Below are 60,948 nucleotides of genomic sequence, written 5' to 3' on the forward strand. Positions count from 1 at the left end.
GAACAATATCATGAAACTCCAAACAATGTCAACAATAATTAGACCACGCAGTCATGGAAGCCCCCTCGTTAAACAACTAAATCATAACCAGACAAGTAAACTCCATGTAATAAGGGAATATTCCTGAATAAATTATACGTATTTTTAGTGAGTGATTTGGTAGAAAATCATCTTCATTACTGCTGGCATCATTTTCTAATAAAAAGACCCATTGCTGACCTGTCTGACTTTTTCTAGTGTGCACATATCGTATGGGTTCAATTTCTTATAAAAAATACTCTTCTGTTATGTTTGAATTTTGACAGATCAATACAATCTATGTATTTAATTTGTGACACCCGTTTTTCAAATAACTCGGATGACGTGTGATCTTCTGTAACGACCATGCCCATTTTCTACTGTTTTCAAATTAATTCCAGGAAACAAGCATTTTCCAAAAGTATACAATACGGTTAAATACAAACTGAAGATTAATCTATAAAAGCAAGACAATAACACTGCTAGAAATTATCTCAATGCTGTATTGCTTCAGATAATCAATCCATTGTTCTGAGTTTACATATCATTGATATCACCATAGAGTTCACTGTCGTATTGGTTCAGGTTGACAACCTATTAAAGCAATAATATTTAATTAAATTATATACACTATACGTGCATGTCATTTGTATCGTGATTATATAACTACTATACATCCAAATGCAAGTTATTTTTATTACTGAATAATAGTCGCTCTTGTTTTTATCTGCAGTCATCCATAAACAAAAATATTTTTGGGGGGAGATTAATTATATTGAAAATCACGAATGAGTGCACAACAAATCAAAGGTATCACTTTGTGACGTTGCTATCATCTACATCATTTTGACTTGTACGACAAATGTATTGAATAATACATGTACCTCTTCCTGTCTATTAATGTATCTGATTTCTTGAACCAGTTCGCCAAATCCAGGACGCCGTTCTATGTTCTTGTTCCAAGAACGAAGCATCACAGTGAACCTACGTGATCAAATTGATAATAGTCAGTGTTAAATATTATATTTATGGCTTGTTTTATAGTTTATCGATGAGTTTAAAACTGAGAACATGTCACCAAAATGAACAAAAAATGCAATAATATTTCTTCAATTACAAATATTTCTTAGCAGTCTGTACTGTTAATACTTTGAGAACCACGATTCGCGTTCAGGCCCGCTTAGGGGAACATTGGTGATACAAAGCCGAGTTACATATACTTACAGTTCCTGGGTACAATGAGGTGGTTTTTCCATACGGTAACCCTTAGCAACTTTTTCGGTGATTTCTTTGTTCTTCATTCCGGGGTAAGGTAAAGCACCTGCAATAGACGTGGTACATTATTGCCAGAGAGATTATAGCGTATAATACATGGACATACGTCTGACTGAAACACTGACGATAAACATACCTAAGGTAACAATCTCCCATAACAAAATTCCGAAGGACCAGACATCTGTCTTGAACGAGAAAATGTGGTTGCTAAGAGACTCTGGAGCCATCCAACGAATCGGCAGACGGGTCTAAAGCAAAGCAAAACGAATTGAAAATAAGATTATTTATTTATTTATTTATTGTTTGTTTGTTTGTTTATTTGTTTATTTTTTTGTTTATTTATATTTGCAATACTCAACTGTGCATAAGGTAATATTTTACAGTTGAGATAAAGCAATTTTGTTTTCTAACAAACCTACCTCTTGCTTGTCTTTCACTTCCCGTTTGTCAGTTTGAATAGCTTTAGAGAACGAACCAATTTTGCAGATTTCATTATTACCCACAAATACGTTTCTTGCGCCAAGTTTACGGTGAATGATGCCTAGGCTACTGACATGCTCCATGCCGCTGGCTACTTGTTCGGAGAATAGCAGCAGTTTCTGTGACGTCAAGGTGTCACTGCCCTCAAACAGGTTACCGTATACGTCGTCCGGACGGTCAGGATTCGATTGGCGGCTGCGGCGTAAAACTTGTGACAAGTTGTCATATTGTGCGAATTCCATGATGATGCTCGGCTTGGCTTTGAATGGAAATGTATTATAATTAGGATGTGTGTTTCAGTGTTTGGATACATAAATACGGAACCTCAATGATTTCCTGTATGCAGTTCCATGTTTTTCTTATTAAGTTGACCGTGAGTTGTTTTGTGTGTATGTCTTTAAACTTGAATAAACATCATTAGCTACAACAGAGGACATAATGACCTGCTAGTTCAATGTATTACGCAAGGCTGGAGCACATTGAAACGCATGCGTGACAAGCGTTCATACAGGCAGCACGTGCAAGAAACTGTCATGATATTCTGTTCTCGGTTGCACTACCTTTATCTACCCCAGCCGACAATTGAAGCCACGAGCGTTCTTAGTGATGCTGCAATAAATAAGGGAAATCATGTACAACTTACGAGTCCCCCGGGTGGTGATGCAGCCCAGCAAACGTATGACGTTATCGTGAGGGATGATAGTCAACATGATGTCTAATTCGTGTAGAAGCATTTCCCGCTGAGACCTGTTGTTGGGATCTAAAAGTAAAAACAATCCACGTAGTTAGTACAATAGTTGTTTACATCTAAAGTATTCGTGATTGGTATTGCACGCCACCTACCTTTCAAGGTCTTTACAAGTACACTGGAAGTCCCTGGGATGCCACTAATACTGGACGCATTAGCTTTATACACTCCTGAATGAAGAAGCTCTCGCAGTTGGATCCTAGATGAAGGAAATTCCATTTCCTCAACGGTTAATGCCGCGCCTGCGTCGAATTTCGGTTTAATCGTTGGCATGACGGAGTAGTCGTTTGTTGTGTGTGGTGGGAGCTGACCTTTTGCTGCCTTAACTTCACCCTCTTCCCCATGATCATACTGGTAGTTTACATTCCCGAGATTCTGCATGTAAAAAACAACCCATTGTTTTGTGATTTACTTGTTCTTTAAAGCGGAAGGATCGTCGCCCGCGCACGCGAGGGAATTCCCAAGCGACGATAACAACACTCGCTAAAACGCAAAGGCTCATGGGTAGACGCTTGTCTGTAAACAATGACACGCTATGGCCATCTGACGCATGCGCAGGTGATGACTCCCCCGCTTTAAAGCCCACGTTCCACAGGTATAACTCTTCTCAGTAATTATTGACACAACGCTTTGTAGCTAAGTCAAAGAACCAATAATAATTGACTGGAGAAGGAGATCTTTTGACCATTTCCTGATATTATTGTCCCTCAACTACCATGCTTTCTTTCAATTTGTGATATTAGCGACCCGTCAAACTATTTTTTAATAATGATAAATTTTCTCGGTAAGTTACGGTTCCAGAGAATATACGCATAATCATAAAATTACAGAAGATACATCGTTAGTATATAGACCTACATAGATTACAAGGTTTCTATTAAGTACAGTTATGTAAATATGCAAAATCCAGTACAGTTATGTAAATATTCTAAATCCAGCGCCCATGTAAGGTTTTCTCAGTGTAAGTGTACATGTTAATGTGACAAGTATGTACAACGCTATTCACCTGTGCTGATGCACCCCAATCTGATGCTCTAGTAATAGGTGGACCTCTATTGAAAAACTGTAAAAAAAAATCGACAAGACAGATTAAAATATGAACAACATTGACTTAGTATGTGAAATACCATAAATTAATTAATAATGAAGAAATATTATGTAAATGTAATCAATATAATGATTTGAAGATTTATAAACATTCCGTCTCGTACCTTAGGTAGCATGTTTTTTCGCCACAGAATTATAACGGCAACAATGATAAGTATGATAATAATAACGACAATAACGCCCCCAGCGGCGGCACCTGCACTCCCGCCTCCACTGCCACCGACACGTGCGCCTGGAGCGCGAGCCATTAACTTTGAACGGAATGTAGATAAAAAAAGTAACTGTCACATTGTGTTAAAAAGCGATTTGGACAACAACAAAAAACTGAATATTCATTCTGTTTGTGCAACACATTGTGTCAAACATATGCTTAAATTATTAATATCTCCCTTCTAGTTCCAAAAGTCTTGTTTATATTACCAAAATTGAGGTACAATATTGTAAAATTCTTGTTGTGTGTTGGCTTACCGTCATTTCCATTGGTGTTTCAATCATAGCATTATTGTATACAATTATTTTCATCACACATTCAACGTCACCGTCGGGCATTTCCATCATGGTAGCACTTTCCGTATTGATGATGTAAACACTATAGTAACATATATCAGCCATGTCCAAACACTCGCATTCAGAGGTAGGACAATTTCCGTCCTGGAAAAACACGGTTACAACACTTTTCAGGATTACCGGATTGATTGATTTTTAAACCCAACGCAATATCATGCTTCTATGTGTTTCAAAATAAAATTTCAAGGACGGTCTAAAATACCTTGTTTATTCACGTGAAAGTAGAACTCTGATCTTAAAATTGATTCCTGAATATGAGTATACTTGATTGGGAATACCTATTTGCTTCACACAGTAAGCTATTTACCTCTGTCGCACAGAAGTACACACACAAGAAAAACGGAAATGACGTAGTCCGTTTGGTACTTACGGAAGGTTTCTCAGTTACCTCTCCTTCGGCATAAATAATAGTCCCGGTTTCTGCATCACGTATTTCCCATGTAATTTTGTGAATACCACTTTCCTCGTCACTGACCTGCACCATGATTCTATATTTGGGAGAAAAACAACGCAGTGTATAATAAACCATTTTTAAAAGTTGCGCCCTCTGCCGACAAAACGCTTATATTACATTGGAGGTGTATGCATGTGTCATTCACAGCAATAATGTGTTTCCTGTTGTGTTGATATTCGAAATTTTTGTATGATACAGACTATGCAGCACACTAAATGTATGTCATATTCTACAAAATCTTACTGGTTATTGTCAAAGTCCATGATGGTACCATCCATTGACATATCATTGCCGTCGCTGTCAACCATTTTGAATTCTGCGTCTGGGGGAGTTTCGTCCACATAAATGTAAGCTTTATCCTCTTGTTCGTTCCCCATTACGTCATAAGCTTTCATCCAGACCGCTATCTTTTGCCCACTAGAGACGGATATTGATATATCTTTCTCTGCCTGTAGATACAACGGGGTATATAGCATTCAATGCATTTTTTATTTACATTCAACTCATTAATATGCATAGATAGACACTGTACTGCGAATTAAAGTTAGTTGGTATGTGTGGAGAGAAAAAAACTACGTCACTCAAATATCCAAGCTAAATATTCGAGTTAAAAAACGGTGGTCGTCATGCCGCGCATGTGCAACATTTGTGTTGATAAACAATGATTTCCCGCGGTTCATTTCGTTCTTCTAAAGGAAATCACGAGTTTTGATCTAGGACAAAGTGCACTAATTACTAATGAAATTACATAGTTAAAGCTTAGTAATGTATCAGTTTGTACTTATTGGTCTGCTCAAAAGTGGAATTGCTATCTTTGTGTATATGAGTCCCATATCTCGCGCATGCGCGTCGCGAAGACCACCGCTCTTAAAGACTGTTTAGTAGTTCAGTAAAAATGGACAATTCCAAGGAAAAAAGACCCAAAGGCAAACCACAATTATAAAACACAAAACTGAGAAACTTGGCATTGATTGAATGACTAGCTGTTGTAAACTTAGGCTAGTAGAGTAGCTTAATCCATAAAAATACTCTCATAAAAACAGTGTCCTCACCAGTGGTGCGTCGACCTCAATCCACTGGGTTGGCGCCGTCTTCCCGGAGTCAGGACCAGCGTAGTCAAACTTGAATCTCACGATGCCATCTACATTGGGTATAGCTTCGCGTGATCGTGACGCGTTCGGTTGACCTGTGACGTCGTCAAATGCAGGAATCATGGGTGGATCTGTGTCTTTGATAGCGTTCAGCATTTTGTTGTCTCGATGAAACGCATTAAAGAAGTGACCAGCCCATTTGAGTGTAACCTGTAATATTTCATAGTTAACTGATTAGTTATTTATCAAAAAGATTGGGTGAGTAATGTATTGCCAGAGCACTCCGAGGCCCGGCCAAAACATAGTGTGGCCTTCTGTACACGTTGCTAATTTATCAAACCTATCAAATGTATGTACCGCCAAATGTTTTAGCAACAACAATTTGTTTTTGTTTTTGAAAACCTTCTTAGATATTTAGATATTTAGACCGAATAAAACCACATATAAGCTTACCTTATTGGTTACAACCGGAAGCCAAACTACGCCATCATTGAAAGAAGCGCCCTCTGCAGTTATTGGCTTGCTGGAATCGATTTTGACACTGCTGCTCGCATCATATGTCAAGTATTTTCGCACTCTTTCCGAGTTACCAGCTCCATCAAATACAGATAGAAGAATCGAGTATATCCCTATGGAATAAATGATTATATTAGCTTCGCTGGTTGTTGTATGTATGTGTACTGAACCATAGTTATACTATAATGCTATTCAAATCACAGCCCTGTCACAATTAATTAGAAATGTAGACCCGTAATGTTACTTAAAGAGAACATTTGATCAGAAAATGTGCACGAGATGAATCAAAACAAAACGCCTCACACAATTCGATTACCTCATATTAAAAAAAGGATCAACTCATTTTGGGGTACTTACCTTCTTCTGGCAAAGCAAGTATAGCCTGAGATGCGGAGGATGGGAGGACATACTTTGACGCATGGGCAGTGGAAGAGGTCACATCGAGTTCATCATTATCTGAGTTTGAATTTACTATCAACCGGAATGCTTCGCAGTTGTAGTGATCGATTCCAGAGGTAATGTCGCTCCAGTCATTGTGTATCCAAGTTACGGTCACACGATTCTGTGGATAAAAAACGAATCGTATTATGTCATGCAAAAGGGGCAAATGAAGGGCATCTACAAATATATTTCATACGCAATAAAGATAATGTATATTAGCAATGTAGGCAGTATAGTATATAACATACATTATACGTACATTTCTTATGTAATGACTTCCAATATCCATGACTTCGTTGAAACATGGCATTTCAGTCGATATACAATGCACTGGTTTGGTAAAATCAAATATAATCTTTGTTTCATTGACTGTATCATGTGTAGAGTAAGGAATGGGTGGTCCAACGGTAACTGAATTCTCATCATCATAGTTGTTAATTTTTATGTATCCCGAATTCTTCGAACGTGATGAAATGGTTAACCTGTAATAAAGATGGTTAAAATCATCATCATCATCATCATCATCATCATCATCATCATCATCATCATCATCATCATCATCATCATCATCATCATCATTATCATCATCATGATTGCGTGTTCGGGCGGGGGGGGGGGGCAAAAAAAAGACGAGTACATAAGTAAAGTCGATATGTATAAACAGCAATGGCGCGGTCGCGTGGGGGGAGGTTATTGTCGAAAAAAAGTGATTTGTATTCGTATTTATATATTTACATATTATATTACAAAAATAGAATTAGAAATTGATTTCAAGTTCATTGTTCGTTACTGTGCATATTTAATTGTTGATGTCCCATATATGAAAGAAAGTTTGTATATCTTGTTCAAGTTTGTAGTGTTCATATTCCAGCTGTATTCTTGATCGTAGTCTGCTTTTAAATATTTCAAGTGAGTCTACAATTGTCTGGTGCTGCATTTTGTTTCTTCTGCTTAGCTGTATTGCCATCTTAACTGTACTGGTGATGTAAACAAATTGGTGGAGAGCATGTTTGTTAACAAATGTCCTGCACTTAGGTGGTGGTTTGATAAAGTACCAGGATACTGGTATGATTTTGTCCGGCTTAATGAGGTGTGCCGTCAGCTCTGCCAGAAAAGTGAGTAAGGGTTGAATTGCCTGACATACAAAACAAATATGTAATAGGGAGTCGTCGTCGCCGTCGCCACAAAGGGGGCAAGTGTCCGTAGGGTGGAAGCCAGCGTTGTAGAGAAAGGTAGCTGTTGTATACGCACCGTGGATAATCCGCCACTGGGAATCGCCCTCTCGCTTGATAATTGGAGGGTAGTAACATGCTCTAAAATTTGGTGTTGTACAGTCCGGCATACGGTCTCTCCATACGGTGTCTATTCGAATGTATACCGTGCACCGGGTGTGTCGATTGGTTGTTCGCATCTAAAGTGATTATTAATAATTGCTTTTAATTCTATGGGTATTGAATTGTGGGTGATTTTGAGCGTAAGTTCGAGTATACGTAGGGATTTAATTTTTATTTTTCCGACGAAGTCCGCAGTACCAAGCCATATTTTTTTCTCCATGTTGACAAAGTCTCTGATTTTGGTAATACCGGCGTCGGCCAGATGTGTTAGAGTAAAAGACAGTCACGTATTGGGTGTAAAAACATGGGGTTTTCGAAAAGAGCTTCATTAAGGGCAGCTACGAGGTGGGTGGGTTTGTCTTCACGATGTTTTTCTAACGCATTCCAGCATTGCAGTTATTCAGAACAATAATTTTATTTTTGCAGTAGTCTATTCCTGTTGCAAGCAAAAGTTCTTTCTTGTAGTGTAAGTCTCGGAATAGGCTGAAGTAGTAGTCCGTGAAGTAAAAGAATTGGATGGTCTAAGTCCAGGTACAGGTATCGTTGAATAAAGCCTAAGCGGAGGATGTAATGCGTAATTGCAGGTGAACTAGTCATTTGCCTCCTTTATCTAGCGGTAGGTAGAGTTTTTCTGCAGGCGTCCAGTGTCGGCCCTGCCAGACAACATTTTTAAACAGTGACTGTAGGTGCAGGATGATTGGCTTCGATGGAGAGAAACATGCAAAACGGTAATGGAGTTTTGGGGCAATCAGTTGATGTATCACAAGAACATGCCCTCTATAGGACATGGATGGAGCAAACGCAGACCAACTTTTTACTTTTCCTCAATATTTTGTGATAGTTGTGACCAGTTATGTTGAACAAAGGTGTCGTTGTGACCTAGGAAAACCCCTAGAACTTTGAGTTCTTCTGTATTCTTCGATATTTCAAGCAGGTTGTCTGTGCGTCTGCGCCAGCTACCAGACTACAAACCTTCCGATTTTCCGAGGTTGACTTTCGCGTTTGATGCATTTTCGTATACTTTGAGGCAGTCATTTAACTTGTCGAAGTGGTCATATTTTGTAAGTAAAACTTCAATGTCGACTGCGTACGTGGCTAAATTTGTGTTGGCTTTAGGCGAAGAGGGTATTGTTGGTGCGGAGATTTGTTTTCTTATATTGTTTAGTTCCAATGCAATGACGTATAGTTGGCCCGAGAGAGAGCATCCCTGGCGTATTCCTCGATGAATGCTAAGAGGCGATTAAAGTGAGCAATTAATGCGGATGCGCGATTCTATATCTGTATGCAGTGTCTTGATTGCATTAATCAAATTAGTTCTGAAGCCAAACGCTGCGAGGTTATTGAACAGGTAATGATGGCACACGCGATCGAAAGCCTTTCTCTGATTCAAAGCGAGAATTGCGAAAGGTGTATTGTTGCTATTGGCGAAATATATGTTGTCACGTATGTAATAAATATTGTCCGTGATCTGTCGTCCTGGTATGCTGCATGTTTGACTTACGTGGATGATTGTTGCCAATACTGAACAGAGGCGTAGTGAAAAAGCTTTGCAAGTATCTTGTAGTCGCTGCATAATAAAGTAATTGGTCGCCAGTTCTTGACTAAAGTGTTGTCTCCTATCTTTGGGTGTAAGCAAATGACTGCTCGTCTGCTAGACATTGGGAGTTTTCCGCTATTAATTGACTGGATGGGAACCTTATGTAAGTCTGTGCCTATGATAGGCCAGAAGGTTCGGGAAATTCACACGGTAAGCCGTCGATGCCGGGGTCCGGTCTGTTAAGAGTTGACTAAGTGCTTTGGTAAGTTTGTCGTACATAATTTTGCTTTCGAGATTTTCGCGGTCGGCTTGATCGAGTTGTGGTAATTGGTTCAAGAGTTGTGTCTAGCATGTGTCTTCAACAGTGTCAGGGGTGTACAAGGATTGATAAAAGTTGTATATTATATTGCGTATTTCATGTGGGTTTTCTGTTAGAGTGCCGTCGGATTTTTTAGGTCAAGTGAATGATAGGTTTTGATTTTGCTCTTATACGTTGAAGAAAAAATTGTTGGAGATATCACTGTTCTCGAGTAGTTGATGGTGGGCCCGTACGGCCGAGCGGATTTGCTTTCTGTTTGGATTATTTGTGTAAGAGTTATTTCTTTTTCATTGTTCTCGTTAAATATCGCATTGTTCAGGTGAATGTTTTTTTAAGCTCTTGGATGTCTTCTTCTAGTTCTGTTTTTTTTTCTTTAAGTCATTGTGCTTAGATGTGCAGTATTGCTGGGTAAGGAGTTTAATTTTCCGCTTTCCGATTTCCCACCACGTAATTAAACTATCATGGTTGCATTCTACCTTGCGCCATTGTGCCCAGAAATGATTAATAATATCTCTGTATTCTTTATGTATATCCATTTAACAGATTGGGCTGCGGGTTTTTATTTGCTTTTGTGACAGTACTAGTTTAACAAGTCTTAATGCGAGTTTTCATTCAGGTGTTTATGTAGATTCTGTCGAAGCGTACTTTTCTATTGTCCCTATGCCAGGTATAGTTTCTGTTGTTTCCATGGTGATAGCGCCAGCTGTTCGTGAGTTTATGTTTACTTATGAGATAGGATAAATATCGTGCTCCATATCAACGGCCATGTTGCCTCATCGCTAAGAAGTGTGTGTGCTTCTTGTAATAGGTGGACGTCTGCAGTGTTGTTATGTTTCAAGAACGTTAAGGTTTAAGCACGACAGAGCCATGGACTAAAAGAATGATGTAAACTGTGTGTATTAACATGTTGGTTGTAAAGATGGCTCGTTGTCCTCAACTGCGGTGGCTCTTCCGGTTGATGTCAGGTGGAATCTTATTTTAGTAGATTCATTTTGTAGATTCGTGCTTGTTGTGATTTTATTAGTAGCTGTGATGATCGGTATTTCATTAGTTCTTTTGTCAGTTCTCTGAGGTTTGGGTTGTATTCAATACACTTTTCTATTAACTTTTTGGATATTTGATGTCTTCCAGAAATTCCTTGATCGATGTGATAGATGCTTCGTATAATTGTGATATTTCTGACAAATCGGACATTACTGATTCATTGTCATCTGTTTCCTGGGTGGTGTCGTCTGATAGAGTGGCGATGTTCTGTATCGTAAGCGGCGAGTATGGAGTACTTTCGATACTGTCTGGTACAATCCCAGGCTCTGCCAGTGGTGGCATAGCAGTGGTGAGGTAGGCAATTGACGAATCGAAAAAGAGAGGTTTAGAGTAAGGTGTTGGAGTAGGGGTTAGTACCCTCATCACGGTGGTTATTTTGGGGATCAGTATCTTCGCTCGTGGTTTGTTGTTTGTAATCAGTACTGTCGTTGTTGTTGGTTGCTCTTTTGGTGTCAGTACTAGTATCCGATTGTTGTTGATCAGTTTCAGGTTGGTCGTTTTCGGTGTGTACGTCCGGGGTGTTCATTTGGCTCAAGTGTTATAATAGCCTGATCGGTTACGTCATTTTGTGTGCTTTCGTTGTTGTTGATTGGCTCGGTGTTTATTTTGTTGCTTATCTCATTGTTGCTCATGGGTTCAGTAGTTGGTACACGGTCATTGGTTGACTGTTGGTTTACGTGGGCAGATGTTTTGTTGTTGGGATGCCCAGTGGGTTAATGCTAGTATTGTTGTCAGGTGTTTCAATTGACTGTGGCACGTTTGGACAGTTTCTTTGTATGTGACCTGTTTGCTGGCATTAAAAATATCTCATTTGGCTTGCTGACAAATAAACTTTGTAGCCTTTTTCTTGAAATTGTATATCCGTTTGTCCATATAGTTCACCCCGTAAGTCAGAATCCAGTAGTACAAATGCGTATCTCCAGAAAGATTATACATGTTTTAGGGCCTCGTTCTTACATCCCAGTGGTATAGAACGAGCAGTGCTTATAACATTACCAAACCGTGATAATTCATTATGAATGAGTACGTACACCGGAGACCACGATATTTGTTGCAGGTGTAATTAGTGGCTCTATGCGTATTGAATATCCACTCACCTCCAGCCCTCTAGTGCAGATGTCATTCACGAAACCCTTTACTCTTAATGCCGCTATAATATTCTTTGGTCCTGTAATCCCGGCAATAGCCTCTAAGTAAATTTCAATCCTAGTCCCATCAATTGATTCGCACAAAATGATGTGTTTTCTTGTTAGGCCAGCAAGCGACTGGGTTGGTTCATCTTTGGCATCGGGTTGGGACGCCATCTTGCTTTTTGCAAGCACCGGGTTGGCACTCGGTAGCAAGAAAGGTTGATTTTTCTCTTTAGGGTTCTAATAAAATGTCAATGTAGCTCATCTATATAGTGTAGTTGTATTCACAAGTATACTATCGCTCTGTTTTAGCATGTACGAGTTCTGCAAACTTCGGAAAGGCTTGTGAAGCGGGAGCACTGTGATGCCACGTCCTACTTGGGTGACATCCTCATCATCATCGTCTTCGTCGTCGTCGTCGTGTTGTTGCCGTCATCATCATCATAATCATCAATAAAGACGACAACAATAGTAGAAACAATATAACCTTGGACCCATCATCTGAATCGCACGGTTTCGCTAACGCCGGTCATTCATAACCGGCCCACGAACCCGTGCGTGACCGTGTTAGGAAAAGTTGTATTTCACTGCAGTTAAATTGAGCCAAGGACCTGGCGCCACCAATCAGTGTTGCTGTGTCATAAATGTGAACATCTAGGGTCATTACAGATTAAAACAATAACGGCGTGTCTATCAAGAACAGAAGATCTATATTCGTTGACACGTTTCCAAATTTTGTTAATCCAAATTTGAAAATTGCTTGTGGGCAAGTGAATGGAATGAAATATTTGTGCAAACCGTGTTTTAGTAAAATGACAAAACTGTCGAAACTGATAACATGTCGACTTGTCCGATCCGGTCTTTACTGCAAAAAACACACCATTTCTTTTGTCGGTCAGTAAGCTCGTTCACAGAGCAAAAAGCTAGCACCACGTTGATTTCTATATTCCACCATTTTAATTTTACCAAGTATATGTCGTTTCTATCGTGATTGGGTAATGCAAATGAGTTAAAGGACTGTGTTTGCAACAAACACGTCATTTGCAACAAATACGTCATTTTCCTCATATACAGCACTAAGCGCCTTCTTTTGATGACCAGTAAGCTAGCAACACGTTTATTTGATTCCGCCATTTTAATTTTACCAAGAAATGTGTAGTTTCTTTCGTGAGTTCTGATGAGCCGAAGTGAGTCTTATAATCGTTTGAGGACGTGCGACATACAGTAAATCGTGGTGAAATCTGCCAAGGGTTACTGCTGAGGTTTCAGCCGAATAAATGGTCCTCGGTAAACACAAAATGCGGCCATTAATGATAATGTTGGGGGATATTTTGATTGTGTTGTGCAATGTGATCAAATTGATATACTCTTTGATGCATAAATACCAATATGAGGTATTGACATGTAAAACATGTTTCAGAATAATACAGTAATTATGTGTAATGACAATACACTCAGCCATGTCGCATTTTCAACAGGTAGATTGTGTTAATGGGTGGATAATAAAATAACTCACTCGTCTCCATCTCGGACGTCGTATGAAGAAATATCAAACTCATTTATGCATAGTTGAGAAGGTACTTGGGCATCAATAGCACTTTCCGCAACAAAACAATTATACTCGTCAGTGTGAGTTGAACCCGTACCTATAATGGAGACATGAATTTATGTAATGACTTGTAGTAGCGAGAAGATGGGTATATGTACTAAGATATGGAAACTTTTATGTGGAAGTTTATATGTTGATTTGGTAAGGTTTTCGAAGTGTATATGGTGATCTTCAGACGTTTGTGATGTGAAGGAGTTCATCGGGAGAAATATATGATGATACGTACGACAATATGGTGATTTGGAAATTAAGAGCATATGAATACGTTTGTAAGAATGGTTTTCATAGTAATTCGGTTGAGTCTATATGAATGTTTTATAATGATTCCGATACGTTTGTGTGGGCGGTTATATGATGATTTAGATAAGTTTATATTGGTTGTTATATGATGATTTGGGTAGGTTTATATGGGCGTTTATATGGTGATTAGAATACGTTTATATGGACGTTATATGGTGATTTAGACGTGCTTATATGGTCGGTCATATGGTGATTTTGATGGCTTTATTTAGACGGTTGGTTGTATGGTAATTTGGATGAGATTATATGGACGATTTTATGGCGATTTTGACAGGTTTATATGGTGTTTTGAATAGGTGTATACAGACGGTTATATGGTGATTTTGGATGGGCTTATATGGACGGTTTTAGGTGACTTGGATAGGTTTGTATGGACGGCTATATATGGTGATTCGGAAAAGTTATAAGGATGGTTATATGGTAATTTGGGTAAGTTCATATATACGTTTTTTATGGATTTCTAATACGTTTGTATGGACGGTTATATGGTCAACAAATTAAGTTGTATAATTTGTGCATCTAGTGCCAAATATTGTTAAAATCATCGTGCATGGTTTTGATACTGTTGAACTATCTCATTAATAATAACTAGAACTAACGTTTGCGTCACAATACTATTGCCAGATTGGTCAATTTGAATTCTAACGTCAATTTTGATTTATAAAAATCAAAGGTTTATGTCCCTTACTGTGTCATTAGTTCGTTTTTAACAGTTAAAGGAAGGTTTAAACGTAAATATGCGAGGTCTAATTACTAATATCCTAATCTAATCTAATCCATACTGTCACACCGACCAATACAGTATCCCCATCTGCGATTACTGGCGGTAGGCGATAGCGTTTCAGTGACTGTGCCAATCTGATGATCGATGAATTCTGAATATACGGGGTGCACGGAAGTTATATTTATGATGTGAACATGTATTAATTTGTGTAGACAAATCGTGACGTACCGCTCGTTATTAGAGTCCATTCTATAGTAGCTTCTATAATTCCAAAGACAGTTACGTTTACGTAATACGGCTGGGGTGGTAGATCAGGTGTGAAACTGACTGTCACATTTACTGTGAAATGTTCTGCCTTTAATTTGCAGTAAACAACGTCTCGTTCATAACAGGTCACTTCTCGTGGTACATAGCCTGGTCGTTGTAATGTCACTGTACAACTGTCAACAGTTGCTGGTTCATAAACTGAAAACAATGGTGTTTAGGAAAGTATGAGCTCAATTCAAACCTTTGTATGGTGTGAACATTTTTTAAAGTGAAAACTCGTTTAAATTATTTGATAATAGCCACTGAAACTATTGCAGAAAACAAAGTTACGGCGAAAGTATTTCCATTTGTATATAGATTTTGTTTAATGTTTTTTATCAAATTTATCTATATTATTGACCGACATTATGCGGGAAATATTTAATTAATATTCATATCCATGGTTACAATTAATCAAACAACCCGATTCAGTTTTCCCATATCCCAGATAGAAAATATGTAGTCAATATTCTGATAATGTGCGCCCTCTAGCGACCAAGATTATGAACGCAGTACATGCATGCATGGGAGGTACTAACGGAAGGAGCCACGACGCTATTGTTTTAGCTTTACCCTGTGATCGTTTATCAAAGTTTGTTCACAAACATTGGTTCTAGTTAGCTCTTGGCACCTTTTTTTTACAATTGGTTACGCTATTCGGCATGTTCGGTAGCAATAGACGAACTGCGCATGCACAAGATTGACAATAACCTTCTAGTTTGAATGTTGTTGTTTCCGGAGATTTTGGCGAATTTTAATGAAACATTGGCAGATATAACATCGATTGAAGAAGAACTGATGAACTATCATGAATCTTTTTTAATGGTGATCATTAATTGCCTGTGACAATAGCGATTGCATTATTCAATGGTACCATCTTCAGTGCGTGGGTTTTGCGCCCGAAACTGTTTGAAATTTTCGACCACCGGGCATCGGCGAAAACCACCAGATAATATTTTTTTAGAAATTTGTGTTGTAGACGATCGAAATCTTGTTCTTATTACAATTGCTAATGATGAAAACACCTAAACAAACCGAGTGCGCATGTGTGATGACCGCAGTTTCATAATGAGCATATATTTTATGGTCACGTTAAAAATCGGCGAGGTTATATCATATTCCGCTAACTCGTTCCTTGTGTAAGCAATCGCAAACTATCATCGACATCAAAGATGAGTTAGACAGTGTCCTTATCAGGATTAACTTGGGTTGAAACAAAAGGAAATAAGCCAAAATAGTTCAAAAATTGTTTCCACGGGGCTAGTATTTGTTGTTATCTCCGGTATTTGAGAGAATAGTTGTATGTAAACGAAGAACAACTACACATGCAGACAATGTCATTTAATGTCAATGCTAGGTGACAGTAGAATTAATTCCCGAATGATAACTGGCTGAAACAGAATTGGTAACCATAAAATGAAATAACTTACTATGTGGACTGTTATCTCCCGTAAGTCAACTAATCACAAACAATCAGAATATCCGTTTCGTTATTTTCAAAAAAGCGTGAGGTTAGTGTTAGACGTGGTTTTAATCTGATGTTTAGCGCCATTTGTGCAGCATGTAATTTATGTCCAATTAAAATAGAAACATGAATTGGAAAGTGATTTAAATGTATAACAAGTTCAGCAGATAGGCTGGTTAGTCATCAAGTCATAGCAATATTTATTATACAACCTGTTAATGCATTTTGTAATCCTACACACAATCTAAAATAGAAATGTAAGTTTTGTTTGTTAAAATAAAAAAAAGTTAACAATAATGAAACAATAACGTTTCCTTTTTTGGTCTCTTTGAATGGTTATTATAATATCGGAGTTCGTTGTATATGTGTATTGTATACTTACTCTGTAGACAGTTGTCTCCAGTGAAACCATTCGCGCACACACACGTCAACGAGGGTTCTCCTGTACAGATTCCAGGGTAACAGAATTGACTGTCTGGTCGCCATGAACATCTCTCTGGATTTGAAAAGATGTTTAAATTATGGTTAGTTTACTATGATTATCAGACAAAACAGCGCCATCACTAAGATCGAAAATAAATAAAACGTACGAGCGCCCCAATGTTATTTGTTCACTGATTCTATTGTAACGTGTTTTATTGCGCCCAGTTTTTTGACCTACACATATATCACGTGAAGTGTTTAAATGCCACTTACTTTCACAAATCCTGTTATTGATCCCATTAACCTCCACTAGTTCGAAGGCTCTCCTTCCCTCGCCACGATCATATTCACATTTCAAGCAGTACTGGTCCTGACTTGTCGTACACTGTATGTCTACACAGTTATTGATGGCTATACACGCTGGAAAAACATATTTATTTATTTATTTATTTATTTATTTATTTATTTATTTATTTATTTATTTATTTATTTATTTATTTATTTATTTATTTATTTATTTATTTATTTATTTATTTATTTATTTATTTATTTATTTATTTATTTATTCAATAAATTCAATCTTCAACTAATGATCTTTGTTAAACTGCACTGCTGAAAGCTGGTCACGTGCACCCTTGATAACATAACAATATATCCGTCATAACTCATTGTTCGAGTAAAAAAAAAGAACTTACAATGGAGATATTTGCGCATGCGCACAGGAAGGTTGAACGAGGAAGTAAAAATAGAATTGTTTTTTTTTTCTCAAGAAAGGATTTCTAAACAAAATCGAAAGCTTGAAAAATCAACTTAGATTTTACACAGCACATGGAAAATGAAAACTTTATCAATCAGTAGACTAATCACAACTAATTTACACTCATAATACATGAGTGAATGTGAGAACCAAATATGTAGGTAAGATTTATATTTCTCTGAGTTTTGAAAGTCTCAAACAAACAAAATTCAAATATTGTTAACTGACTTGCCTGAACTGCAGCACTCGCCATACAGATGTCCTGGACATTGGCATGTGTTGGCTATTATTTGAACGCCATTGTAGCAAAATCGGTTGCAGACGGCCACGTCTTGCTGGGTTGACGATGAGCATACATTCTGGCGAAATCTTGACATTGTTCCATGCGGACCGCATGCCTTATTGCAGCCACCCCAGCTCAACCAACTGCCCCAGGATGGTGGTGAACGACGCCTCCTGCAAAAACCGTCAGACAATATAATACCGTTAACGCAGATCAAGAAAACAACTAATCTAATTTTCTCCATAGTAGTGACAATGAAACGTTATGATATGCTCTACAGAGACTGAGCTGCAAACTGTTATTAAACGGATGTCATCGATGGACAATGGTTAACCCATTCCTGGGAAGGGTGTGACGGGGGTACGCTGGAGTTACAATGATATTCAGCTGTACAATCTTTCTTCAGAAGTTGCGCCCCTCCGTATATACCCTTCATACCCATCAATCGCATTAAACCATTCTCAAAAAAACATTGGCTAATATGTCGATGACACCATCTAACGCGGGAAAGAAATTTTGAAATCGTCGGGAGCATGACATTTACGCGCGATTCTCACACTATCAAGCGTCTGATTATACAGTGATCTTTTCAGTCCCTCATGAATATGATTGTTTTAGAATATTCGTATTATGTGTACTATATATAATGTTCTAAATATTTCAATAATGTATTTTCTATCAATTTTCCGCTGTTCTATTGTTCTTTACTATCCACCAAATATGAAGCGATGAACATGGAGCTTGTTCACAACAAAAAAATTGTGTGGTTTATAAGTGGAATGCGTTGTGGGAATAAATCAATTAAACGGTCTATAAATGTTAATATAACTTTTAAATTGAGTGTAATTTATTATATTGGTATTAACTGAAGTTGCAAACCTAAGGGGAATGCGGGCTATGGTGATTTTGTAACTTTGATTGATTGATTCACAACGTGTAATCATAGAGGTCAGAAGTACTAAGTTTACTATGAAAACTACTTTTTCTATTCTGTTCGACACAAAAGTTGTGAATCAGGTTGTTTAGATTATATAATTGAACATTGTCATTATAAAAACAAAAGAATAACTTTGGCATATGTTTTCGTATATTTAAATGTGAGCTTGTCGCAGGGAGCGTGAATCTAGAAAACGGTGATTTTCAACATGAATACTTGTCAACATCTAGCACAGAAATGATTATAAATTTACACGACACGTTTCTAATGACAATGATATTTGAGCCCACAACGCCCACATGTATTAACTCTGTTTATACGTTAAAGTGTGATATCATTAATGTAAATGTCCTTTGAAAATACATGGTATGATATTGAAACGGGTCGAGTGTACGCCATTTTTTAAATCGTAGACACCGATGATATATCACACAGCTACCTTATGAACGTGTTTGAGTTGACTCTCATGGTACAGGTCACTTTTCTTCGGTATTCGTTTCACGTCGCTGTACAACTAACAGCTTGAATAACCAACGTCTGTTTATTGAATATAATAGGAATTGTGCACACAAAGAAATGTCCATGCATGAACTGTTACACACATTGGTACCTCCCAGGGGTGAACTGCCTTGTCGTTAAAATAGATCTAGTTTAATAAACATGATTATTACTTTACACACGTATATACTTGCATACTTTACTCTGATATATGTTCGATGAGTATAAATTACAATATCTTTAGGCAATGCGAAAAGGTGAATGATTGTTAACCCCCGGTTCTCAATTCAACGCTAGAGTAGAAAGAAGGGGAGAAATGTTACACTGTCTGTTTGTTCTAAAAATGGAGTATGATAGTTGTTATTGCAGATACAGGTGTATATGTTTCGCATATACGTTTTTCGCTCACATAGATCATTCTTAGAAGACTTGAGAGCAAAACTGACTTTGACAAGAACAGGGTGGAAGAGACTTCGAAAAAAATAAATAGAACACGTAAATTTCGAGTAAACTAATAATCTGAATGAAAATCACCCAGCCCTTGTACATAAAATGACCCGACCAATGCAGAGAGTTACATAACACGGTCAGTACATGACAGGCAACTATTTTTAGCGCGAAATGCAACACATGATCATGTTGCTACTATAACTTCTCTTGGTCTTTTTGTAGTATTATTTAATGCATTTAAAGTTTCTTGACGACTTGTGCAGTTTTGTTGGCTTGCGTCCTGATTATTCCCCAGAGCAAACACTGTCGTCCTGATTATTACCCAAGGCAACCACTTCCGTTCTTATTATTACCTGGGGTAACCACGTCCGCCCTGATTATTACCCGGAGTAAGTACATTCGTTCTAATCATTACCCGGGTGTATTTATTGATGTATGAATTACATTTTTTGAATATAAACTATGTGTGTATACTATCGGCGGTGCCTGATCTAGGAGCGTGTACTTTAAACAAGGGATATGTGATGTGGTTGAAGAATGGCGGGGTAAACACAAACTCTTGTTTCATTTATTATTAAACAATATAATGGTAAACATAATTGTAATGGTAAACAAAATAATGATAATGGTAATGGTGAACACGCTAATGGTAGGAATAATGGAAATGGTAATCAGATCCCAGAACGAGAAATAGAAAGAAGATATCCTGTGAGAGAAAGGAAACCGCCGGACATACTGCAATATTAAATTGAACGGGACTATGAATTTTTATGTGTTTTAGAGTTTATATTGAACATTCATTTCGATTTTTTTCGAGTTGATATAGTTGATGTTGTTATAGTTGAATAATTGATATTTATGGTGATATTTCTTGTGATTTTTTCATTGAATTTGAAAATAAGTAATGTAGTTAGTAATACATAATAGATAAGAGCAGACTGTGAAAAGGAAAAAAAAGAGAAATAATTGGAATTACTGATATACTGATATACTAATATACTAACAGACTAACGTAACTTGTATAGGTTTGTAGTAATTAAGATAAGACGTATTTAAATTATATTTTTCAGTTTAGGAAATTACAAATTAAGGAAGGAGGAATGTAATATATTAAGAATGGCAATTATGCTAGGGAGTCAGTAGTTCATTGTAGTATGTTATGAATGACAATTGTGCTGGGGAGTCCGTATATTTTGGGAGTACGGGCAGTCTGGAATAAAGCTTGGACGTGGCCACACGTGTTGCAACAGTGTTTGTCTTTATTGACTCACAAACATTATAGAACACTCTCTTAATTAACGATTCTAGTGCCATCCAACGAATTGGCAGTCGAGTCTAGTAGCAAAAAAGTAAGGTTTTTATTTTGATGTACATGTAAGGCTTGACAAATCAAAATATCACAATAAAGAGCTGGTGTTGAGTTATGCGGCTTTGTTACACAGTGGTACTTTATGGCAAATTATACAATTTTACACCCTGGATATTCTAATATCATAAGTTGAGAACAAGATTGCAACTTAATTGTGATGTTTATTAAGAAAGAAATGGTGAAGTATCATATACGTTGAACACATACTAGTACAACAACGTTACCAAATAGACTGTATGTAACATGTGCTCACCTCGCGCTTGTCTTTGACTTCAGAATCATCAGTGCGGATTGCTTTGGAAAAGGAAGCAATTTTGCATACTTCATTTTTCCCAACAAACACATTCCTAGCACCAAGTTTACGATGAATAATCCCCAGACTGGAGATGTGCTGCATTCCATTTGCTATTTCTTCACAGAAGAGCAGAAGTTTCTCAGAGGTCACTGAGTCATCGTTCTCAAACATGTTGGAATATATTGAATCATCTTGCTCTTTAGCACTCTCAGCTCTTTCTTTGCGACAGTTGAGCAACACAGGTTTCAGGTTGTCATAGTTGGCGAACTCCATAATAATACTCGGCTTAGCTATAGAGAAAAGACATTCAGTGAATTTGTGAAGTGAATTTTACTCACTGTCGCTAGAATCTTCAACACTCTGATCTGCAACGTGCGTAAATTATTGACAATTTCTTGATATTGGTAAGGAATTGTTTTACTATTAGTGTTCGTAGAACTAGCAAGATACATCTAAGGTTGTTAAGATCACTTACGTGTCCCACTGGTTATCATACAGCCCATTAGACGAATTACATTATCATGAGGAATGATGTTTAACATTATATCCAGCTCATGCAGAAGACTTTCGCGTTGATATACATTGTTGGTATCTACGAATTACAAAACCAGTTACGTTATTCCGGTAGTTAATTGGTATTTGATATACATTTATACATCATTACACAATTTTATGTATACATTCATGGGTTTCTACACTTATGCATCGTGTTTTACATTACAGGTTGATATACAGTTTAAATATATATGTATGTGTGCTAACGATCATATAAAAAACATGATCCTACCTTTGGTTGTCTTGACGACTACAGTGGACACTCCACGAACACCACAAATGTCCGTAGCATTTGCTTTAAAAATTCCAGGCTGTATGAGTTCTTTCAGTTCTAATTTGTTTGACGGGAATTCCATATCACCAATTGTGAGTGCAGCGCCTATCCCGTAGTCGTTTTCTCTTTTTTGTCCTCCTACAGCAGCTACTTCCTCTGATGTAGCCTCGTATTGGTAGTTTACGTGACCCTGGATATTCAATAATTTAATCAATAATTATTTATATTTCTTTCATAATGCTCGAGAATTTTTTTCCATAGAAACAATACTTACAATAATCAACTGTTCAATGACTTTGTATACATTTATTTGTAACCCTTTATAGTTATCGAAACACAAGTCGGAAGCTATCATAATATGCATCCACGTTAATATTATGTTGTTATTAATACAATTTCGTACCTGTTTATTTGTACCATCTTTAGTGCACAGCTGGCAAAAGAAATGCATAAGTATTATTATATCTTAAAAATATTATCACATGGTGTGGAGTTATCATACCTCATATAGTGTATATAGTGTCATTATTCTTTATCCAGACAAAACAAATCATAATATGTTGCTATCATTTATTACAATATGATAAAACTCAAGTTATTTTGTAATACTAGATTATATCAATCACGAAAAACGTGATCAGCCACGACCTTTATTATGTGGCAGGAATTAGATTTGCTTTAAATTAGTATATCTTTATGTGATTCGTAATCGTAAACAACCTCACATCATGTACTGCCCCAGGCAATATTTCATAACAGCTGTAAAACGATTTTGTAATAACCACCTTTGGTAGTTTGTCCATTCTCCATAATATTATAAAAGCAACAGTAGCAAGTATGAGTATAATAGCGCCAACAACACCTCCAGCTATTGCAACACCACTATTGCCTTTGCTGGCTGTTGATGCTTCTGCACGGATAAGTAACTGTAATTAAAATGTAATAATAAATGAGAATAGATGGGCATATTTTCCAAAATCAATAGTGATTACCATTCTTCGAAGATATGTGATAAATAGCAAAGTAGTATCAGTGATGCGTACCATTCGTGTAACGGTCACTTACGTTAAGTTCCTCAGTTTTCGTCAACATAGCACTGTTGTACACGGTTATCTTCACCACACATTGTTTAGCGCCATTGGGGAATTCTATAACAGCAGCACTCTCTTTATTTATGATGTACTCGCTATAAAAACACATGTTCGCCTTACTTAAGCAGTGACATCCTGAAAGACGGCAATTTGCGTCCTAGTTCGAAAAAAAAAGGTTTGAAAAAAAAATGAAAGAAAAAGGAATTGCTGTGTTCGTTCAATGTCATATGTTTTAATAATAATAACGATGTATGTGTGATGCAGGTAACGCAAGAAGTCTATTATATTTAACTTTAATGTTAATATGTGTTATTGTTCAACTATACTTTATACATACTATTTGACATAGTATGTACCATGTCGTTTATTCGTTGCAATTTACTTGCTTTACTTTCTATGTCAGCAGCTACTATGAGTGTATATTTTACTTACTGCGGGCCTATTATCCGTAATCACACCCCTTGCATACACAGCACTTCCGATTTCTGCATCTCGTATTTCCCACTCTATCTTGTTAATACCACTCTCCTGGTCAACTGCACGAACAGTAATCCTGTATTTTAAAGACAAACATGTAAAATAATATGAGGATGAACTGCAGAATTTTTTGGCACAATGTCCATTCTTTATCGAATGGTCGCTGGACGAGATCAAACAACGATGAATGTATGGGGTTGTCGGGGGTATAATATACAAAGTGTGCGTTTTAAAAAATTGTGTTTATAAATACGACTAAGCTACAGCCATTTCGTTCAGCAGATTCAACATTGAATAATTTGCGACTAAGTGAGATGACATGTGAAAGACGAACGCACCATTTTGCAATTACGCGTTTAAAAAGTTGTCTCGGAAATCTTACAGAAGTTCAAAACATTATTTTTTGTTTGATATTGTTTGCCAAACTGTAAAATAGTAATCGTTTATTGCAACATACTTTTTGCTGTCATTTATCTATTAGCAAAAAAACAAATGTTGATGAGATATCATATCTTACTGGTTTCTGGTGAAATCAATAACACCATCATCTAATGACAAAACATTTCCGTTGTTGTCTGTTACTTTGACGTCAGAGATATCGGGTGGAGTTGAATCTACATACAAAGAAGCAATGTCTTCTTTTACAGTACCCATAACATCTTGAGCTTTCATCCATATAGTTATTGCTTCACCATTTTGGACAGAGACGGGTAATTCTATTTCTCCCTACAAAAATAGTGGTTCAACTGAATGTTAGTCAGATAAGTGCTCTGTGAGTTATTTATTAACGATATGTATTCAAATATAAAATGTTTATTTTGTATATGTGAAATTGTATATTTTATGTCAGTTTTTGAATGGCAAATAAGGGCAAACCTAGAATGTAACCCTTGATGAACGACCCAATTAACAATCCGGCGCGAAGCGTCACCTCTCGATTCGATCCGACCGAAGGATTGATTTACCTGTGGCACATTCACTTCGATCCATTTAATATTGTCTGATTTACTTGGAGAAGAGTCAGCATATCCCACGTGAAATAAAACTATACCATCAATATTAGGTACAGCTTCACGTGACCGAGTGGGTGGTTAACCTGTGACCTCGTCATATCCTGGAGTCAAGGCTGGTTTTGCATCAGCAATAGCATTGAGATACTTGTTATCCCGATAGAAAGCATTATAAAAATGACCAGTCCATTGTACTGTGACCTGAAATATAATAACATCATGTGCATAGTTATTAGAAATGTGTAATTCACATTTATTTTGATACCAACATATTTATGACTTCAAGTCATTGCTATTGTTTGTATATCTGTAATTGCCTTATCTGATACGACGGGAATCCACGCAACACCTTCATTGACCGAAGCCCCGGCTGCAGTGATAGGAATGTCAATGTCAATGTCCACAGTGCTAATATCATCATACATTACAAACCGACGTGCTCTCTCAGAGTGCCCAACCTGGTCAAACACGGTTAGAACAATGGAATACAACCCTGTGAAAATATGACATTTTTTTTAAAAAAATGTATCACTTTAAATATAAAAATGTTGAGCAGTAGAGCGAGTAGGAAATGTGACAGAGCATGGGTAAACGATGTTTTCTAATACATTTCGTAACAGTTCTAATGGTAGTTTGTGCAGTCGTATTTATATCCGCACAAAAGCTGTGCACTTATATGAGGTAATGTTCGTATGGTTTTACAAATCTTTAGATTGTATATTACTCATGTTATATATTGTCTCACCAGGTTGACGGAGATACAAGGTTGCCTGTGATGTGGGTGGTTGTATGTCAGTTACTGACGCGTATGGAATGGAGGATATATTATCCAAATCCCCAGTTTTTGAAGATGCTTCAATAGCCAATTGATATGCTTCGCAGGTATAATGGCTTATACCAGAGTTGCTGTCACTCCAGTGGGCAGGGGTCCATTCGACTCTGACGGCAGTCTATAATGAAGTAATAACAAACAAGTTATTGTATAACATATACCCCTACGAGTTGTTATTTATAATAGTTGTTAATGAACAATTGAGTTTCAATTTAATCAGTCATCTCCATAAATGGGAAATGAAATATCATGTCAATCGTGATTATGTCTATTAGATTGACTTTTGGCAAATTTGCATTTGTTACACTGTTACTGAAACTTTGACATCATATTAAAAGAATCATCTCAATCTCAACTAATCAGTCAGTTGGATAATATTAAGATAAATGGATTTAAATTCAGTTTATTTTTTCAGTAATTTTGACCTGACTGAAATATATGTGTGCAATATAGGAAGGTGCAGAAAAGCTAGGCACCAAATTTTCGTTTTGAAAGGTTTCACAAATTAACAAATAGACCATAACGTGTCATAACACTTACTTCCATATGAACATACTGAAAGTCTCGTTTTTTTTATTTGGTGATTGAAAGACTGGCTTTCTTTACCAGAATGAAGGCCTCTGACAATGTTGTATTTAGACATCAATACTTTTTGCAATATACATCAATCAATTTATAAATGTGTTAATGATACAACCCTGGGTATATCATTAGGCGAAGTAAATGATAATGGTTAGGTCTGTGCTGATAATGCACTATTGTACCAAACGAGCAAAATCATATAACTATGAAACATTACAATATAATATAAATCAAAACGTATAATAGTTGATAATAGAATTGACAAACATGTAATGGCAATTGTTTATTTTAATATTAAGTAATTATTTGAATAAAATATTTAGGCGATTCGATAATCAGCAACCTGACTAACCAAACCAACGGTTTCAAGTTATTTTATTTTTAGTAACCCGTCTTAGGAAATTAATCAGTGAGCCCTGGGTCAAAAGGGTTGCAAAAATAAATGTATAAAAATCGTTACAGATTTGGACACACATGCGCCATTGATTTTAGATGGTATAATTTCAAAGTATGAAATGTTCACATATTTGTCAGATTCATTCAATAATTTTAATAATGCCTTTTTTGTTTTAGAACGGGTAGGGTTAGGCATTATATACTTGTTTCCATGTCGAAATTAGATGGTAATGACATGTAATCTAATTATTTTAATTACTTTGCATACATTTTTAGTATACGGTTCTGCAATTTCAAGTATTCTTGAATCACAAGGAACGCCATTCGATACACAATGTCTTGGAGGGAGAAAGTCGAATATCACTGTTTTTACATTGGCTCCATTATTCGGAACGTAGTTTATAGCAGAATTGACAGTGACTATATTCTCGTCGTCATAATTGTTAATTTTGATAAATCCAGAATTCTTGGAACGCAATGTGACTGTTAATCTGTGGAAAATACAATATATATATATATATATTAATTTTGTGATATATATGTAGATTTACAATACACGACCATTGATAGCCATGTACAATGTGCTTCATATAACGTATCATTTGTTGTAGTAATTGATATTTAAATACGATTATGTGGCTTTATTACAGCCCTTAAAATAGGCCTTCAAATTGAATTATAATTATTTAAATATGGTTTCTATTGACGTTTGTCAGAAAGATGTAAAATTTCCGGTGATGTTATATTATTTCAGGTAGCGGCGTTGAACATCATCACAGGGATCAAAATCTCAAAATGTTTCAGCCAATATTGATTTGTTTGTTCAAATCAAAGAGGCTACATAAATAATTTCCCAACTTGACAGTATATTATTACGAGTAACACATAAAATGTACCTCTGGCTATCTATAGGGAACGAAGCATAAGAAGAGAAGACAACAAAGGAAACGATAATATTTCTAATCAGAAAAAAGGCAAGCCTGTGCTTCGATACGTGTTTCGCACGATATACATTAAATCCTCAACGAGTAAACTGGTTTGTTTATTAAAAACGGCACTAAAAATAAAATCTTACACGTCGCTGTCCTGAATAGTGTATCCAGATATATCAAACACTTCTGAGCAGTGTCTTGAAGGAAGTTGTTCCCGTGGGACTTGAGTAGCATCGGAAGCGACGTAACACCTCTCATGACCACTGGTAACCACGGTCAGTCCACTCTGTGTCTCTATTATATTTAAAATAACATTTTAAATGTACTAACTAGGAGAAGCATGTAGTTTAGTTGTTATACGAATAGAAATACATAGCGACATGAATTGTTGGCAGAAGTTTAGAATCAGTGCTCAAAACTAAAGTATATTTGTTAATCAAGTATTCGCCTGATAACACTGAAGGTTGGTACTGTTAAATTTTAGCTGACATAATACATTTTTACACAAATCGCGATTTCAAGTGTAGTTCAAATTGTCGTTCATTGATGAAAATCATGTTTTTGAGAGATTGTACCACATTCTAGTGACAATCGACGACACAACCAAAAGCAGTAGTCGATTTGAACGACGTTGCCTACAGTTATATACATGATATAGACGTCACAAAATTCATAGGAGTGGTATATTGCTTAAAAACATAAAGTGCAATTTAAATTATTTTTTAAAATAAATATTTTTTAATTACGCTTTGTATTAAAACTACGAAAACAAATGACGACATACCTCTACTCAATGTCCAGTCTATAGATGCTTCTATAATACCAAATGCAACTTCATTTACATAATATGGCTGCGGTGGAAGGTCATTTGCATGAAATTCTGTTCTCCAGTTAATTATAAACTTAGTTGCCTGTAGAGGGCAGTATAACCTGTTTTCATGTAGACAATGCGACTCGTACGGTTTCTTAGTACCTTCAGTTGTTTCAAACTTCAGAAAACATTCATCTAATGTCGGCAAGTTGGAGTTGGAAACTGATACGCAGTGCATTGGAAGTAGAATATACGGGTTAAGTGATATCATTACCCACATGTCAACGTGATTACATTACATATACATGTATAACAAGTTCTGCTTACAAGGGGGTTTGGATTATAACACGATCTAAATCCTACTTTAAGCCATTAAACTTTTTTATGTGCTGAGCTCCTTTGTATAGTAAATATATGTTTGGTGTCCAGAGAGAGAAAAGCTAAAACGCGAAAACTCGATGCTTTATTATTACATGTAATATTAGGTTTCGAGGGCTGCCGAAACTGAAAAAATACACTCAATGAAATTAACAGAGACAGAACTATGCAGAATATGATTTGCCCGTACTAAACGCATGTCAACACCTACACTATTGACATTGGCTGTTTATTCTATTGATATAGCACTTGTCCTACTGATGCAGAACGTTCAGAGAATGGTAAAAACGCGCACGTTTCATACATATTGAAACACAGTTGTAAGCAGAAATTTGCATATCAATCTAGTATTTCCACGTTTCTCGGATATAATAAATACGGCGTTTTCAGAACGCAAGTTGTTTTATTGTGTTTCAAAACAAGATACATACGAAGTACATTAATTGATGGTTTTCGTATATGAACTCAATTTGTTTCGAGGTGTCATTATGAAGTCTGGGGATGGGCAGTTTGACGTACCACCCTGGAATAATGAATGGAAATGGAAACAAATTCAGACACATATCACGTTTTTGATACAACAACTGATCATAGACATCAGAATAGCTGTCTCTTTAAACATATCAACGTTTGGCCTATCTACTATTATTTTGTTTTCAATGTTGACAACATGTCTATTCTACATTATATCGGTATGAATCCTATTCACTGGTAAGTTTGTTGCGGTTTTAGAACCGCGGGGTTAGTGTTACACATGGTTTGAATCTAATGTTCAGAATCGTTTGTGCATGACGTAGTTTATGCACAATGGAAATGAATTGGAGAGTGGTTTAATTTATAACAAAACGGAACATATTTATCAGTTTCGATAGACTGGTTGGTCATCAAATCATAACAGCTTTTATCTTAAAATATAATCGTACACACAATCCAAAATATAATTGTTTTAGTAACGATAAAACAGTAACAAATATATATTTCCTTTATTGGTATTTTACAGTAGTATTTACATTGCCGTTCTTCGTATATGTGTTTACTTACTCTGTAGACAGTTGTCTCCACTAAAACCATTCGCACACATGCACGTTGTCGACGGTTCCCCCGTGCAGGTTTCAGGGTAACAGAATTTACTATCTGGTCTCCATGAACATCGCTCTGTAATGTAAGAAATACAAAATGCTTGCAAACACATATTATTGTATAATATATTAACATCGTCGGCCTACAGATGGCTAAAGTTTAAGAATGGTGAGCTATAAAAGTATAATCCATACATTCTTTTAGCTCTACATATTTCTAAGCGCACGACCCAAAATGTTTATTCAGAGGGACTCATAAAGCTCAGCCAGAATCGACGAGCTTCCATTTCAATAGGTTTGAATGAATACGCTAACAATAATTTGTAGAAACCTTACACCGGACTAATGGGTGTGCTATTTGTGGTACAATACTATTTACATTAGGATACTTAACGGACATCTATCGTTCACACCACCAATATCAAAATACACAACCTATAGTGTAGAGGTTTTCAGGATGCAAAATTCACACAAATTATTTTCATAGGTTAATTGGTTTAAACCATGTGAAGGTAACCACTTCTGGAAGTACGTAATTAAAGTCAATTTTATATTAGGTACAACCTTCATGTGATCACATAACTCCTAAGTAATCAAGTCCTATATTGACTTGATCCAGTAAAATGTAGATGTCTTATGAGCATCTGAAAATATTTGTATACTGTGTTATTTATTTGTTATTTAAAATACATGCAAATATCCAAACTTAGTCAACATAACACGGATTGTCAATTGGGATCACTGTTTAAGTATGTCTCATTTACAATAGAGCTAACAGATATAATACGTAAAAAAAATAAAAATAACATGTGCCAAAAAAACTAAACTACAAGAAGGGAGGCTATGAAGAAAATTCAATTACGCTATTTCAAAATACAATCACAAGGTATGCACAATGAAATGAAGTTATAACGAAACACTTTATCCTTACGTTCACAGAGCCGCTTCTCATTTCCACCGAAGGTTACTGGTTCGTATGCCTTCTTTCCCTCTCCTCGATCATAAGAACATTTTGCGCATTTATGGTCCATGTCTGAAGTACATTCAAGATCTTCACAATTATCAATTGTTTCGCAAGCTGCATACGAGTAAGATATTACGTCATTTGATTACATCATTTGATTACATCATTTGATTACATCATTTGATTATTATATTGACAGTCGTGTCATTTACGTCGTGACATTTAATACTAGTATTCTGTATACAGTTGGAATTCACTGTTTCCTGGCTCCTAGTTGACAACCACACTTACGAGGGCACATAGTCGTTTATTTGAGTCACATGATAGTTGGGTAAAAGATGTATCCCCGCCCTCCTGTTATTGTAGGAGTTTTGTTTTGCTTGATGGCATATTCCTAAAATAAGATCATGACACAATCAGACTACGCCCTCTGGTGGTGGGTACTGGTTAACTATATGTGTAGTTGTCGCTCTAAAGCAAAGTACATAGAGGTGGTATGCCTTTCGTTTTTATGGGATCTCTATAGCTGGCTGTGGGCCAAGTGTGCACAAGAATTATATAGCAAGGAATCCATTTACGTGTTTGTTCAAAGTAGTCATTTGTACACTGTTGCATTGAGATTCATCGTTGATTAACAAGATATTGTTGCATTATGAAATCTTCTACATTACAATCCCAAACCAAAATTAAACTGTAGAATATGCACCGAAGTAAGTGTTCATAGAGCAATGAATAAAGGGAACGAAAGCATAGTGATTGTTAGAACTGTATTGACGAGTCAAACAGAGGTATAACAGAAACCCATGTGAGAAGAGTCAATGCAGTGTTTTTATTTCTGTATCTCAACACTTTATCTTTGTCACTATGGACATTAGTGAACCGAACGATTTCATATTTATATTAGCAATACCGAATATTGGTTATTTTGGACGAACACGAAAAAAAATGAAAATACTCTCTAACGACACAAACTTATTTCATATGCCGGATACGAAATACATCTGAAAATTATTTGCACCACAATATTGCGGATGAGCAGTCGCCAAAAAATTATTCAAATTGACAGTTTGAAGCGACACAAAATGGAAAAACAAAATTGAAATACCTATTTCACAACACGTTGACCAATATTGTCCTGGGCATTTACAAGTGTGACCTACCGTTGTCCCACCATTGACACACCCTTCAGTGCACGGTTCTGTTTGTCTGTCTATATGACAATAATAATTAGACATCCTTTCGCGGAATCGTTCTCTTGTACTGCCGGTGCATGTCGGAGAACAAGAACTCCATGGTCCCCATGGTCCCCATGGGTGAGACTGATAAGCTCGCCTTCTACACGAAGATAACCCTTCACATCCAACAGTGAAAAAGAGTATCAAAAGAACTGACCAAGCCATTGTGGTATGAAGCTAAATCGTTGTGTGAGAGAGTTGCAAATGATATAGAACATATAGCCTATGCAGACCACTGTATTTTGTTTGGGTAGTGACAGGGGTAAAGCACATAATCAAAGTAATTATGAAGTCATATTCAGTATAACTCGACATAATTGAGAACAGTGTTTTCGATCAAAACTATTCGGGGATGAATATTTTTTTTTTTACAAAAAAAATCTAAATAATTATAGTTCACCCCTAGACAATTTTGGTATGTTCTTTACGAATGTTGGAAAGCACAACCATATATGGTAATGTTTATTACTGTATTCGACATAAATACTGTTCTTCTAGTTGCTAAGAGTATATATGTGTCCTACTTCCTTTTTGGGATAGAAATGTAGTACAACGCCATAAACTATGAACTATAAGATAAATTCGCGTCAATTCTCAACCAACACGCCCGGGTAAGAGTAAGCTGCTTACATCTTATGTGTATGATGAATATTTTAAATGGTTTAACAAAGAAAGCAAACATTAAGTTATATAGTGTGCGACAGAGTAAAGCTCTCTAAATGACATGCAACGATTATTGATATAAATAACCAGGCTGTCGTGTCGCTTAATTCAGCTGTTTCTACAAGTAGCTTAGTCAGTATTCTACTTAAATATTTAGATATAGTTCCTTATTACGGATCACCTGTATTTGTGACCGGTGCCACACACAGGGGACGGGGTGTGGTCGCTGTTGTTAAGATGTCTACAATCGTGCGTACGGCTTGTAGTCTGTGTTACTCACTGATGTGATCGTGCATTGCACCACGCTTGCCTATCGTATATGCAGCCGGGCCGAATATGTCAGAAGAACAAGACTCGTGTAACAGACAAGTTCTGGTAACACACAAGACTATGATGTCAGCTTAAATAATTAACCAATCGAAAATTAAACCAACGTCGAGTTCACGAGCAGGCTTATTCGTGAATTCAGGACACATAAGCGTACAAATTAAAGGCAGTCATCGCGGGTCAACGGACGGATCAACGAGCGTCGCTACTGCAGTCGTGTTCTGTGTCGGTTAGTGCGGACAATTAGTGCTGCTATATTGCGAGTGCATTGTTAAGTACAAGTTGACTTTTAATTGAGACTGAGTTTGCAATGAAATGTTGCCCACGACTGTGATTAAAATTAGATAATCTCCAGCCAAATAAATGCATACAATTGGTACCCATATTAATAACAACACTTTTTCCAAATATCTTAGTATGGAGTAACCATGTCGGTGATTATGTTCCCAAAATATTAAGAGGATTAATAACACATCCATAAATTGTAATTGTTTCTGCGTAATTTCGTCCACGTTCTGTATATCACAAACATAACGTCATTAACTAATCACAAATTTACACACAAAAAATATTGAAAAACATTAGCCCAGAAACTAGATCAATCGACACTTCGGACAAAATCAAAGAGCTCTCTGAGTGCAGTTGTTATGTGTTTAAATACTGATTGTTTGATATGACAATTATTGAAGATATATAGATTAGAGAATAGTGGTTAGTCTCAATCCAAAATTTACCGGGGGCACAGCTAAGACTGGGACATCAAATGACAATACACCCAATTTACAAATGGTCACTGTATGGTTTAAAAGGAACAAAGGGTCATGTATATATCAGGGCAGGCAATGTAACGGTTTGGCTTTCCTGGTACTTTCTCAACATCTTTTAATCAGGTTCCCAATGCTTTGCTTGTACAGCTTATCTGTACCGTCATTTTGCATATGATAGCTGTTTCCTAAGATGGTAGAGTCATTGTCATTTTATCCGCTGGTTGTCATTGGCAGCAAGAAGCTACAAGGTACAAAATCACCATGGTTTAAGGATCCGGGCTTAGTATGTTTGTCAAACTTGGCTCAATATCGATGACTGAGCTTGCATAGTTCTATCTTAGCTGGTTTACATGCGTCCTCCAAACGATTTTGTAGGTCAATGACATATTCGTATGTACCCTTAATTTCGGGATTGGTAATCCTTTCGTCCATACTGTTACGAGAACTGGTTTGCAAAGTTTCTTTGTGAGCAAACAGCAGAGGATCCATGGATTGGTGTCTTCAAGTTACTGCCTATACCTGCATGTCAGCGTAAACTTAAGGATGCCATTAAAGTGTAAGCCATTTATTTGTGGATGATATGGCATTGTAGTGAGCCGTTTACTGGTCATTGATTTTGTTTTATTTTTCTCATTGCAAATATCGTCTTGATTACTTAAAGCACAATTTTGCCAACAAATCACAATTTCAGCCAATGAGGTAAAAAGTTTGTATAATGTCCTACATTTGTGGTGTGTGTATTTGGGTCAACGCGAATGTCCTTGGCCTGTAATATTGTGTAGGACGCCAATGTGCACTGTACAGGTAGCTCTCCTTGAGTTGGTTTTAATAAAAAAAATCTTGCACACCCGAGCCTGATATATCCGGATCGTAATATTCTAGCAACAAAATCACAATTAGAAAATATGTCCGCATTCCGATATTATACCAATATTCATTGAATTTTGCTGCTGCGATTATGGATGACTCGACCCGAAGAAATTACGAATTATTTGAATTACTATCCTAGTTCAACAATTTACCAATATGATTTGTAGTACGGTATTGACCACACGAGCACTAGCTCAAAGAATAAATGAAATAATAAACCAAACCTAAGTATGCAAATAATGTGCTAATTAGGCTTCCATGGATATGGACGCCTATTTTATTGTCATGTTAGTACGAGTAAAGCACAGGGAATCACGTGAGTGTTTGTTTCTGTTATTTTCATATATATGTGAAAAGCACCGTTGCTGCGTGTTGTTCAAATAAATAGTAAACAATTGGATATGTTACTTGTCTAATTTATAAGTAGTTGGCGATCTATTCTGCCAGGATTGTCCGTATTAACTCTTCTGTGATTTTGTTTTTGCCTGGGCCAATTTCGTTCAAACTTGTCAAGCAGGTAACACCTTCACGCTAGTTAGGTGGTAAAATCTGAAAAGAAAATTAATTAAAAACTAATTTTTGAATACCTTCACGCCAAATGTATCTAGCAATTCTGGAGTAAAACCCAGGACAGATCTAATTCTGCTCAGCTTAAATGTGGACCCAAAGTAACTATATATTTGATATATTTTTTTATTGTCGAGGAATTTGACCTCAAAGGCGAAGTAATTTGTCACGGGGAACGGCTTCTAAACTATTTTGAGATTTTTTGGCTGGGCCGATTTTGTTCATACTTGGCTGGTGAAATCCACCGTTGCCATGGACACAGCCACGAGTTCTGGATACCATCGCGTCAAATATATCTCTTCCTACATGGGAATACCCGAAAAAAAATATTTTTTTACCGGCTTGTTGAATCTGATAGTTAAATAAGCCTATAAAATACAAAAACAGTTAATAATTCCCCGATTATTTTTTTTCCGTTTGTCCTATTTTTTGGCACGCAAAACTAAAGTAATGCACAATTGTTAATATTCGCGTCGTTCCACCATGGCTAGCACTGGCGACGAACTGTTGCTCTGGTTGAAGCCTACTAGTGTGATTATCAACAACAACCATATGTCCTATATAGCCACGCCGAACTGCAGAAAAAAATATCGCGTGAACAAGTTGCACGAATAGATGAAGGATACTTGTCCTGGTGCGATTCAGCTCATAGACAAGAGTACATCAGACGCATTACATCATCGTTTGGCCAACTACCTTTTGAGATCACGACAGAGGACGGGCACGCTCACTAGATACCAACGTGGGATTAATTTGTTTTACTAGTACAACAACTATGCACACTCAGATCAGTCATCCGGGACAAAGTTTTGCTTGATCCAGAAATGATCTGTAGTCAGGAGAGGTGAACTAAAAAAAGATAAGGGAAAAATCAGAATGCAGCAGAAGTTAACACATGTCTGCGCCCTGAAAAATTGCGCGAGGCCAAGTCCATGCACGGTTTAAGGATCTGTAAACCCTGAAAAAACAGGCCTAGATGGGCAATATTGCAAATTTGTCATGAACTACAATTGCTGCACCAAATATATTCTGATACGCGAGGTAATAATCGGGGGAGCGACAACAGAATTCGTATGTTTGGCCAAACAATATACAAGTTTAAGAGCCAAGTGAATCGGTACGTTCGTTTGGTGATACATTTATAATATTTGGAGAGATTGCTGGCGGACTTGAACTTGTTTATTATATTGAGCGTGACCCCAAAACTATACATGGACAGGTTGGAACAAAACGTTATCACTTTAAATGTTCACTACACAAGAAAAACAAGATATGTGTCAGGTGTTTGGAAAGGCAGCTAATTTAGTGCAGGATATGATGCAAAGGAAGGTATAAGTGGAAAAAACCCGCAGTGTACTCAAAACCACGCTCACAAGACTCCTTCACGACAGTGTACCATCTACACAATTGCGGCATTTTGGGGTCACAAACAAGGGCACAGCAAATACAAGCACTACGTCGCATATTTGGAACAACAGCGTGACATGTCGAATATCCCTCGGAACGACCAACCTTTAATCTTCAAGTTTCAGGTTTTGGCGGCGCGTTGATTTACGGCTGTGCCTTTACTGTGGGTGCATCTAGCACTCAGACACCACACTTGTTTTTGTCTCCAGAAAAGAGACTTCGTCTTGCTGTTATATACTATACTTGTGTTGAGAATTATTGTACTTTGGATATTATTACGGAGAGCAACTTCGTCTTTGAATTAAATTTATTATGTTTATTTGATTTGTTGTTGACCAATTTTCAATTTTTTTAAGAGATTTTCCTTGGAGCATGCACCGTATCTCCGGGTGGTTATCTATAGGAAAACACATCAAAACATTCCGTAAACTCGGAAGTAAGCATTCCATCTAAAATAGTTGTGATCAGTGTTGTATTACATTTTTACGAAGTACTTGAATAACGAAATAAAAACAAACAATGCAAGATTTCAAAAGTTGCATTCATTCATAAAACTGTACTGGTTTGCATGTCGTATTCAGCAAGATTAATTTTGTTTAAATAGCGATGATTTTGCTGCCACTAAACATATGCATGACAAACAAACATAGACTGCACCTACCCATATATAATCATGTTAAAAATGTCGTATGAATGCGGGTAGTGGCGAAATATTACATACAAACCCAACTTCAAACGAAAAAGTTGCCCGGTTCATAAAAGTACCACAGAAACAAAATTGCTATTAATTTTTATTTTCTTCGTTTTTAAAATTCGACATTGTCGTATAATAAATCGGTTATCGCCCAATATCAATGTTTGGTGGTTCGTATTTTAGACTCGTGTGACTCGCCCCAAGCGACACTAACTTTGATACGATCATACCATACTAGTATGTGCCATAAAATTTATATAAATACAACTTTGTAACTCATTTAATGACTTAACCTTTAGTCGGTTTGGGAGTATATACTTTGATAAGCCTGTTCACTGTTATCAGTAGTGATTACAATGTTTGTACTTGAACAAGCCAGTGGCAACACGATGATTTATCACTGGAGGAAGTAGCGATATTTTTTCGTCTTGTCCACTATTTTCACTACCTTTATATAATTGTCACTGATTTTTTTGGATTTTCCATTGCACAACTAAAAAAAATATTTCACCAAAATAAAAACAAAATGTTATGATTACTTATGTGAAGTATCTGGATCGTAAAATTTACCTGGGTCACAAAAGTGTGACCTGTGTTGCGTTCCCATTGTGTTGCGTTTCGACGCCTATTCTACCCGCCTTCTAATTAAACACTTGATTTAAGAACTTGATTTAAATTATAGCTGTTCTACTTACTGTACTTTTTATATACACCACCAAATACCCACGTTGATTGCATCAAGTGATTCTGTACAATACTTCCAATGATTTTATTGTCTGGTAGACTATTTATTGGTCTTTTTTGTTAGTTAACAGTGCAGCCGGTGATACTCTGTAGCACAAGAGGATTGTAAAGTCACGACAATACTTCTAGGGCGGGTACAAGTATTTGCACTCGTTCACCGCCAATATACAATTATAAATTTTGGTAGAGAGGATCATCACTTAGTTTTTAAAAGTTATCTCCCATTGGATGTTTGATAATTTTATAACAAAAATAGCATACAACAAAAATTGTGTATAGTAAGAGCTTTATGTCACACTTGTGCACTCGGGTACCAGCTGGGCGTGATGCAGTAGTTATCGTGCTCGCCTTCAGCAAAGATGTTGCTTGATCCTCATCCACAGCTTTTTCAATAAGTCAAAGTACATTCTGGTCAAACAGAATTTTGTTTTGTAATAAGCGTCCTATCATACGTTTTTGTTGTTCCTGTTATTTTCATCGTAAAGTGCAGCGGATTATCCGCCGGATGACGGTTTTTCCCCATGTAAACTATCATCAGTTGTGGGTTTTTTAAATGTGGTTATTTGCTTATTGATCTGAGTAATTAGGGTTAGGAAGCTTCCCACCACATCCGCTTCTGGCAACAATCGCTTAATTTAATTGTAGACTTGCTGTAATGTCATTTCTATGCGGTAAATTCAACCAAATTTTTGGGAATCTTGAATCTCTTGTATCTACTATGAAACTCTTTGTGTATAGTGAGAGTGTAATATCGTCAACGTCTGCTATGAAAGACAAGAACACCCTTAGAGTGACGTAAGTAATGAAGATATATCTGGGTCTAAAACAGCTCAGAGAACAATTTGAAAGACAACAAATGTGATTGTAAAAATAAATCCACAAAACAATGTTTTGCCAACGCCCCTTTAAGAATGTTCCAGGTAGATATTCGTTTGTCTTTCTGATAAGAGAGCATAACACAATAAACATTGTTATCAATAATTTGAGTCATATGTGATTCATATTCGAATATCTGTCTGAATAAAATTTATATTTAGACATTTGAGGAAGATGCCGTTGCAGAGTACACAGGATTCAAAGTGACCAAACCCTTACTTAGGGTTGTAATTAAATGACCTTCATACTGCCTACTTATTAATGATCGAAATTTAACACATTCCTGTTTTGTCACGGTAACCAAATGTTATTACTATTTGGGTACGGGCAGGCGATACAATAATTTCCCTGATAATGAATACGTGCTCACACTGGATGGCTCGTACAAAATAACTCTATTAGTACGCCCTCTTTCCATTATCCGACCAGTACAACTGCTTTTAAACATTACTTCATTTGTTTTTTAACAATTACCTTTTCAGTAAAATGAACATGGAATTCATTCAATCGTCGCATTCTTTGCAAAACTAAAATTTCGTTTCAATAATAAATATGATTTTCACGATATAAGTATGTCTCTTGGGCGCAGTAGTTAAATTAAAGGGCGTCACTTTGGGCAGCAGCTGGTTTAAAGTGCATTGCTTGAAGCCAGGGAATGATTTAAATAGTGTCGCTTAGGGCAGTGGCTGATTTAGTTGATTTCACTTGAAGTGTGAGGATGATTAATGTACGTAGGTTTGCGTCATTGGGTGATTTAGACTGTCGATGGAAGCTATCAGTTGATTTAGAGGGCGTAACTGTGGGCCAGTGGGTGATTTAGAGGGCGTTGCTTTTGATCGGAGGCTGATGTAGAGGGCGCTGCATGAGGTCAACGGCTAGTTCAGAGGGCGTCGCATGAGGTTAGAGACTGATTTAATGGGCGTCGTGTGAGGTCAAAGGTGCGTTTAGAGGGCGTTGAATGAGATCAGAGGCTGTTTAAGACTAGTCGTTGTGGATAAGGTTGTTTGGGGCCAGTGGTCAGTTTAAATGGCGTCACTTAGTGGTCGAAAGCTGGTTTAGAGTACATCTTTTGAGGTAAGTTGCTGATGATGTCTCTTGGGAACAGTGACCAATTAAGAGTATGTCACTTGGCCTGGTGACTGGTTTAGAAAGAGTCGCCTGTGCCAGTGACTAAATTATTAGGCGTCTTGATTGACAAACCTCAGTGACGGTGCTGAACGTCAATTACACAAAACGCAAGTTGCAATTGACCTCACTGTGATGACCCGTTGACTGTGGAATATGGAAAAAAAGCACTGACGCATGTGCACAGCGTACACAATATGCCAATGGCCTTTAACAAGTTTATGACTTAGGCATAACTCATGAATATTATTTGAAAGTGCAATTATTATTAGAAAGCATTTATTATGGAACGCCAGAATTATGCATATTCAGTCTTGACTCCCAGTATGGTATATTTTAAATTAACAACTGTTTCTGGCCCTTACACCCAAGTCTGAATGAGCGTAGGCAAGCCTCGAAAAGTTTTAATTGTATACAGCGCCACCTGTGTCTGTTCCCGGCTCCATGCATCTAGTGGCTGTGAATTGCTTTGCTTGGGGCCACTGGCTAATTTTTATGGCATCACTTGGCGCCAGAAGCTGGTTTAGAGTACATCTTTCGGGTGCAGTGGCTGATTTAGAGTATGGTTCTTGAAGTAAGTTGTTGATTTGGAGTACTCTTTCGGTGTACGCGGTTAGTTTAGAGGCTGGTTTAGAGGGTTTGTCTCTTAGGATCAGCGGCTGATTTAGAGTACACGGCTTGGGGCAAATGACTGATTTAGTGTTTGTTTCTTAGGATCAGTGGCTGATTTAGAGTACATTGCCTGGGGCAAATGGCTGATTTAGGGGTTGTCTCTTAGAATCAGTGGCTGATTTAGAAAATGACCCATACGGCCAATGGCTGATTTAGGGTTTGTCTCTTAAGATAAGTGGCTGATTAAGAGTATGTTCCTTGGGGCCAGCAGCTGATTTAGAGTGTGTCCCTTAGATAGATCCGTCTAGTCTCGCCACTAGGTGGCGCACTATGCTGTAATATCATTGCCGATCTATTTGCATAACGGCACTGGTACTATTACAATATAATTACGCTAGTTCATGTTGTATTCCACGGTTTTGACGGTGTTACAATCTTCTTAATAGTGTTTGTCATAAATATAGTGAAGGTTTCATCGATGTTTTGCGTTGGTTACTGGGGTAGCTACATCATTGCTTGAGGTAGTGGCTGATTTAGTAGGCGACGCTTTGGGTAGCGGCTGATTTAGTAGGCGACGCTTTGGGTAGCGGCTGATTTAGAAAGCGACGCTTTGGGTAGCGGCTGATTTAGTAGGCAACGCTTTGGGTAGTGGCTGATTTAGTAGGTGACGCTTTGGGTAGCGGCTGATTTAGTAGGCAACGCTTTGGGTATCGGCTGATTTAGTAGGCAACGCTTTGGGTAGTGGCTGATTTAGTAGGTGACGCTTTGGGTAGCGGCTGATTTAGTAGGCGACGCTTTGGGTATCGGCTGATTTAGTAGGCGACGCTTTGGGTAGCGGCTGATTTAGTAGGCGACGCTTTGTGTAGCGCCTGATTTAGTAGGCGACGCTTTGGGTAGCGGCTGATTCAGTAGGCGACGCTTTGGGTAGCGGCTGATTTAGTAGGCGACGCTTTGGGTAGCGGCTGATTTTGTAGGCGACGCTTTGGTTAGCGGCTGATTTAGTAGGCGACGCTTTGGTTAGCGGCTGATTTAGTAGGCAACGCTTTGGGTATCGGCTGATTAAGTAGGCGACGCTTTGGGTAGCGGCTGATTTAGTAGGCAACGCTTTGGGTAGCGGCTGATTTAGTAGGCGACGCTTTGGGTAGCGGCTGATTTAGTAGGCGACGGTTTGGGTAGCGGCTGATTTAGTAGGCGACGGTTTGGGTAGCGGCTGATTTAGTAGGCAACGCTTTGGGTAGCGGCTGATTTAGTAGGCGACGCTTTGGGTAGCGGCTGATTTAGTAGGCGACGCTTTGGTTAGCGGCTGATTTAGTAGTCGACGCTTAGGGAAGTGGCTGAATTAGAGAGAAATATAACACCATGACTACGTACTAATCTATTAATCTAAGAATGACGTTTTTTTCAAAGTCAACCTAGGACTTTTAAACTGCTACGGATATTAAGAATGGTTTTGCTGTAAATAGTTATTATTTTACACATATATCCAAAAATAAACGACAAAATTCCGGCCTTGAATTTCGAAGTATTGTCATGACTTGCGGAGATGTATAATTTCGAAAATCTGTACCATGCAGGTCAGTTATATTGTTTTGTAGATCACTCAAAATCAAGAATAGTAAATTAATCATTGTCATCCAATTTTTAATGATACATGACATCTAAATGGACAACTATTTAAATGTTGCAAGTCAAAATGCAACACACAAGGACTGGGTGATGAACCAATTGCACAATCCCGTTCAATCTATTTCACAGAACAACTTTCTGAATTCCGATTATATTTTATTATATAACATACCACACATACACATCTGAATATACTGTTATACAGATAGAATCAATCAACATAAAAACATTTTGAATATACAATCAGTTTGGTCTTTCTGTAGTTAATCAGATTTTGAGAAATTGTTAATTACTAACGACGATTGTTTTGATAATCTGCTAACTAAACCAACTGAGGTCCCGTGTAAATCAATGTTACTACGACTCTGCGCATACTTTTTGGTATTTTGGGGAATAGTTAAATGTTCAACTTGTAGACATTAAGGGTTCTTCTAAATGTTCTTATATCGGTAATTTTCAAACAGACCTCCTACTTAGAAATGGGTTATCTTGGAACTGAAGCACAACATAACATGTTTGTCTGCAAAGTAACACTGCTGTCTGAGTAATATAAGGTATCCAAATATAATGATAGTTAATTGAAAAATCTGATTATGAAACAATATTATCAAACTCCAGACAATTGCATCAATTATTAGACCAGGAAAATATGAAAGCTCCTTTGTTAGACAACTCAATCATAACCAGACAAGTAAACTCAATGCATTAAGGGAATATTCCTGAATAAATTCTACGTATCTGTAGTATTTAATTGGTAGTTCATCTCTATTACTGCTGGCATCAATTTCTTATAAAAAAATACCCTTTCTGTTATGTTTGAATTTTGAAAGATCAATAAAATCTGTGTATATAATTTGTGTCACCCTTTTTTCAAGTAACTCGGATGACGTGTGATCTTCTGTAATTAATTCCAGGAAACAAACATTTTCCAAAAGTATACAATACGGTTAAATACAAACTACAGAATAATCTATGAAAGCAAGACAGAAACACTGCTGGAAATGATCTCAATGCTGTATTGCTTCACATAATCAATCCATTGTTCTGAGTTTACATATCATTGATATCACCATATAGTTCACTGTCGTATTGGCTCAGGTTGACAACCTATTAAAAGCAATAATATTTAATTAAATTATAGACAGTATATATGTGTTCATGTTATTTGTATCATATTATAAAACGACTATAAATCCAATAAATTTCCATCGTCGCTGAGGTCTTTTTATTACTGAAGAATAGTCGCTTTAGTTTTTTATCTGCAGTCATCTGTAAACAAAACTATGACCTTTGGGGAGATTAATTATATTCTATTTTACGAATGAGTGCACAACCAATCAAAGGCGTGATGTAGCTATCATCCAGCTACGTCATTTTGACTTGTAAGACATATGTACTGAATAATGCATGTACCTCTTCCTGTCTATTAATGTATCTGATTTCTTGAACCAGTTCGCCAAATCCAGGACGACGTTCTACGTTCTTGTTCCAAGAACGGAGCATCACAGTGAACCTGCGTGGTCAAATTGATAATAGTCAGTGTTAAATATTATATTTATGGCTTGTTTTACAGTATATTGATGACATTCAAACATGTCACCAATATATAGATTGCTTCAAAATAAACAAAAATGCAATAATATTTTTTTCATTACTAATATTTATTATTTATTTGTATTGTTATTACTTTGAGAACCACGATTCGCGTTCAAGTCCGCTTGAGGGATCATGCGTGATACAAAGCCGAGTTACATATACTTACAGTTCCTGGGTACAATGAGGCGGCTTTTCCATACGGTAACCCTTAGCAACTTGTTCGGTGATTTCTTTGTTCTTCATTCCGGGGTAAGGTAAAGCACCTGCAATAGACGTGGTAAATTATTGTCAGCGAACTTATAACGTATAATACATGGCTGACTGACACACGACAATAAACATACCTAAGGTTACAATCTCCCATAATAAAATCCCGAAGGACCAGACATCTGTCTTGAACGAGAAAATGTGATTGCTAAGAGACTCTGGAGCCATCCAACGGATCGGTAGACGGGTCTAAAACAAAGCGTAACGAATTGAGTCTAAGATAATTAATTAATTTAAATTATTTATTTATTTATATTTTCACTATTTAACTGTGCATAAGGTAACATTTTACAGATGAGATAAAGAAAAGTTATTTTTTAACAAACCTACCTCTTGCTTGTCTTTCACTTCGAGTTTGTCAGTTTGAATAGCTTTAGAGAACGAACCAATTTTGCAGATTTCATTATTACCAACAAATACGTTTCTTGCGCCAAGTTTACGGTGAATGATGCCCAGGCTACTGATATGATCCATGCCGGTGGCCACTTGTTCGGAGAATAACAGCAGTTTCTGTGACGTCAGGGTGTCACTGCCCTCAAACAGGTTACCGTATACGTCGTCCGGACGGTCAGGATTTGATTGGCGGCTGCGGCGTAAAACTTGTGACAAGTTGTCGTATTGTGCGAATTCCATGATGATGCTCGGCTTGGCTTTGAATGGAAATGTATTATAATTAGAATGTGTGTTTCAGTGTTTGGATTCATAAATACGGAACATGATTGATATCATGTATGTAGTAAGTTTCGTTTAATTGTATCATATTAAGTCGGCCATATTCGTTTGAGTACATGTCTTTAAACTTACATATGAATAAACATGATAAGCCACACCTGAGGACATAATAACCTACTAGTTCTATGTATTATTACATATATGCTAATTCGTTCCTGAAATCAAAATCGGTATTTCCACACCCCATATGCAATTGAGGTCTGAGAGCAAACAACGAGTAGTCCCTTAAGGAGTACCGTTTTTCGAAACATATCAAAAATAAACAATATTTAGAAGTACGATATTTTTTTCCATGGGGTACATGAATATACTTGCCGAGGGAAATGAAATTTGTAACAACAGTTATGGTATTTTTAGGCAGTCACTTATTTTGACTAAAACTAATTTGCATATCACCCATGAGATGCGGTGTAATCTGCTGCCGTACTTTCGCTTCGCTCGTGAAAGTACGGCCGCAGGATACACCGCATCACTCGTGAAAATAACTTCCATACACAACGAAAGCCACGAGGAGGATGTGGGTTCTGTCATATTATGCAAGGCTGGAGATGTTTGCAATGTGCTTCATTCCACACACATGACAATTATGACATGGTGCATATAGATGGCACGTACAAGACACTGTCACGTCTTTTGTCTTGGGTTACACTAGCGTTAGTCTACCCCGGTCAACAATCGAAGCCACGAGCGTTCTTAATGATGCTGCAATAAGTAAGGGAAATCATGTACAACTTACGAGTTCCCCGGGTGGTGATGCAGCCCAGCAAACGTATGACATTATCGTGTGGGATGATGGTCAACATAATGTCCAATTCGTGTAAAAGCATTTCCCGCTGAGACCTGTTGTTGGGATCTGAAAGTAAAAACAATCCACGTAGTTAGTACAATAGTTGTTTACATCTTAAGTACTTGTGGTTGGTATTGCACGCCACCTACCCTTCAAGGTCTTTACAAGTACACTGGAAGTTCCTGGGATGCCACCAATACTGGACGCATTAGCTTTGTACACTCCTGAATGAAGAAGCTCTCGCAGTTGGATCCTAGATGAAGGAAATTCCATTTCCTCAACGGTTAATGCCGCGCCTGGGTCGAATTTCGGTTTAGTCGTTGGCATGATGGCGTAGTCGTTTGGTGTGTGTGGTGGGAGCTGACCTTTTGCTGCCTTAACTTTACCCTCTTCCCCATGATCATACTGGTAGTTTACATTGCCGAGATTCTGTATATAAAAAAACAAACCATTGTTTTGTGATTTACTTGTTCTTTAAAGCCCACGTTCCATCACGGGTATAACTCTTCTCAGTAATTATTGACACAACGCTTTGTAGCCAATTCGGGATTTGCTAAGAAACACATATATATTCCACAACTCTCGGATAACATTATATGACAGTAACAATAATTCATCCCAAAATACGATTTAATAAGAAAAGAAGTCAAGTTGAAAGAACCAATAATAATTGACTAGAGAAGGAGATCTTTTGACAGTTTCCTGATATTATTTTCCCTCAACTACCATGCTTTCTTTCAATTTGGGATATTAGCGACCCGTCAAACTATTTTTTAATAATAATAAATTTTCTCGGTAAGTTACGGTTCCAAAGAATATACGCATAATCATAAAATTACAGAAGATACATCGTTAGTATATAGACCTACATAGATTACAAGGTTTCTATTAAGTACAGTTATGTTATAAGTAAATATGCTAAATCCAGCGCCCATGTAAGATTTTCTCAGTGTAAATGTTCATGTCAATGTGACAAGTATGTGCAACGCTATTCACCTGTGCTGATGCACTCCAATCTGATGCTCTGGTAATAGGTGGGCCTCTATTGAAAAACTGTGAAAAAAATCGACAAGACAGATCAAAATATGCACAACATTGACTCAGTATGTGAAATGATCTATGTAAAATACCACAAATTAATTAATAATCAAGAAATATTATGTAAATGTAATCAATATAATGATTTGAGGATTTATAAACATTCCGTCTCGTACCTTAGGTAGCATGTTTTTTCGCCACAGAATTATAACGGCAACAATGATAAGTATGATAATAATAACGACAATAACGCCCCCAGCGACGGCACCAGCACTCCCGCCTCCACTGCCACCGACACGTTTGCTTGGAGCGCGAGCCATTAACTTTGAACGGAATGAAGATAGAAAATAATAACTGTCACAGTGCGTTAATAAGCGATTGGACAAAAAACAAACTGCTGAATATTCATTCTGTCTGTATGTGCAATAAATATTTTGTCAAATATATGTTTCAATTATAAATATAACAGTTTCATCTCACTAAATTGGCAATATCAGTTTAAGTTACAATTTTAACTTTTTCAAAATATTTCTCCTTTGCAGCTAAAAAAAGCGTGTTTGCCAGAATTGAGGTGCAATGTTTTAAAATCGTTGCGACGTACTTACTTACCGTCATTTCCATTGGTGTTTCAATCATAGCATTATTGTATACAATTATTTTCATCACACATTCAACGTCGCCGTCGGGCATTTCCATCATGGTAGCACTCTCAGTACTGATGATGTAAACACTATAGTAACATATATCAGCTATGTCCAAACACTCGCATTCAGAGGTAGGACAATTTCCGTCCTGGAAAAACACAGTTACAACACCCTTCAGAATTACCGGATTGATTGATTTTTAAACCCAACGCAATATCATGCTTATATGTGTTTCAAATTATAAATTCAAGGACGGAGTACCTTGTTTATTCACGTGAAATTAGAACTTTGATGTTGAAAGTGATTGTTGAAATTGAGTATAATTGAATGGAAATACCTATTTGCTTTACTCAGTAAGCTACTTGCCTCCGTTAGGTACTTACCGACGGTTTATTCTCAGTAACCTCTCCTTCAGCATAAATAATAGTCCCGGTTTCTGCATCACGTATTTCCCACGTAATTTTGTGAATACCACTTTCCTCGTCACTGACCTGCATCATGATTCTTTATTTGAGAGAAAAAACAACGCAGCGTATAATAAACATGTTTTTAAAGTTGCGCCCTCTGCCGCCCAAACGCTTATATTACATGGGATGTGTAAGTAGTGTCATTCACAGCAATAATTTGTTTCCCGTTGTGTTGATATTCAGCATTAAAAATATGTTAAATCTTAAAGGACTACAATTTTTTAAACATTAGTGACGGTGTGCCGACCTTCCTTTTACTCATTCACATCACCTTTTCGCCATCAAGTATTTGCGGTGAATTAATAAATAAATACGCCTGAACTTGAGCAACGGTGATCGTCGCGATGCGTTCTGTTCGATGTGAACAGTCTGATATGCCATACCAATACAATTGTATATTATCATATTTTTAAATAGCATAAAAATGCTCACAAAGATAAGTGTTCGAGATTTTTGTATGATACAGACTATGCAGCACACTAAATGTATGTCATATTCACAAAATCTTACTGGTTATTGTCAAAGTCCATGATGGTACCATCCATTGACATATCATTGCCGTCGCTGTCAACCATTTTGAATTCTGCGTCTGGGGGAGTTTCGTCCACATATATGTAAGCTTTATCCTCTTGTTCGTTCCCCATTACGTCATAAGCTTTCATCCAGACCGTTATCTTTTGCCCACTAGAGGCGGATATTGATATTTCTTTCTCTGCCTGTAGATACAATGGGGTATATAGCATTCAATGCATTTGTATTTACATTCAACACATTAATATGCATAGAGAGACACTGTACTGCGAGATACTAGATACTACGTCACTCAAATATCCAAGTTAAATACCTAAGTTAAAGGACAGTGGTCATTTGTGTTGATGAATGAAAATTTTCCCTGAGTCCATTTCGTATTCTAATGATATCCCGAGTTTTGATCTGGAAACCTCCCGTTCGCTAACTAAATTACATAGTTAAAGCTTAGTAATGTATCAGTTTGTACTTGTTAGTCTGCTCAAACGTGGAATCGTCATCTTTGTGTATACGAGTCCCATATCTCGAGCATGCGTGACGCGAAGACCACCGCTCTTAAAGACTGTTTAGTAATATAGTAAAAAAATGGAAAATTCCAAGAAAACGACCCAAAACGCAACCTACAAGTACAAAACACAACTCAGAAACGTGGCATTGATTGAATGAATAGCTGATGTAAACTAGTAAAATAGCTCAATTCATAAAAATACTCTCATAAAAACAGTGTCCTCACCAGTGGTGCGTCGACCTCAATCCACTGGGTTGGCACCGTCTTGCCAGAGTCGGGACCAGCGTAGTCAAACTTGAATCTCACGATGCCGTCTACATTGGGTATAGCTTCGCGTGATCGTGACGTGCTCGGTTGACCTGTGACGTCGTCGAATGCAGGAACCATGGGTGGATCTGTGTCTTTGATAGCGTTCAGTATTTTGTTGTCCCGATGAAACGCATTAAAGAAGTGACCAGCCCATTTGAGTGTAACCTGTAATATTTCATAATTAACTGATTAGTTATTTATCAAAAAGATTGGGTGAGTAATGTATTGCCAGAGCACTCTGAGGCTCGGCCAGAACACAGTGTGTGCCTTCTGTACACGTTGCTAATTCAATTAAGGTAGAGATGCAATTTACCTGGCAGGTATTTTAATTAGTTAATTAGGAAACCAAGATGACCTCCCTTGTCCACAAAACTATATATTTTCGGAAAGCTTATTGTAAAATAAAACGTATGTACCGTCAAATGTTTTAGCAACATCAATTTGTTCACCATCATTTTTTTGAAAAAACCTTCTTAGATATTTAGACCGAATAATCCCACATATGAGCTTCACCTTATCGGTTACAACCGGAAGCCAAACTACGCCATCATTGAATGAAGCGCCCTCTGCAGTTATTGGCTTGCTGGAATCGATTTTGACACTGCTGCTCTTATCATATATCAAGTATTTTCGCACTCTTTCCGAGTTACCAGCTCCATCAAATACAGATAGAAGAATCGAGTATATCCCTATGGAATAAATGATTATATTAGCTTCGCTGGTTGTTGTATGTATGTGTACTGAACCATAGTTATACTATAATGCTATTCAAATCACAGCCCTGTCACAATTAATAAGAAATGTAGACCTGTAATGTTACTTCAAGAGAACATTTGATCAGAAAATGTGCACGAGATGAATCAAACAAAACGCCTCACACAATTCGATTACATCATATTAAAAAAAAGGATCAACTCATTTTTGGGTACTTACCCTCTTCTGGCATTGCAAGTATAGCCTGAGATGCGGAGGATGGAAGGTCATACTTTGACGCATGGGCAGTGGAAGAGGTCACATCGAGTTCATCATTATCTGAGTTTGAATTTACTATCAATCGAAATGCTTCGCAGTTGTAGTGATTGATTCCAGAGGTGCTGTCCCTCCAGTCATTGGGCATCCAAGTTACGGTCACACGATTCTGTGGATAAAAAAGTCAGTCGTAATATGCCATGCTAGAGTATAAGGGGCACATCTACGAATATATTCCATACGTAATTGTTTTAGCAAAACAAAGACAGCATACTATACTTACAAAGCAATGAAGTAAACTATATGATATAGTATATACATACATGTCTTATGTAATGACTTCCAATATCCATGACTGCGGCCAAACATGGCATTTCAGTCGATATACAATGCACTGGTTTGGTAAAATCAAATATAATCTTTGTTTCATTGACTGTATCATGTGAAGAGTAAAGTATGGGAGGTCCAACGGTAACTGAATTCTCATCGTCGTAGTTGTTAAGTTTTATATATCCTGAAATCTTCGAACGTAGTGAAAGGGTTAACCTGTGATAAAGATGATTGGAATCATCATCATCATCATCATCATCATCATCAACATATAATAACAATAATAGAAACAATATAATCTTGGTCATCATAATCATTGTCTAATTTCATAGATGATAACATATTACAAAATCACTATATTGCATAATCTTCCCAAACACCCTAATAGGTCAAATCAAAGATACAGAATGCGGTCATTAAAGATCTTGTTGGTGAATACGTTTCTTTTGATGTGACAAAAGTAATCTACTCGTTCTTTTATGCAAAAATATCAATAGGTTTGTTCAGAACATCACGGTAATTATGTGTAATGACAATAATTATTCACTCATCTATGTCGCATCTTTCAACGAGTAAATAGATGAATGATAAAATAACTCACTCGTCTCCTTCTCGGACGTTGTAAGAAGAGATATCAAAATTATTTATACAGTGTCGAGATGGTAATTTGCTCGCTGGGACATCAATAGCACTGTTCGCAACAAAACAATTATACTGCCCAGTATGAGTTGAACCTGTTTTATAATGAAGACATGAATACATGCAATGACTTATAATAATGAGGAGATGGTTATATGTGAAATATATGGATAATTATAAAGTGATAGATTTATTGATTTATAAAAATATGTATTTCAACCATAGAAACACCTCTGTCACTTACATAAGAGTATATTATTAACACAATGTCCAGGTTATATTACCGATATTTATGTCTATCTGGACCAGAAATAACTTAAAATATACTTAAAATCCAAAGAACGAGACAGTTTTATTCAGTATATTGTGATACCTATCCAATAGGCTGTCAAGACTACTGATCTATTTTCGAGCAGATTTGTTATTTACCGTATACATGGACGGTGTACGGAAGTGACATTATTTAGTTGACCCTCACTGAAATTTATAGATTTACTGTAATTGTAAACGTTAATATTCCGCGTCAATGACTTTATTCTGAGACACAATTTATAAAATTGTGATTTTGTCATTTCATAAAGTATTTTTTTGGTCGACTGTCACAGAAAGTTATATTGTGACGCGGATGTGTTTGCACGAGAGGTTATATTGCCATGTAGGATGTGTTCATGGAAGGTTATATTGTGACTTGTAAAATTGGAACATATACTAATGGGTGCAGATAAATTGTGACGTACCGCTCTTTAGAGTCCATTCTATAGTAGCTTCTATAATTCCAAAAACAGCTTCGTTTACGTAATACGGTGGGGGTGGTAGATCGCTCGGGGTGAAACCGACCGTCAAATCTACTGTGAACTCTTCTGCTTTCAATCTGCAGTAAACTACGTTTTGTTCATCACAGATCACTTCTTGTGGTGCATAGTCTGGTCGTTGAAATGTCACTGTACAACTTTCAACTGTTGCTGGTTCATCAACTGCAAACAATCGTTAACAATTTAAAAATAGAAACTCGTTAAATTAATTTATAATAACAATTGAAGCCAATGCAAACAATGTTTGTCTCCATAGTTTCAGTTAAACAATCCAATTCTTTTTTTCTAGATCACATAATAAATATGTTGTCAATACACTGTTCTGTTAATGTGCGCCCTCTAGCGACCAAGATTTGGAGTGGAGTAGATGCCTGTAAAATACGTCTTTCACAACGCTCATACAATGTGAAAACGACAAATTAGAATATTTTGTTAAATGATGTGAGATGTTGTCGTTCACATATCTCTCACTATTAACAATTATTACAATGTAAATTTCAAATGACAAAATAGCCAAAAATTGCTTCCACTGGACTGGTATTTGTTATCTCCAGTATTTGAGAGGGTGGTTGTATGTAAACGAAGAATGACTACACACACAGACAATATAATTTAAAGTCAATGCTATGTGACAGAAGGATTAATTCGTCAATGATAATTGGTAAAACATAATAAATTGGTGAATATAAATGAAATAACTTACTATGTTGACAGTTACCTCCCTAAAGTGATAATGAACAATAATATTGTTTGATTAAACGTGTCAACGTTCGGCCTAAATTAACTAAATTAATTTATTTTCAAAAATGAAAACATTGTATCGATATTTTGAATAACTGAATCCCATCGACTGGCAAGTTTGTTGCAATTTTAGAATCGCGGGATTAGTGTCAGACGTGGTTTCGATCTGATGTACAGCGCCATTTATGCAGGATGTAGTCCATGCACGATGGAAATAGAAAAATAAATTGGAGAGTGGTATAATTTATAGCAAGACATAACATGTTCAGCAGTCCAGATATATCGGTTGGTCATAAGTCAACAATTAATACATTTTAAATCGTACACACAATATGTTTTGTATGAGTAACAAAAAGTTGTTTCACTATTGGTATTTTGCTGTAGTATTCACATTGTCGTTCTGCCATTTGCCGTGTATGTATTTTGTATACTTACTCTGTAGACAGTTGTCTCCACTAAAACCATTCGCACACACACATGATGTGGACGGTTCTCCTGTACAGATTCCAGGGTAACAGAATTTACTGTCTGGCCGCCATGAGCATCTCTCTGAAATTTGAAGGGTGTTTGAATTATGGTTAGTTTACTGTAATTATAAGACACAACAGCGCCATCACTAAGATCGAAAATAAAATAAACGTACGAGCACCCAACTTAAAATGCACACTGATTCTATTGAAACGTGTTTTATTACACCCAGTTTCTTGATCAACATGAATAAACAGTTTTTAAATATTCCTTACTTTCACAAATTCTGTTCATAATCCCATTAAAATCTACTGGTTCGTAGGCTCTCCTTCCCTCACCACGATCATATTCACATTTCAAGCAGTACTGATTAATGTTTGTCGTACACTGTACGTCTTCACAGTTATCGATGGCTGCACAGGCTGAAACACGACATTTATTTAATTTTATTTTAATTAATTAATTAATTAATTAATTAGTTAATTAGTTAATTAATTAATTAATTAATTTATTTATTTATTTATTTATTTATTTATTTATTTATTTATTTATTTATTTATTTATTTATTTATTTATTTATTTATTTATTTATTTATTTATTTATTTATTTATTTATTTATTTATCCAATAATAATAGCAAAATATATATATTCAATTATCAACAAATGCTCTTTGTTACAAACGCAAAACTGAAAGCTGGTCACAAGCATTCTTGAAACCATGACAATATGTACGTCATAACTCATTGTTCAGAGTGAAAAGAGAACATACAATGGAAGCATTTGCGCATGTGCGTAGGAAGGATAAACGAGGAAGTGAAAAGAAATCCCCAAAAAGAAGTTTTAAACAAAATCAAAAGTTTCAAAATATAAACTTAGATTATACACATCACAAGGAGAACGGTTGTAAATCAGCAGACTAATCACGACTGATTTACATTTATAAAGCATGAGCTATACATGTAGTATCATCTATGTTTTGAAAGTCCGTGATGATGCAACGTTTCTGTAAAATTAAGGTACAAATGTACTTCGATTCGCGTGAGATTCAATTATGCCATTTAATTTTTGCGTTAAAATAGTGGAAACTGGATGAATTTTTAGTATCTGCATAAGCAAGTAAAAATATAAGTAAATATTGTTAAATGACTTACCTGAGCTGCAGCACTCACCACCGTACAGACCAGGACAATTGCATACGTTGTCTATCATTTCACCGCCATTGTAGCAAAATTGGTTGCAGCCGGATACATCTTCCTCTCTTTTGCACGTACTACCAGAAACTTGTTCGCGAAATCTTGACATTACTCCATGCGGACCACATATCTTACTGCAGCCACTCCAGCTCAACCAACTACTCCAGGATGGTGCATATGCTGTACGTCTCCTGCAAAAACCGTCAGACAATAAAATACCGTTAAGGCAGATCAGAAGAACAAATAATCTAATATTCTCCATGATAGTGGCAATCACACGATATGATATGCTGTACAGAGTCTAGGCTGCAAACTGTTATTAAACGGATATCATCGATGGACATTGGATTAATTCACTCCTGAGAAGGGTGCGACGCGGGCCCGAGACGGGGATACGCTGGTTACACAATGATATAAAGCTGTGCAAACTTTCTTTAAGAGTTGCGCCCCTTCGTATATACCCATCATACCCATACTATCACAGTGAACCATTCTCAAAACACATTGGCTAATGTATCGATGACGACATCATCTAAAGCGAGGAAGTTTGGAGTCATCGGGAGCATGGCGTTCACGCAAGATTCTTACATTATCAAGCGTCTAAGAATACAGTGGTCTCTTCATCACAAATTTCCATTTCAGTTCTTCGTTCTTCTTATTTTTGAATAAATATTTGTAAGATGTGAACTACTAATTTTTCAACTATTTCAATAATGTATTTCCAATTAAATTTTCGTTTTTCTATAAGTCTTGAACAACTACCAAATATCAAGTAATGAACACATGGAGCTTGTTTTAGAAATTATCGAGCTTTTAAGTAACATGTCAATCATCATTAAGTTCTCTTACACAATCGGAAATTGTGTACTGTATAGGTTGGGTGCGCTGTGGGAATGAAACATTAAACCGATGAAAAAATTTTAACATAAATTTTCAGTGGGGTGTAATTTAAGATATTGGTAATCACTGATGTTGCAAATCTGTGGGAAATAGGGCATGTAGTGATTTTATAACTGTGATTGGTTGATTGATTGATTAATCAATTATTTGTGGATTAATAGTTTTATTATATAATTGGACATATTATACGTGGTTCCCACGACCTCAGTGAATAGTGAGTTGCAGCGTAGTCCCATGAACTCTATGTAAATAACTGAACTCGAGCAAAAGGGACCCCTATGATTGTGTCTAGTATTCCCAAAATATCCCCCTCCATACACACACGTACAGCAAACACACCACGTTGTGCATCAAATTAACATATAACGTGCTAATAAAGTAGTTTGCACAATAAAATGAACCACCGAATCTACTCTGTTCTTCCTGTACATGTTCACATGTATTAAGACATGTGCTTGTCGCGAGTCTCACCAGAAATGTTAAATACTTGTCGCAGAGAAGCTGAATTTAAATAACTGTCATGAATTTGTTTTTGCGTATCTGTTAACCGACTTAATTAACTGATTATTAGCGAATTGCTGTGTTATGTCTGTCATCGTTTAGGTCTATTTGAAGTTTTGGACGGAACTTGGCTCAGTGATTTGGAACTAATTACAAGATACCGTCGCTATTCTGACATCCGTAGTTATTAATGTAGTGAACGATTAATCAAAAGATATGACGTATTCAGTACTTAGTGTGATTGGCTTTATGATTGAAGGTTACGCCCTAGAGTCTTTTACTGTTTTGTAATTGGTTAGAGTTTTGAAAATGAATAAAGAGAGTTTGAGTTAGTCTTGGCGAATACTCCACGACAGACGCGGTCAGTCCGAGAGAGTCTTGGGGCGAGCCTTGACGCAGTCCAGTCTTCGGCGAGTCTTGGGTCAGCCTTGCGAGAGTCTTGGGGATTTTTTCCCACGGGCGCTGTGTCTTATAGAGTGCTCGATTGACCGACTAAGACGAGAGCTGAAACGTATTTCGTTGTGTGTGTCTTATTTGACTGTAAAGTTAAAGTGACTTTCCCGATCCCGTACCTCAAGGGGACGAGATATAGAGACGAGACGAGTTTCCCCCCTGACAAGTGTGGAGACCCCGAGAAAAAAGAATTTTACCCCTGATACGTTTTGGATGAACCCGGGCAGGTGTTTAACACACATTGACATCCTGTGAAGAGAAGTGAAATGGCGAAGGTGTGTCTTTCTTGTGAACCGAACTAACTGGCTCGATGGCAGAGACGACTTGGAAACCGCGCTTGACGACTAACACCGTTAACAGTATGGCACCGATGAACGACGCTGAAGAGATGAAGACCTCTGAACCCCTTATGAAGGATGAGTACCGGATAGGACTGTATAATTTAGAATTGAGCGACATTAAAGACAAAGAAGAAGATGAAAGAACGACCCAGAATAACGCGACAAGAGAAGAGACGCTTATAGACTTTGATTAGAACTTTAGCTATCTGTGTATTGCTTAGAGAACCGCTCGCTGGACACTGTAACTGACACTGTGTAACTCAAGGACGTTGAACTCTTTTCCAGAATCCTAACCCTATTGCTCAGTAATGTAATGTATTGCTTGCTTTTCCTATCGTGTTTACCGTTTTTTTTTTTGTGATATCGAATTGTATGTTATGTAAGCGCCCAGATCTTTGTTTTAAAGTGATATTTAGTGACGTGCGAGGTCCTTTATAACGATTTAAGCGCGCTTCAGTGGACGAGTATTTGCAACACAGTGTTTTGAGTTTTGTGATGTTTTATGGAGTTTTAATGAGTTTATGAGTACGGATTATGATGGGGAAAGTAATGCCCCAATGAGTTTTTCAGAGTTTTGAGATTTGTCGATGTACAGAGATGTCGACGTTTTAAGAGTTGTTTTTGTTTATGTGTTGTTTCCGGAATACTTCTGACGCTTTTTGAGTTGGAGAGCACCTTTGTAACGTTTTTTAATGTCTTTTTGGGATGAGGGTTTGGTGCGCTTATATATGTATTGTTTGATATCGCAAGCTTTTGTTCATGATTGACAGGTTTACATGTAACTTAGTAGTTTCTATCGTTTTAGTCTTTTTCCCGTCTTTATTGCCAGAGGAGTAATGTGTTATGAAAGCGACTTTGTCTTTGCATTCTGTTTCCACGCCGTATGACTTTTGTTTAGATTAACGACTTTTGAGTTCAGTTGAAGTTTATAAGCGTATATGACAGGAGTTTGATTAATAGCTTTTTATTCATTGTTTATTAGTTACCGCTTTGCAATGCTTTAACCAAGAGACGCATCCCTGGTAATCACGTGATCATGCTGTCGACTGCAGCGATTGGCTGATCGCTTGGTTACACCGCCACGCCTTAGTTTTTTTTGACCTTTTGATATAGAGTTTGTAACTTTAGTAACGGAGACAGGGCAGCGAAGGGTTACCCTCAGCGGACCTGTTTGAGAAAAGGGAGTCGATTGGTAGCCTTTCCCTTGTTTTTGATTCATAACCGTTGATATTTGTGACTTTATAACCATTGTATTTAGACATTATAATCATTGTACTTAATTAGTGTGTTTTACTCTTTTTGATTTATACCTTTTATTAGTATTGTATTTAACCCGTATGACGATGAGTAGAGGACGGTATCTTTGATTTATGAACGTGTTATGCCAAGAGGCATATCTCAGTTTGGGTGAAGGGATGTGTCATGAATTTGTTTTTGCGTATCTGTTAACCGACTTAATTAACTGATTATTAGCGAATTGCTGTATTATGTCTGTCATCGTTTAGGTCTATTTGAAGTTTTGGACGGAACTTGGCTCAGTGATTTGGAACTAATTACAAGATACCGTCGCTATTCTGACATCCGTAGTTATTAATGTAGTGAACGATTAATCAAAAGATATGACGTATTCAGTACTTAGTGTGATTGGCTTTATGATTGAAGGTTACGCCCTAGAGTCTTTTACTGTTTTGTAATTGGTTAGAGTTTTGAAAATGAATAAAGAGAGTTTGAGTTAGTCTTGGCGAATACTCCACGACAGACGCGGTCAGTCCGAGAGAGTCTTGGGGCGAGCCTTGACGCAGTCCAGTCTTCGGCGAGTCTTGGGTCAGCCTTGCGAGAGTCTTGGGGATTTTTTCCCACGGGCGCTGTGTCTTATAGAGTGCTCGATTGACCGACTAAGACGAGAGCTGAAACGTATTTCGTTGTGTGTGTCTTATTTGACTGTAAAGTTAAAGTGACTTTCCCGATCCCGTACCTCAAGGGGACGAGATATAGAGACGAGACGAGTTTCCCCCCTGACAAGTGTGGAGACCCCGAGAGAAAAGAATTTTACCCCTGATATAACGATGATGTTCAACATGAATTCTTGTCAGAAGTTAACGCAGAAATGGTTGTTAATTTGTACGGCGCGTTTTTAATGACAATGATAATTCTATAGTCAATACTGCCGTTTATTGAGTCCACAACGCCCACATGTGTTAACTCTAGTTTATACGTTTCAGTGTGTTATTTAAATAACCTTTGAACATACATGGTATAATGGTAATGTCTAGAGTACGGCATTTTTTTTAAATCGTAGACATTGGTGATATATGTTACCTAATGAACGTGTTTAAACATATTCTCAGGTAACATGTCACTTTGATTCTTGTATATGTTTCACATCGCTTCGCAACAGCTGTTTATTGGAAACGATATACATTGTTCAACACAAAGAAATCACCATGCATGAATACATTGGTACCTCCCAGGGGTGACCTGCCTTGTCGTTAAAAATTAAACCGAGTTGAATAAACATGGTTACTATTTTTGTACCTATACTTACATCAGTGTGGTGTATGTTAAATGGGTATAAGTTACAATATCCTTAGGCAATGTGAACAAGTTACATGGACAAGAACAAGGTGGAGGAGACGTCGAGGAGAAATCACTGAGAACACGTCAACATAAACAAAACAAGTGCAGCTGTAAGAGATTATGTTTGTGCTTGGTCTAGAGTTTTTATCCCGGACACATGAAATAGCTGTAATTATAATATATGTCAATTATTGTCAAGGATTCAATCGCTAGATGGGTACAGTATGTACCATAAGGCATAAGTTGCTTACTATGTGACAGCCCCGTGACTAGGTCTGGAGATACATGTGTGTAGACAACAGCGACTAACCAATACAAGCAACGACGATGACCAAGTATGAGATCATCATAGTCATGTGGGTCTTGTGGTGGTCGTGACGCACTTAGAGTTACTCAGCAGACCAGATATGCAAATATAATTGTAATTGACATACTATTGATATAGTTGTTGTGATGAGCAATGAATGAGCAACTTACAATCAATACCAGGGTAAATAACACATCAAGGCAATTGAATGTTAGGTAACCTTTTCAAAATAAACTCGGGACTTTGTCGGTGAAGTATAGTTGACTGTTTATAAAATAGTGGGGCTCCTGATGTTCAGGTGTAGCCTTAAGCACTGTCAACAAATAAGGTATATTTTCGAGTAAATTATTATGTCTAATAATCGCCCTCTCCTGTACGGAAAATCTCCCGACAAACACAGAGAATTACACTACATGGTCACGGTCAGCCTATGACAACTCATATTTTTAGCGCGAATTGCAACACATGATCATGTTATCAATTCTACCATCACCCTAACTTCACTTGGGAGTCTTCACTTGGTTTGTTTTCAAAGTTTTCCGACTACTTGCGCGGTTTCGGTGGCTTGCGTCCAGATTATTACCCGGGGTAACTACTTCCGTTCTGGTCATTACTCGGAGTAACTACGTCCATCTTGATTAATACCCTAGGTAATCACGTCAGTCCTAATAATTACCAGAGGTAACCACGACCGCCCCGATTATTACCCGGAGTAACCACAATTATATTGTAAATATTGACATCATTTTTCTATAGTTAAGACCACCACTGATTTATATGTAATTTTACGTGTTCATATAAATGATTTTGAAATTTGGTCATTTGTTAATTCATACATTGATTTGGCTGTTATTTATTTAAGCAATAACCCCACCCCCTCCCCGCCGAAGGCGGTTATACTACGAGATATTGCATATATGGGGTGAATTGTGCAATATCAAGTGGTTTACCTAATTTGACAATTTAATGAAACTAGTAAAAAAACAGAGTTTACTTACATCTACTATAAGATACGGCCCTCGAACATGAATATTCATATGAATATTATGTAGTTGTACACTGAATAAATACACAAATTACATACGAAACACAGTTCAAATTGAATACAAACTAATTTTATTCCGGTTGAAAACGAAACGTATCCACAGTGAATAGAGCAGTGTAAACACATCAATTAGCTAACAAAAGGTGACCTTTCTGACATTTTACTGACTGCGTCGACGCCATTTGAAATACTGGGTCGTGTACAGTTCGGATCATTAAAACAACGGATTTTCTACGTTTTTGTTCCAGATTTTGTACAATTTTTATTGTAATTTGCCTATTGAAAGTACAATACTGAAATAAACCAGTTTTGTGACTTATCATACTACCTGTAACTGTGTATATTTGATGTTCATCGGTACTTCGTTCGACCGAAGTTTGAGACGCGGTGGAACGCGGTGTATCAGTACGGCGACCGGCACGG

General features: G+C 37.0%; 2 protein-coding genes and 1 pseudogene across 2 annotated transcripts in view; all 3 read right to left on the reverse strand.

Annotated features, from left to right (window-relative positions):
• The window catches only part of LOC100369916 (uncharacterized), an 18,557-nt gene extending 316 nt beyond the window's left edge, over nt 1-18,241 (reverse strand). Inside the window, exons 1-21 of the mRNA XM_085506551.1 lie at nt 17,878-18,241; nt 17,162-17,308; nt 16,848-16,961; nt 14,923-15,159; nt 13,578-13,707; nt 6,957-7,179; nt 6,614-6,818; nt 6,194-6,369; nt 5,702-5,950; nt 4,893-5,098; nt 4,566-4,683; nt 4,097-4,279; nt 3,733-3,879; nt 3,528-3,584; nt 2,617-2,896; nt 2,417-2,533; nt 1,713-2,032; nt 1,430-1,541; nt 1,243-1,339; nt 903-1,002; nt 1-612 (exon numbers count right to left, since the gene is read on the reverse strand). The exon at nt 1-612 is cut by the window's left edge and continues 316 nt beyond it. Coding sequence (XP_085362677.1) covers nt 556-612; nt 903-1,002; nt 1,243-1,339; nt 1,430-1,541; nt 1,713-2,032; nt 2,417-2,533; nt 2,617-2,896; nt 3,528-3,584; nt 3,733-3,879; nt 4,097-4,279; nt 4,566-4,683; nt 4,893-5,098; nt 5,702-5,950; nt 6,194-6,369; nt 6,614-6,818; nt 6,957-7,179; nt 13,578-13,707; nt 14,923-15,159; nt 16,848-16,961; nt 17,162-17,308; nt 17,878-18,172 — 3,570 coding nt within the window. The 5' untranslated portion in view covers nt 18,173-18,241 and the 3' untranslated portion in view covers nt 1-555. The remainder of the gene's footprint in view (nt 613-902; nt 1,003-1,242; nt 1,340-1,429; nt 1,542-1,712; nt 2,033-2,416; nt 2,534-2,616; nt 2,897-3,527; nt 3,585-3,732; nt 3,880-4,096; nt 4,280-4,565; nt 4,684-4,892; nt 5,099-5,701; nt 5,951-6,193; nt 6,370-6,613; nt 6,819-6,956; nt 7,180-13,577; nt 13,708-14,922; nt 15,160-16,847; nt 16,962-17,161; nt 17,309-17,877) is intronic.
• A 5,555-nt stretch (nt 18,242-23,796) lies between these two features.
• On the reverse strand, nt 23,797-32,258 carry LOC144351999 (uncharacterized; annotated as a pseudogene).
• Nucleotides 32,259-42,506: 10,248 nt separating this feature from the next.
• On the reverse strand, nt 42,507-54,802 carry LOC102801005 (uncharacterized). The gene is made up of 21 exons (XM_085506550.1): nt 54,360-54,802; nt 53,482-53,628; nt 53,174-53,287; nt 51,923-52,159; nt 51,148-51,280; nt 50,540-50,762; nt 50,181-50,385; nt 49,761-49,936; nt 49,164-49,412; nt 48,413-48,618; nt 47,819-47,939; nt 47,401-47,583; nt 46,968-47,114; nt 46,750-46,806; nt 45,903-46,182; nt 45,703-45,819; nt 44,565-44,884; nt 44,312-44,423; nt 44,134-44,230; nt 43,785-43,884; nt 42,507-43,478 (listed from the first exon to the last, which is right to left on the reverse strand). Exons 1-21 carry the CDS (start codon nt 54,661-54,663, stop codon nt 43,422-43,424), a joined length of 3,585 nt encoding a protein of 1,194 aa, XP_085362676.1. The 5' UTR covers nt 54,664-54,802; the 3' UTR covers nt 42,507-43,421.
• Nucleotides 54,803-60,948: the final 6,146 nt, after the last annotated feature.

The sequence above is a fragment of the Saccoglossus kowalevskii genome, chromosome 12, assembly GCF_978046115.1.
Source record: "Saccoglossus kowalevskii chromosome 12, keSacKowa6.1, whole genome shotgun sequence".
Classification (NCBI taxonomy): Eukaryota; Metazoa; Hemichordata; class Enteropneusta; family Harrimaniidae; genus Saccoglossus; species Saccoglossus kowalevskii.

Bases quoted from the DNA above. Each gene is read 5' to 3' on its own strand.
- LOC102801005 (XM_085506550.1), bottom strand. From the start codon at position 54,663: ATGGAGAATATTAGATTATTTGTTCTTCTGATCTGCCTTAACGGTATT. The intron at 52,160-53,173 runs GTAAGTATACAA...GATTGTTTGCAG, and splicing joins TGGAGACAACTGTCTACAGA to TTGATGAACCAGCAACAGTT. The intron at 48,619-49,163 runs GTGAGGACACTG...TTGTATCTACAG, and splicing joins TTGAGGTCGACGCACCACTG to GCAGAGAAAGAAATATCAAT.